We start from the raw sequence: 71,602 nt of genomic DNA on the forward strand, positions 1-71,602 counted from the left end.
CATCTCCCAGGAGGGATGACCTGGGACGTTCAGAGCAGCCGCGAGTGTCGTGCAAGTTGAACTTCACCAGACTACTCAGTGTGTGAACACACGGCCCATGACCGAAAGCAGAACACGCATCAGTCTAACGTTGTGGCTGCCGTAGGGCTTCAGTGGCAGAAGGGACCAGCCACGGGCTTTCTGTGACTCGGGACCAATTTTTATTTCCAATCACAAAGGGTGACCCCCACACATGGCGGAGTCTGGGGACAGCTAAAGGGCTGACAAGAGGTGACAAAGGCCAAGAGGAGAGTGGAGACCACACGTATGAAAGAAGTGGATGGCTTTCCTTCACAGGAAGAAGCCTTATCATCATCAATCCACACCAGCTCTGTGCATCTCATTTTATTTAATAGGGCTGTGGCACCGTTCCTGTGGCCTGGCAGCCACTTGAGTCGCTTTTCCATAGCAGCTGAAGCGAGTACATGGAGTGCCGACTGTCTGCCAGCCCGTTCTGAGCACTGCACCAGCACGCAGTCAACTCTCCTCACCGCCACCTCGTTATATCGGTTCCTCTGCTTATCCCCGCCGTGCGGACGAAGAAACTGAGGCCACCGACTCCACCCCAGGCGGGCTGGAGAGTCTCACCTTATTCATTACGTTGCCCCCTTGCAAAACCGCAGCGTCAGCCCCTGCCTCTCCCGGAGGCTAGATGGAGGGTCTCACCTCCAGCAGCATGGCAGTAGAAAACCTACAGACCGGGGCGCCTGGGTAGCACAGCGGTTAAGCGTCTACCTTCGGCTCAGGGCATGATCCCGGTGCTGTGGGATCGAGCCCCACATCAGGCTCCTCTGCTATGAGCCTGCTTCTTCCTCTCCCACTCCCCCTGCTTGTGTTCCCTCTCTCGCTGGCTGTCTCTATCTCTGTCGAATAAATAAATAAAATCTTTAAAAAAAAAAAAAAAGAAAAGAAAACCTACAGACCCTCATGATTCCGTAAAGATTTAAGTTTGTCTTAGGTCGCTCCAAAGGATAAACTCAGAATCAGTGAGTGGAAGCAACAAGGAAAGAGATGCCAGGTCAGTAGATGAAAGACTTTGCTAACATGCTGAACCGTCTGCACAAATATGGGGCCTCAGGAGGTAGTGAGCTCCCTGTCATCAGAGGGATGCAAGCAGAGAGTTCCCAGCAACTTGGTAGGGACACACACTCAGCAATGGGAGCTTTTAAGGCTCTCTCCAACTTGACATTCTATGACTCTGCGAAACTGTCCTGATCCAGAAGGAACTACTCGAAAGAGTCAGACGATTAGGGATTGTGAGGATCCGTGGGCTTCCAGGTGCCCTAAGTCTGTTGTATTGGCCATTCCTGAAATCCCCTTCCTCTCTCTTTGTGCACTCGGTTAACTCCTACTCGTCCTTCAGAGCCCAATGAGAATGTCAACTCCTCTGGGAAGCCTTCCATCCTCACTGCATTCCTACCAGGCACAAGAGTCACCGAGGTCCTCCCCACTCTCTTGCTTCTTTCAATTATCAATCTTTCTGATGGCACATGAAGTCTCCCCACTAGACAGTGAGCACCCAAGTGCAGAAACCAAGCGCTATTTATGTCTCCATAGCTCTCAGCATGGGGAAGAAGGTCAGGGGGATCAATTCAACTCAACAAATATGTCATTACCATCAGCCTATTATGTTCCATTCTGATTATCTGTTTCGAGACAAGCCAGCTCCCTAGCATCGGCTCACTTCCCACCCCCCTCCCCGCCCACCCCCTCCAGGAACACCACACTGCATCCTGACCTTCGCGCGCTCTGTAAATGATTCATGGAGGAACAAGGTCAGGACTCCCTCTCAGCTTAGCTCTCCAGGGTCTACGAGACGCCATGTGGCCTGATCGCCAGGGGCCGCATTTCCAACAGCTGAGCTCTCTGGCCCCAGCCACGGAGCGTGCTTTACTTGTCTCACGCCTGTGCCTGCGGCCGACACTGGGGTGCAGAAGCCTTCAGACGAAGGTCTTGCTGGGAGGGCCGTGGCAGGCAGCCTTCGGCGGTCAGACTCTTCAGGGACCACCTTAGCTCAAGGCTACACCGCTTCCCCCGGAGCAGCGCATTCCAATGACTGATCGCGGTGGAGAAATGTGCAGAAAAATATCACCATAACCACGCGAGACTACTTTCCTTAGAAAGACCTGCGTGCAAGGCTGACCCTTGGCTGGCATCTGGGAACTGGGCTTCGGGGGAGCTTCCCTGATAAGAATGGTTCCCTGTGCCTGATGTGTCTGAACAATATGATTTATGCTGAACACTTGCTTTCCCCCTGGGATTCTGGAAGTTTGCTATGAGGCAGGCGGCGGATGCCTCCGTGGCCAGGCCTCCCGCATCTCCCAACAAAAACCGGGGGCTCAGAGTCTCTACGGAGCTTCCCTGACTGGCAAACGCTTCACACGTGTTGTCACGATTTGTGGCTGGAGGGATTAAGCTTGTCCTCTGTGACGCCTGGACGCTCGAGCCTGGTTTTCCGGACTTCTTCTGTACACCTTTCCCTCCTGGGTTGGCTTTGCTTCCTTGGACGTAATAACCCATCGCTCTGAGCTCGACTACGTGCGGAGTCCTGGGAGCCCTTCCCGCGGAATCGCCAAACCTGGTGACCTTCGGCACAGGGGGTAAAGGGCCCCAGAGCTCCTCGAGGGTTAGGCGATGCTGCAGGCGGGCCTCTCCCTCTGCCCGCATCCGCTCCTTTCCCGTCCTTTCTGTGGCTGCTGACCCCAAGAGCACTCCCTGATCAACATTCTGAGCGCTAAACTCTGTCTCGGGGTTTGATTCCCCGGAAACCCAACCTGCAACAGATTACCTACAAATGAGCGTTTCGGGACCCCCAGGTCATTGGGCACTTCGTGGTGTGTTAATCTCATGGTCACAGCAGCCCTCCAAGGGTTTCACAGAGGAGGACGGGCACCGAGAGGACCCAGGTGACTTGCCCAAGGTCCCACCTCAAGTGCATGTTGCAGCAGGGAATGGACCCCGGTCAGAACGTCTCTAAGTCTGTGATCTGTCTCCCGAACCAGGCCACCTTTACCCTGTGGTTCTGGAGGTCCAGGATTCTTCCAGGCCTGACAACGACTGGCCATGCAGCCCCCCACGAAGATGTTCCAGGAGGCATCTGGGAGCCAGATCTGGCCAGCCCTGAGTGGGAGAGAATTCCAGAACCAGGAAAGCAGGCAGAATGTTTTCTCTCTCCCTGAAGGGTGCCAAGGAGCGGATGAGTAAACACAAGTCCTGTAAAGCTCACACCCACCTGCGCGCTCTGGCTGGACCCTCTGGCCTGCCGGGTCTCAGCCCCGGGCCCCGGAGTCCGGGCGGAGGACGGGAGTTATCCGGGGTTATCTCATTAGCCCCAAGGCATTACAGCATGAACCTGGCTGCAGCTGCTGGAACTGGCCCAAGGAGTGAGGCCGCTGAGAGCCACTGGCCTCCAGGCCGGAGGGGGGCCGCCGCTCCGCAGAGGCAGCCAGGCCAGCTGTCAGCGCCGGAGAAGATGGGGCTGCCGGAAGATGTGACAGACAGAGTCCCGGGGAGCTCGTGAACCCCATCTGTCCGTGGGCGGCCGGGGGGAGAGACACCCGCCCCAAGGGAGGCCCTGGCTGTGAAGCTGACCCACACAGAGCCCCACGGGGGCCGGGGGTGTCCAGCTGCTCCCCAGAAGTCCGAGGTCCTGAGGAGGCGTGTCACGTGCTGTGTTGCATGAGGGGGCTGGTGGGCCGCACTCCCCCGTCCCCCTGCACACGGTCAGCTCCACTTCCGTGTGCTGGAAGCTGCTGGGAGCCAGCGGGGCCTGAGTCTCTCTCTGTCCACGACAGTTAAATGAGAGAGAGAACCAGGATAATCTCTAAAGTGCATTCACGGCTCGTCTCCAGCACTCGATCAACCCAGAAGGAAACCAATCTGCGTGGAGAAGGTTCTGAGACTGGTGCTTCCCTCCTCCCAGAAAGGTCCCAAGAGGCAGTCCAGGGCGGCCCAGGGTGCCCACCACGTCTGAGCTCGCTGCACCCCGCTGTTCCAGCTCCCTCGGGCTCTAGCTGCAAATTGGTTCACGTGACGAACACACCCGGCCCGAATCACTCATAGGATGGCTTGAGAAAAAGCAATTAAATGCTTTCTTAATTGTAGGATGGCAAGAGGTTAATGAGTTACTATAAAAACCAGTCCCTGCCATCTGGTGGCTGTCACCAAAGCCCGCATGCAGGGAGCGATCCCAATTTGTAAGACAAGATGACGGGATCACTCCAAGTCAGGAGAAGGGGTGGGGGCTCTCAGTGCTGAAGCTGGGAGCCCAGAGCTCCAGAGCCCAGCACACATCCCGGCTGGCCTCCAGACGTCCCAGGGCTACAAGGGAGGTTCAAGACCAAATGGAGGAAAATCAGATGGGGAGCCAAAATCACACATGGGTTCCAACGCTGTTTTTCTCTGGGATTCAGCTCCAGGGAGAGATGGCCCTGACAGCCACTTTGCTCAGCACGAGCCAAGAGGAGAAAAGAGAAAAGTGACAGACTGAGAACTTGGCCAAGGCGGCGGGAGGGACAGACAGAGGCAGGGACTGCAGACCCTGCAAAGGCGAAGAGAAGCAAAGCAGCCTGGACAGACAGAGGGACAAAAGAGAAAGGATGAGAACTGAAATGCCAGGAGATGAAAAACGGCTGTGACATCAGCAGGCTATGAATGTGACAAGCAGATGAAAGGGCCGGTAATTTTCTAGAATCAGAGACAGGAAAGAACCTTTGAGGGGTTTGCTTTGTTCTGGGCCAATGTGTCCTCTGCGATATGCCACAGCTCCCAGGAATCATCAAGAGAAATGGCCCTCCTCCCTCCTCCCGCGGTGGGCGTGAAGGGGAGGCAGCGGACAGGGCCAGCCTCTGCTCTTCCCCGACCGCCACATGCGTGCACACGCACACACACACATGCATACACACATGCACACATGCACACGTGGTCGCATATTCACACATACATGCACGTGTTCACACGTGTGTGCGTACATATGCACACTCACGTATGCACGCGCGTTCACATGTACACATTCATACACATGCACTGTTCGCACATGCATCCACATAGGCACATTCATACATGTACACACATGAACACATGTCCGCACATACATGTTTGTGCGTGCATGCGTGTTCTCATATGCTCGCGTGCGTGCACATGCATACACACATGTTCGACAATATATGCACATATACATACACATTCACATGCAAACACACAGTCACACACGCACACGCATGTGCATACACACACCCAAGTTCCCAGCCGCCAAGTGCCAGTTCTCCCCATGCAGAGCCCGCCACGGGTTCCAGCTGTGTCTCCTCCCAGCTCCCAGACGTCCTCTTGGCGGTTCTCGGCCTGGCAGAGGCAGGTCTGATTTTCTGATACAGAGAAAGGAGCCCAGAAAGTCCACATATTCCCAGGGCTGCACAGCCTGTGGTTTCTGTGAGACTGAACTCGCCACCAGCCCTCTCGGTCATCTCGTAAGAACTGGCTGGAAACGCAAAGGCCACCCTTCACCCGCTCTCCTAGGGTCCGACTTCCCTTCTGGGCTGAGCCCTTGAGACGCCCAGTTCCCCGGGCTCTGGAAGCCGCCCCTCCCAGAGCAGGCTCGCCCTGGCCGCCGCAGCCCACCTGCACAGAGACGGCGGCCTCCTCTTCCCGCTGGTGCCCACCCCACCGTCCCTGCTTCCCACCTCTCAGGACCACGAAAGCTGGCTCCTGGAGGTCCACGTCTCCGCTCTTGGAAACAATCCATGGCCCAGAGTAAACCAAGACCCAGGGATCTGCAGCTAGAACATTCCAGAATCTCCGTTTTCCCCATTCTCTTGAGTCCTGGCTTTCACTCCTCCTCTCTCCCCACTCCAGTGCCACGTGGCCAATTCACTTTCGAGGAGACGCTGCACCTGCAGACCCGGAGTGTCCGGGAGCTGTCCCACAGAGGCACCCACCTTACGAGGGGCCACAGCTGCCCCCAACACCTCTAGGGAATTTAGGGAAGGGACTGCTGGTGTTCCGGGGTAAAATTTGGGTTTGAAATTCCTCCTCTACCCTCTGTGCCCAGTGAGCACGGGAGTTGACCATAATCGTTCCTTCTATGTCCAGCAATAAACCGGAATCCCAAGGCCCTATCTAGCCGGCCCCACCCTAGCCAGCTGGGCTCTGTAGGGACTCCGATCACCTCTAAGACTCCCAGCAGAGCTGTGCCAGGTCTTTGAAAAGCTTCCCTGGTTCTGGTGTAGGCAGCAGCCAGGGCCCAGCAGCTCCACGGCCGCCATGACAACGGCATCAACAGAGGTGTCCCTCCTGGCCTGGTTCTGGGCCGTGACTTTGCCCTTGGCTCTTTCTTTTGTGCCTGGGCCTTTGGGAGGTCTGTGTTCCTTTTCCTGGGCGATTCTGTGAGCCACTCAACAGCTTTTCTGCTTCAAAAGAAAAAGAGTGTGAGAGAGAGGCAGAGACTGACAGACGGAAATAGACAAGCAAAGACAGAGAAAGAATGAAAATACTCTAGTCCTTGGAACTAAGTCGGGAAGTCATGGCCACTGGGCTCTGTGTCCCTTCTGCTTCCACCAGACTGAGCCTTCTGTCCCCCAGCCCCATCCTTGAGGACCCGTGAGTTCAGACCCCAAGTCTCGTCCCCTCGCTTTAAACCTTACTTCTCGGCCTGGAACAGAGATTCAGCCCCTGCTTATTATTAGCCACCCACCTTCTGCCCGCTGCCCCGCACCCCTTCCAACACAGGGAAACATACACGCACGTGTGCACACACCGCACCCACAACGACGTTCGCTCGTGTTCTGTTCTGCATTTTCCAGAAGTCATTGCGAGGAGTCGTCGCAGTCCGTCCTCCAGCTCCCGGGCTGGCAGGTGTCCTCCTCGCTCCAGGCAGCAGGTGTGGGAAGGGAGAGCCATGGGGCCGCAAGCAGGGGCAGGGGGAGGAGGTCGAGGTGAGCAGCGTTCGGGGTCTGAGCTAGGACAAATCAAAAGCCACAGAAATGTACTCCATGATTTTAAACTGTGTAAAATTAACACCCAAAACATTGGACCCAAGGGTTTTTCCTTAACTCCTTAGTGCTGAGGGGTGATTTTCTCCCGGGTGTGGTACGCACGGCCAGAGAGCGCTGCCACCCCATTTCAGGCTCCCGAGTTCCTTCCAAGCCACAACCTACCTTTCTTCTTCAGAGCGAGCTGGGTGCTGCTTTGTTGAGATGTCACCCCGAACGAATGAATCAGAGGAAGGCGTTCAGTTGAGAGGACAGATCGTGACCGTTTCAGGGAATTGTCATAAGCTCAGCCCTGTGAGGAAACACTGAGAACAAACCACCAGAGGATCACCCGAAAGCAAAATACGGGCAAAAGCAAGATGCGGGCAAAAGCAAGATGCGGGGAACATTCCATGCACACTCGGAACGTCAGGGAACGTGGGGTCAAGGACAGATCGCCGCTCAGAGGTGATGTTGAGACGTGTGTGTCCCCCAGTCCAACTGCCGCAGGGACCTGCCTAAGGGAGCTGCTGCCACCTCCCTCCCGTTGGTCCTGAGCCTGTGACAGCTGCCCCGTGCACCTTACCTTTGGTCAGACGTGCAGCGCCGTCTGCAGTCGACGTGGCTCCCTCCCTGTGACAGTCTGGGGTGACGGATGAGAACGTGAGGTGTGAGTCCATGCTCTGCGGCTTGCTCTCACAGGGCTTCAGTTAAATTGGGGTCAATAGTAGTGACTCTCACAGTGCTTCTGGAGAGAATTAGGTAAGTTGATTCATATAAAGGTCTATGGGTCCAAGGTCAACTGTAGAAATAACACCAGCAGGGGGCATGTCTATTGCAAAGAATTGGCTCACACGCTTGTGTGGCTGGCTGGGTGAGTCTGAAGTTCCCGGGGCGGCCGTCAGAAGGGCAGACTGGATGCTCTGACACGAATGGAAGCTGCAGCCCACAGGTGGAATTTCTTCTCCTTCAGGGGAAGGTCAGCCCTTCTTCGACTGATTAGGTGAGGCCCACCCAGATTGTCTAGGATAATCCTTCTCCCTTAAAGTCACTGCTTTGGGACTTTAATGACATCTACCTTCATAGCAACACCCAGATTAGTGTTAGGTTGAACAGCTGGAGGCTAGCGCCATGGCCCAGTGACATAAAACTGCCCGTCTCAGCAAGGTTAGCACACTGGCTGGCTCGTGGTAACGGATCACTCAGTAATATTCGGCTATTACCGTTCGAGGACTCTAAAGCATCTACTGATAAAGTTGGCACAATGAGTCCAGCTTCTCCCCTTTCTAGGCTCCATCTCACATCGCCCAAAACATCCTCTTCCTCATTCCCAAATTTCCTTCCAGACAACGCTGAGGACTCACCCCAGGGAACCAAAAGGAAGGTTATCCTCTTGGATTCGTCCCCTCAGCAAAGACTCCCTGGGAGCACCCTGAGCCAGCCCAGGCCAGGGCCGTGCATCTAGATGAGGCATGGCTGGACTCAGCACCCCACCCTCCTCGAGGCCTCTTCTCTGGCCACGAGCTCCCCGCCGGCCCACTGTGGAAGCCAGGGCCTCCCCTATACCTGTCCTCCATGGACACCTCGCCAAGAAGGCAGAAATCCAGCCCGTGCTCTGATCTAGGCACCACTCAGAGAGGCAACTCTCCCCACACCCCTCGCAGGAGCCAAGAAGCTACTGGCATCCTGGTAGGACATTTGACCATAGACCATCTGCCCATCAGCAGGGGGGTGAGGCCCCCCAGGAGTCACGTGCCATTTACCACGGAATGTCCCGCTTCACCAGTCACAGGACACACATGTGAGTCAGTGAAGAGACCCTCTCAGCCCCTCTGAGCTATGGCCACCCCCGTTCTGGTCTGCAGGTCCTTCCAGGCACCCACTCTGGCAGCCTCTGCCCCCTCTTGCCCATTCCCAGTCCCCTCACCCTAGCTCCTCCAGTCCCCAGACAAGTGATGCTCTGTCCAGCGGCCACACTGATCCCCTCCTTCCTCCCGGCCTTAAGCCACCTTGCTCAGTGGGACGGCAGCAGAGCCCAGTTACCTAGGACTGCCGTGTCCTGGGCCCACAGCTCTCCTGCCAGTCTACCAACTACATTTGCCCTTGCCAAATCTCTGATGCCCGAGGAGGACCCCACAAGCAGCACTTTCAAGTTATATGAGCTTGGCCAAGGAAATTAACCTCTCTGAGCTTGAATTCTTCCGAGGAAAAATAGATACGATCGTAACAACCCATTTCAAGGGGTTGTCATGAGAAGCAAGTGAAATAATGGGTGCAAAGTGCCTGACACATGGTAATTAGTCCATCTCCCCCATGTCCAGCCTCCCTGGCCAGCTCTTCCTGCCCACCCTCCTTCTCCAAGCTTCTATTTATCAGGACATGAAACCCACACTTAACCCATCTGATTTCACCGCATCCCAGCTCCAGCCAAGTTCATCAACCTCAGTCCGCCATGGCATTGGGAGAAAAGGTCTGTTTGCCTTGACATCTGCTGGGGAAAAGGCTCCCTCTCATAAGTGGAACCTGGCATAACTCACAGGGTTTGTATCATTGAGTTACGATCAAAGGGAGAACGTGAAGAGTCTTATGACAAAGAACGGATTTCATGGGAGAATGAGAAGCAGGTGTAGCCTTCCCCCTCTCCCCCCACCAGCCCATGACCTCAGCAATGGGGGGGGGGGGAGTGCAGAGGACCCCAGCCTGTACTAAACTCAAGCACAGAGGAAGCACTTCGTCACCTGTCAAATGCTGTATCAACATTAGTCATTGTTATAACTTAATTCCTCCCAGCTCCTCGGAAATACAGCCCCTCAGGGAGGTGGGCGAGGGGAGGACGGGGCTTGGTCTCTCCACCTGGCCTTGGACTAGTCTGCTTCTCCTCTGGAATATGAGCACTCCAGCGAAGGAACTTCCAGATGTGGGGCCCTTAGGACCCCCACCCTTCCGGCAGCAAGGCTGACCAGAGGTATCTAAGTCCAGGCAGGTTTTGAAATTTCAGCACCATTGAGATTCAGGGCTGGGTAATTCTTTGGCTACCAGTATATACTGTAGGACGCTCAACAGCATCCCTCGCCTACCACTGCTAGTAGCACCCACTCCCCAGTTGTAACAATCACAAGTGCCTCCAGACATTGCCAAATGTCCCCTTGGGAGCAGAAGCAACCCCGGTTGAGCTCCACTGGTCTTCTCAAGGCTTAATGAGCCCACCACGCCCTGGCAACCCACTGCTCCTCAGCCTTGGCCCTCACCTGACCCAGACGGTCCACAGAGCCCAAGTGCCTACCAAGCCCAGAGCCCCTTCCGAGTCAAGCAGCTAGAGGTCTTGGGACCCTAGGACTCTGGCCACCAGCAAATGGACAGGGTCTCCGTCCTGGACTAGCCCCCATAATGTCACCTAGTTGGCCCAGGGCACTCTAAGCACATCGTGACTCCCAGCCCCTGACCAAGTTTGCTTTGGGTACCAGGGATTGGAGCAGGATGTCATGGAAACAGGATGCTGGGAAGAAAACAGAGAAGCAAGTACACGGACCACGGTACAGGAGGCACTGGCTTCCCAGAACCAACTAGATGACCACTCATTCCATCAGCTCTGTAATTTCCTGTTTTCTGCAAAGACGAGATGCTACCTTTGAAATCATTTTTAAAGCCTTTATTTAAAATAATTTATCTACCGCTAAATAGTAACTATTGAAAGCTCTATTTCCAAACTGGGATTGTTATTTCTGGCATGAATTAGATGTGTTATTTTTCAAGAATGTATTTTTGTTACCAGACGGGGCCGTTTTTATTTCATTCAAGTAAAGTAGGCATGGGTAATAAAATAAATAAATAAAAACAGAAGGGAACTGAGCAACTAGCCTTATTTTTTTTTAATCCCACCACTTTTTTAGGAAGAAAATAAATCAATCCACTCACTGTCCCTTCAGTTGCTCCCACCAAAATAATCTTCCTGTAATTACAGCAATGCAAACATACATATAAACAATATACATTTTATATATGTAGTTACACACATTTTAACCAAACTGCAATTATGCTATATCTTTTCGCTGCTGGATTTTTTTATCCCATAACACTTAACCTTTATTGGTGACCCCCTTCCTCGTCCGTGGCTCCGGAGCCTCACCGCCTCGTTCAAATACCAGCTCTGACCTCTCACAGCTGTGTGATCTTGTGAAGGTTCATAACCTCTCTGTGCCTCTGCTGGTACATATGGATAATTACAACACTGTCTACTTTATAAAATGTCGAGAGGGTTAAGTGAGGTCACATAGAGCACTCAGAAAAGTGCTTACCATGATAAATGCTCAGAAAAACATTAGTACTTATTACACAGATCTAGCTTCTTTCTCAACAGTGGGGTAGAATTCCATTACATAAATACACCATGCTCTGCGATGGGAATCTTTTACTACTGTTTGTTCTCATAAGCCACAGTACAAAGGATGTCCTTGTACGTATATCTTTACTCGTCCGTGCTACGATTTTTGGAGGATGAATTCTCAGAGGAGAGAGAGCTGTATTATTCAACAAGCACATTCTAAGTGTATACGTCTCTTGACAAATTCCCCTCAAAAAGGTCACAGGGATTTACATTCCTACCAACACTGGGTGTGTGCTCATTTCTTCAGTCTCCCCAATTCTGAAGGTTACCAATCTTTTTAATCAGATAGGCAAAAATAAAAACAATGCCACATTGTTGCTTACATTGAAATTTCCTTAGTTATTAATGAGATAGAATATCTTTTTACATTTGCTTCCTCTTTAATGGGCCATTTGCAGTGTGTGTGTGTGTGTGTGTGTGTGTGTGTGTGTACCTTTCCGGTTTACCTGTTTTTGTTGTTTCTGATTGATCTGGGGAAATACGTTCTATAGCATAGGTATTCACAGCTTTCCTGCTAGTATATGTACCAAATACTTTCTCCCCGGCTGTTATTAATGAATTTATATTTTGGTTTTTTTATGGCTTCTTCCATAGTACAGGTTTGGGGGGGTCTTTATGTTTTGCTTTTTAATTTTTAGGTGGTCCAACTTGCCAAGCGTTTTTCCTTTTGGCTTCTGCGTTTGGCGCCAGATTTAGACAGCCCTTCCTCACCCCAAGATATAGAGATAGAGATGAAGTAGGGACATGACATGTGTCCCTCTACCTGGCCTTGAGGGATGGATGGATAGATAGATACATACATACATACTTACATAGACAGACTAATTTACATGTAATCTTACATAAACATAGTCTTACACTCTTTTAATTTCTTAATATTTTATATCTAATGCACAAACCTTTAATCCATCTGGAATTTGTTATTATACACGGCATGAGGTAGGGACCCGATTTTATCCTCTTGCAAATGGATAGCCATTTGTGCCACGGTTCAAAGTGTCTTTGACCTCCAAGTGGCTCACCTGAGGGATAAGAATCTCTGGACTTGAGTCTGTCTAGCCTGGGAAGAAAAGTGGGCCGGGAAGGAAGGAGATCCCCCCCCACTCTCTGCCCCCTCCCCTTACATTTGTCATATCCAGCAACAGCAAGCATCAATGAGCCTCGTCTGCTCAGAGAGCAGGGCAAGGCGGGCAGGCTGCCGAGGGGCCATGAACACTACATCACATGAACACAGCATCACGGGAATGGTCAGAGCCTGAGCGACAGTTACCCTGGGACCACAGTAACTTACGTGCCCAGAGAAATCATTTTCCTGGAAGATGCATTTTAGGCAGCGCGGAGGCTCAGGTGACCCTTATATCATCTGGTCCCAGGTTTCTGCGGATTTACACATGCTGGCTTCCCACAATAGAAAGAAATCTAATTACCAGTGGAATAACTTACAGGTAAGGGGACCTCCAGTGTGCACTCGAACTGGCTGTAAATCGCCCAAGCTAGATCCCGAGGAAAGTGAACTGGTGCTCAACCAAGACACCTCACAGTGCAGAGAGTAAGCATCCTTCCTAACCCAGGTGTGGCCAGGCGAGCAGGTGGGCTTTAGAGGACCCAGGCTATAGAGAGCCCAGAAAATGGAAAGACCATCAGACTGGGCATCAGGATGCCTGGGTCTTCATTCTCCTACTGGCCACCAGTGTGCCGTTAGCCTCCTGCGTGACACCCTTCCTCAGTTTCCCTGTTCAAAACCACTGGTTACCATGTATGAATCCGCATCCCAGGCACATGCTGTGTGTTTTAGATACAAATCTCCAATTTTCATCACTGAAAAGGGAGAATGAGTATTTCCATTTTGCATATGTGGAATCAACATCAAAAAGTTTAAGGCAATCAGTTCAGAGTGACATTGCCAGAAAGCAGCAGAGCTAAACATCAGCGGCCCCCCTCCTGCCAAGCACAAAATGTGAGCCTTTTCCCCAGCATCCGTGTTTCCAGAACTGTGTACAGAAGCTAAAGGGTGCATGGAGGAAGGCTTTCTGGGCCTCCCACTGAGGAGGGAGGCTCCCGGGTCTTTTCTCTCCCTTGGCCTTGGCGTGGCCTTGGCCCTGGTGACTCCTGCACACAGTCTGCGGTGGCCTGGTCCACGCAGCTGCCCAGCACTCCGCACCAGGGGCTCCTGCCTCACCGGAAACCACGTCCCCCTGCAGTGAGGAAAGGGGGGAAGAAGACGCGCGTGAACACGGGCAGGGCCAGGGGTGAGCGGGGCCCGCACGCCGTGTGTCTACACACGCAAGTTCTCACACAGCCAACTGTTACATCAACTACAATGTCCTATGCACCACCTGGACCAAAAGATCTTCGTAACAATGTAAACTGAAAAAATTCGTATGGTTGTAGCCTTTAAATACCTGAAGGTCTTCCCTTAAAGACAACTCAGTTTAACTATTATTGTGCACGTCTGAGTGTTCTGTTAATGGGCTGGTCATATTTGAATAAGTATTAAAATAAATGGAGACATAGCTCATTTATTACTTTATATTTATTTCCTAACATTTTTGCCTTCACTTCAAAGAAATCTCCAAGTACATCCATTTTCACAAAACCTGACTCTATTGACAATAATCATGTAATAATTGAAATATAAAACGTGACTGTATTCAAAGAGAATAAACCATGAATGTACTTTCATTTTTAAAGTTCCTTAAACTATGTGTAAAAATTGGAAAAATTTTTTAAAAATCATATTTTGATATGATTCAGTAAAAGTTATTTCTCTTCTAAAATATTAAAAATGGCTAGAAAAATTAAAAGGCAAAATATAAATCAAAATACATATAAAATATTTTAATCAAAGGTTCTTAAATAAAGCTGAAACTTTTACATTTAATTTCTTAAAAATTTGGATATTAAATATTTTTATAAAAATAAAACAGTTTGCGACTGTTAAGAGTAATACGAATTGTTCGCTCTAGTAAAATACGCTCAGCATCCATTCGCAAGTGTTGGGAGCACGGCGTTCGTTCTTATCTCCAGAACCAGGGATGCGAGTATGAAGGGAAGCAAGAGAATGAGTGCTCGGCACTGCAGAGAAACAAGAATTTGTTCTACAAGAATCGACTGCATTCCAGCTGAGAGGAAGGATTTGACAAGGTAATTAATTTGCCTTTTCTCTTACACAAGCCCTTCCCCGGCTCCGATCCGCCCTGCTCTCGAGGAGCCGTCCGCCTCCAACATTTCTAGAAGTGTCGGGCACACGACCTTCACAGTATCGGATCCAGTTATCCCGAGCATAGACAGAGATGTGCAGGAAGGTGTCCCCGGGGTCTGGATGGTGATTGTGACAGAGCCGGTCTTTAGGGTTACGATTGTGCTGGGCCCACCCTGAGCTCCAGATCCCAAGTGTCAGAGGCAAGTGTACTTGTGTGTGTGTGTATGTGAGTGTGTGCGTGTGTGTGTGGGAGAGAGTGTGTGTGCATGTGTGTGTATGTGAGTGTGTGCGTGCGTGTATGTGAGTGTGTGCGTGTGTGAGTGTGTGCATGTGTGAGAGTGTGTGTGTGCATGTGTGTGTGAGAGAGTGTGTGTGTGCATGTGTGAGAGAGTGTGTGTGCATGTGTGTGTGTGTGAGAGAGTGTGTGCGTGTGTGTGTGAGAGAGAGTGTGCGTGTGTGTGTGTGTGTGTGTGTGTGTGTGATATTCGAGCCCTCCAAAGTATAAATCTCAGAGCAAAGGTTATTCCACGTACAGTCTCAATGTGGTGCAGGAAACAGAAGTTTGGAGGAGTCCGAGGCCCCCCAAGAGCACCCCCCGGCAGACTCCGAGGACTCAGCACACGGTCCTACTCATGGCTACGATTCATTACAGCAAAAGGATACAGAGCAAAGTCAGCAAAGAGAAAGGCGCATGGGGCCAAGTCTAGAGGAAACCAGGCACACGCTTCCAGAGTCCTCTCCCCCTTTGGAGTCACACAGGACAAGCTTAATTCCCCAGCAGGGAGTTGTGACAGCACGTGTGAAATGCTGTCTCCTGGGGAAGCTCATTAGGTGCCTGCCTGTGGCTTTTACTGGGAGAATGCGGAACGGGGTCCTGGTCACATAGGCGCCCTCTGCCTGCCACATACCAAAATTCCAGCCTCCCAGAAGGCAAGCAGGTGTTGAGTGTGAGTCACACTGTTTGGACAGGCACCGGGAGCCGCCCTTACTAGGGAATGGTGGGGACCTTGCCCACACCCACGTTGCTGGATGTCAGCGAAGGGCCAGTCTTGCAAGCAGGGCTTTCTGAGGAGAGCGGTCTCAGCAGCTAAAACTGGTCTCTATAGAAAGTAGCTGGGCTATGGAAGGCGGAGGAAGGGGAGCCCTTTTCATGCTACCCACCGTTGAATTTCATTGAAGGTGAAAGCTGGAACTGCCTGGGTAGAATAGGAGTCAGTGACCAGCTGACCGCCTTACGCGGATTAATCCGAGGGGTTGCGTGCAGTCTGAGTGGGCTCATTTCCCGTTGCATAGACGCACCGTAGCCAATTACCCCGTCTCCTAAAAGATGTTAACGAGACGACAGCATTTTATAAACCTCATATTCAAGCAAATCCAAACAATATACTGTTCAGGAAGGTCCTAGATGGTTAAACTATTTTTAAATGCAAAGGAAGTCAGGACAATTTTTACCGGAGGAGAGGAGGGGAGGAAGGCAGGGACTGGAGGCTCCCCTGGAGAGAAGCAGTCTATCAGCAATGCTCCTAAGATGGGGCTGGGTTCACAGGCTCATTGTATATATTTATGGTTCATAACTCCACATGAAGGAAGCTATGAAGCATCTGTTCTTTTACCTGGACCGAAAGATACGCAAACTAAAACAGTTTAATTGTTTAACATTTGTCTCCCATCTGGGCCATGGGAAGGTACCCTTTCTGGCTATGAACACATGTGAGATGGGCTTCTCAGTGCTGGTTATCCCCAAAGCTAAAAAACATTATCATTTCATTGACGTAGAAACCCGTGGTCATCTTAACTCAAAGGACACCAAGCTTACTATTCTTTTATTAGTGCCTGGTCCTGAGCCATCCCACCTTTCTCACTGAGGGTCTCATTTTTGTGAATCAATTAGATCCTGGGAATCAATTCACTGTTTATTACCCTGCATTTCATTGTGTATTTCAATTTGTAGGTGAATAATATTGTTTTGTTCTTAGTATACTTATTTATAGTTACATTCTATTTATGACAAGTGACCGTAAGGGAGGAAAATGTTTTCCCTTCTTCCCTTCTGCGTTCTTTGGCTGGTCTGATAACTGAATTGACATGAGGCAGATTAATAGGTGTACGTATGGGAGCCCCACAAAGACAGGAGACCCTCTCAGACAGTCAGTAACTGAGGCTTATACACCATCTAAGCTAAGCAGAAGGGGGTAGGGCTCTGGGGCTCGAAGGGGAGGATGACAAGTTACAGGAAAATGAGAAAAGCATAGCTCTCTTCCCGGTACAGGCCCTGCATCTAAAGTCTTTCGGGCCATGTAGGGGCAGGTAAAGGCTCTCCCTGACTCCGACGGGCCTTGGGCGTCTTTAGCTCGAAATAGTCCATAGGCCCGAATGGCACATTCTGGGGCAGCCTGCCCGGAATCCCATTGCAATGCTGGTTTTCTATTTATGGTACAGATGTAATGTTTCCTTTTAAAATAAGTTTATACGTGGGACGCCTGGGTGGCTCAGTCGGTGGGGTGTCTGCCTTCGGCTCAGGTCCTGATCCCCGGGTCCTGGGATGGAGCTCCGTGACCTAGGGGCTCTATGCTCACCAGGGAGTCTTCTTCTCCCTCTGCCTCTGCCCCTGTGCTTGCTCATGTCTCTCTCGCTCTCTCGCTCTCTTTCCCTCACACGCACACGCTTGCTCGCTCGCTTGCGTGCTCTTGCTCTGTCTCAAATAAATAAATAAAATATTTAAAAAATAAAATAAGTGTCGACTTATCTAAGCTAGAATCGGAGACAGGTTAAGCACAAATGGCGTAGGGATGTGGCCAAAGTCATCTGAGAAGTGAGTAAAAGCCTCAGCTCGGAAAGCACTGTCCAGCATCCAAACATCCACCAGCCAGGTTCACTTGGTGAGGCTCTGTGGGAGGCCACGGAGTGATGGGGGTGGGGGGCGCGACATGATCTTTCTCCCTGGGGAGTTTCCACCCGGAAAAGCGGCACACGCTGTTGGAGCAGATCGGGAAACAGTCACTGCTGAGCTCTCAATGCCAGTGCCCGCAGGGGGCACAGAGAAAACTGAAATACAGGACGGGCCCAGCTTGTAAGGCAAGTGTGACATTTCGAGTGGCACTGCCTTTTCAAAGCCCTTCCTAGACATTAGGCTACAACCAAGCCCAGCATTTCCAAGGGCCACGTACAGATCCAGGGGGTCCCAGTTGGCACCACTGGTTTACTGCACTGTATGTGCTTTCCTGAGGCAGGGTAACAGGTATCAGGTTTAAAAATGATAAACCAAGAGCACAGGGCAGTAGGTGACGGGGCACTGTGTGCATCAGGACTTGCCAAGAAAGACCCTACCGAGAATACTCGTCCTATCTGCCTAGGGGAACGAAGCCCCAGTTTACTAGATCTGGACTGATGGTGTTGGCATAGCACCAGTGGGGCTATGGATGGGCCCTGCTAGAACAGCCCTCGTAAGCGTGGCCCAGGAGTCGCCGCAGACAGCAATCCTCTGATGTCACAGCTGCTCCCCCCACTTTCACTCCCCCCAACGCCGACCGGCAATAGAAACGGACAAGGAAAAGCATTAAATCAAGACACTGTTGGGGACCAGGCAGAGCAGGGTGGCAGATGCCCTCTAGGGCATCCCCCCAGTCACCCAGGCCCAAGGAGATGAACACCAGGAAGGCCAGACCCTGAATGTTTATTTGGAGGCATAGAGTATTATTAGAGCCATCTCACTATTTAAGGAAATTATAGACATAGTAGGAAGAGTGAGGAAGGTCGCAATGAGAGACTTGTTCACTGAGTCCCGACTACGTGGCCCATCCAGCCCTAAGTACAGATAGGAGAGGTTACCTCAACCTTCAAGCGGCTCAGGGAGATGGAGGGGGACAGGCACATAACAGGTGACAATGCAGTAGAATGGGGCGATCGTGCTCTGTCCTAACACCATGCTCCAGGAGGGACAGAGCCCAGATAAGGGGTGGCTCACCCTGTAGATGACTCTAGGAAAAGTCTTCGTAAGTCTTAATGACTTCTGTTGCCCAGAACAGAGCCTAGCATAGAGTGGGTGCCCATCAGATATTTGCTGCAGTGCTGAATGGATAAGAAGCCTGTGACTGGCTGCATGATGGTCCCCAAAGATAGCCGTGTCCTCAAGCCTGGACCCTGTGACTATCACAGCTTTGCAGACTTGATGAAGTTCGGACTTGAGATGCAGAGATGATCCTGGACAATCCAGCTGCGCCCTAAATGCGATCCCAAGTCTCTTGTAAGACGGAGATTTGACGCACAGAGAGGAAGAGGCAATGTGACCACAGATGCGGAGAGACGGGCCACGGAGGCAAAGGAGTGACGCGACCACACGCCAAGAGGACCATCAGTCACCACCAGAAACTGGAAGAGACAGGAAAACTGTTCTCCCTGGAGGCTCCCAAGGAAGCACAGCCCTGCCGATGCCTTAGTTCGGGCCCCTAAGACTCAGTTCAGGTTTCTGGGCTCCGGAACTGTAAGAAAACAAGACTCTGTTGTTTTTTAAGCCACCGACTTTGTGTGTTGTAGGAGCCTCGGGTAATTAACACGGCCACCGCTCTGGGAAGAAATGATACAGCAGAGGGAGCGACAAAAGCTGTCTGGGAGATGCCACATAGTTTGGAGAGCCCAGGGATCCCGAGCTGAGGCCCCCTTGGATGCAAACGGCTTTGAGAAAGAGGAGTCGGGCTTGGTCGTGCGGGATGGATCGAAGATACAGAGGCCAGAGGCCGGGAACCCTGCCAAGAGGTTCTCGAGGCAGCCCGGGCATGCAAAGGGGATGAGAGCCAGGCCTCGGGGATTAGCAGTGGGAACGAGAGAAGGGGCCGGTGCAAAGAAATTTCAAAGGCAAAATTGATGGAGCTTCGTGAAAGATTGAATATAGCAGATGAAGGAGAAATTTCTTCCAGCTGTTAGAGCTGAGACGGGCAGAGAGGGAGAGACTGGAGGAAAGGGGAGACATTTCTAAATGCTGCTAATGATAGCCAGTTGGCCGCAGAACCATCCCAGTGCCGTGATTTGAGCTGCTCGAAGCGCGCTCTCCGTGGCTGGCCACCAGTGGCTGGAGGAAAATGCGATTGCCAGGAGGAAGAGTTCCTTCCAGGCTCCCTTCTGTTCTCCCCTCCGCTAAAGCCTCCCACGGCCTTGATTTTCAGAGTGGGGGTGGGCAGGAGAATGGGGTGGAGCAGACGGAGGGAAGAGAAGAGAAATGGGGGGAGAGGAGAGGAGACAACAGAGCACGGGTCAAGCACGCACAGACGTCTTCCAGCTGCCATCTCGCCAGGGGCCTGACCAGGATCCCACCCAGCCCATCGGAGTGAGATTGCAACCTTCACAGTTCCAGCCACCCTGCATCTCACTTGCGGCTACTTCCTTCCCCAAGGACCCCGGGGGCAAACAAACTTTCTCACCAGCAAAGCAAGCGGATTCTGATGCGTCTGGAGACTGCAGAGCACGGAGAAGTCAGTGGCCTGAGCAGGTCCTGGTCGTGAGGCAAACAGCTCATTGAGAATGTACTCTCCAACCCAGGACTGCCCGGAGCCTGGAGCAGGGCCCAGGAAAGACAGTGGTTGATCCCAGAAGCACATCGCAAGAGCTGTTGGCTATGGCTCGGGAGAGCATGAGTAATAAGCGAGCATTGCCCCGAGCATTCTGTCCCCACGTTCACCCCCTGGTCGCCCAGCGCCCCCTGGGGAATCCTGCAGATGGGTCAACTCACTGCACTGAGCAATTCTCCCTCCGAGAAAGCCACGGCTCTCACTCACGTCCCCCTTGGTACAGAAACTGCCAGGCCTCGGTGTCTGTCTTGGCTTGGGGGTGGGAAGCAGAGAACACCAAAATTCCTGCATTTACTTATTAGTTATTTATTGAGCCTGTCCTGTGTGTCAGGCACCTGTTAGATGCTTTGAGTCCTCAGTGAATAAGACAGGTCCAGGCCTGGTCCCCACGATGCTTATAAATATTACCAAAAATAGCTTTTAAAAAAGCCTGAGCAGAAGCTTGAATCAGAACCAAATCTCCACATTTTCCAAAAGCATTGACTGGCGAACGTGCAAATGTTCTCTGGACCAAAGCAAGGTCTCATTCCATTTGAGTCTGTCTACTTTTGGGGACTCCAACATCCTGCTGAGCAACAGGAAGGACATGGCCTGTCTCTTCGGACAAAGTCCCCAGAGAAGTGCTCCGTGATCACCGAGAAATCAATTTAATCATACCGCTTTCCAGCAGTTACCTGGCTCCTCCTGCAAGCCCCTTCCCATGTTCATCCACTCACTTGACAATGATTTATTGAGTGCCCAGCGTGTGCCAGGTGTGGACGAACGGTCCACAGCCCAGCAGGTGCACGCCATTCATCCGCTCTTCCTGTCAGCCTTGGCCAGTGGGCAGGGATCCACGGCAGCCCTGGTCAGACAGGCAGAAAGCTGAGCGTCAGCCCGCACAAGGAACTGACCCCAAAACCAAGGGCTGGCAAGGGGCGGAGCCAGACAAAATGCCCAACACCCTCGTTCCTATTCTAACACCTTCCCTCTAGGCTCCGCCCAGTTCTGTCACTGAGAACCGTCTGCCCACAGAGCCATGGCCAGGCCTTTGGCATTATCCAGCCTATTCACATCCGTCACTTTACCTGAGCCCCCTGGCAACCCCGGACGGTAAGCTTTTTCACCCCCATTTTACAGACGAGGAAATGGAGGCACGAGAAATGTCGGAATGTCTCCCAACTCACACAGCTGGTAAGTTGCCACATGGAGGCAGGAGCCCAAATCTTGAGACTTCCGTGTCTTCTTTTCTCTTCACACTGAACTGTTCCTCTCTGTTCCTGGTCTCTTGTCCTCCCACCATCCCCCCGCAAAAAAATCACAACCCAACCAAAAAAAAAAAAAATTAAGTTAAATTAAAAACAGACATGTCTTCTCCTCTCTAGAATCTGGCAGCAGGCAGCAGCCAAGCCTCCCGAGAACGCTTAGTGATTTCCAGGGGAAATCTGACCATCGCTAACGTCCAAAGATACTGTTTTCAATTAGGGAGCTGAGAGCTTTGGCTTCAGAGGCAAGGGAACAGTGGAGAATGCTCCGGCAGAGAAGGACTGACCTCTCTCAGAACCCCCTCTGTTCCCGGCTAATATGTCAAGAGCTTCTTAAATGGAACGTTATGTGTCTGGGATTTGACTGTCAGGCTCATCCTTTTGGGGTAGGGTTTAGGGTTGTTGTTTTTTTTTAATCTAAAGTTGATTGCCTCTCTCATTATCAAAGCCACCATCCATCTGGTCCCACTTTCTTAAGGGCTGCAGCAAGGAATAGAGCTGGAAATGTGTTTTTACTTGAGGTTTGAGGATTCCCTCCTCCTGCCTTGCCGGGGGTTGTTCAAGGTTTAATGTTGTCACGGCAGTACGATCTTCCAGTAGTGGGTGGCCCGGCTGTGCCATTTGAAACTAATTTACAGCTTCATCTGGGACTATCGTCACTTTAAATTAATTAACCAAAAGCACCAAAAATTATTTGAGGGAGGGAGGATGCAAGGAAGGAGGTGGGGGGAGTGTTTTCAACAGTAAGAAAGGACGCCTCAAGCTTTGCTCGATACCGCCTTTGGGTCCAAAGGGCAATCTTTCCTTTCTTTCCCACCCACCTTTTGAAATCAAAGCACACACATGCGCCATAAAAAATTCAGTGCGCTGTTTTCTGAAAGGTTTCTTTGGGAAGATAAGAACTGTGTTGGTTTCCACAAAGCCAAGCCAAAGCTGTTACTAGGGGGAAAAGGTGCATAGTGCAGGGTGATGGCAACTTCCTCCTGCAGCACGCAATGAGCTAGAGGGAGCCTTGGTGCAGGAACTGGTGGGGGTGGGGGGTGGTCTTTGGGGGGAGGGGGAAGGGGGTTTACCGCACTCCCATCGTCGGAAGCAGTTTCTTCCCAGGCTGTAGGAGATCATTTATTCCTCGCACATTCCATAAGTAGGTATTAACCCCTTCTTATGGAGCACGCACCGTGTGGGAAAGAAGAGCCTCTAAGAGGCTTACAGCCCTCATCGAAATGACACCCAGCATTGTACCACTCTTGGAGGTCTCACACGTTCTCACTCTTCACCCTTGCCACAACCCCGGGAAGCACGCAGCATTATCAGTCCGTTAGACAAGGCTCAGAGAGGTCAAGAGCCTTGCCCCTGACCACACAGCTAAGAAGTGACAGAGCAAGTGCCCAGACCAAGGTCTGTCCCTGAAAACCCATAGTTGGGGATTATAAACACAAAAAGCAACGGGACAGAAGGGATAGTAAATCTTTGGGGACCTCCACATGAATAGGATTGGGAGTCAGCAGGCATCTTATTTTTCTGCAATGAACAGATCCTCCTCCCGCCCCCCGCCGCCGTCATCTTGAGACTCGAGTCAGTGACGTGGCCCAGAGACCTAGCTCTTCGACTAGCTCTAGGGCGTTCTGTGCCCTCACTCATCGCCGCGTAAATCTGTCGGTGACAAAAACCAAGCACATCATCTCTGGCTCGACGAGCCGTTCTAAAGCTGAAACACGCAGATTATAATCTATCTGTTCTTATGTGCCAGCAAGTATCTGAAAGTAATTTGAGAGCCATTAACTGATGCTTGCATAATGTCTGGCTCGTACTAAATACTCCAAAAACACTGGCTATGATGTTACTCCCCAAATCCTCCCCCACCCCCCTCAGAGCCGGAATCTCGGAGTTGGAAGGGAGAGACACAAAGGTCCTTGAGCCAACCCAAACTACGGATATCTGTGATGGAATTAGGTACTCCATAGCAAGAGCTAACGCGGAACGCTTAGCATGTGGTAAGTTCTATTATACTACTTTAAGTACATTAATTCTTAGCACAACCCTGGGAAGTCTTTGCTTACCCTGACAGATGCAGAATCTGAAATAAGAATGAATGAAACATCTTCTTGTCCAACCAAGATTTGAGCCCAGGCAGCTTGCCTCCCAGCTAGGACACTAAGCCAGGATGCCATTTAACCTGTCCAAGTCTTCCTTACCATCCTGAGCAACCAGTCGTCCAACCTTAGCTCGGCCATCCCCAGTGCAGAATGCTCACACCCTCTCCGGAGACAGCCTCCTGTTGCATTTGAGGGCAACTGTTTTTGGTAGAAAGTTCATCTCAACGTTGAGCTGAAATTCCACTTCCTGCCATTTCTACTCATTGCTCCCGATAATGCCTGGAGCCTTCCAGAACAACTAAACTCTTTTCCCCAAACTTCGGCAGGCTCAGAGGACCTCCTGAAGTGCAGATCTGTTTCTACAGCTCTCGGGTGGGGTCTGAGGTCCCGCGTTTCTCGTAAGCCCCTGTGATGCTGACGCTCCCGGTCCACGGAACACACTTTGTGGGTTGAGGTTCTAGATCAAAAGAAGAGTCAAATCCAGCCTGCCACCTGTTTCCAGGAACATTTTATGGGAACCTATCCACGGCCCATCGGTTTATACACCATCCACAGCAACTTCTGTGCGACAGCAGAGCTGAGTAATTGTGATAGAAACTGCCAGGCCTAAAAGCCTAAAATAGTCGGCCCTTCACATGAAAGGTTTGCCAACCCCTGCTTTAGATGACTGCCCTTTCGTTTTCCAAAAGCACCGTGTCCTCTGAGTATTCTCACCTCAGGCCTCACCACCTTCCCCATCGGGCTGAAACTCAAGTCCCCGCAGCTTCCTGGGGTCTAACTCCCGAACACGCTCAGGTTTGCCAGAAGCCCTCGTAAAGGAGGGCCATTCCCTCCTGATTCTGAGGCTCTATTCTCTGCACGGGAGGGTCAGCACATGAATCTCTGCCCAGTGTCTCTGCTCCCCCATCCTTACCCCCCACCCTCACCCCCCCACCTTCCCCACCCCGCAGTGTCTCTGCCCCCCATCCTCACCCCCACCCCCACCTTCCCTATCCTGCATCCTCACCTCCTCCCCAGCGCTCTCTCTGTCTCCTCCACTCCTCCCATTCTCCACTGCCCCACAGACTCTCCTTGTGCTTTCTGCTTAATAATTGATATCGACTGCTGCAGAATGCTAATTGTCAGGAGCAGAAGGAATCCCACACCCAGGCTGCAGCTAACCTGCTTCCCCCTCCGGAGGCCGTGGGGAGCAGTTCCACCCTGTAAGCGGGCATCTCTGGCCATCTGGAGATGGCATCCCACAGCCAGACGGCAGCAACCCAGGCCTGGGAGATGCCCGGGGGCCTGTTCCTATCTCCAGGACCCCTGCTTCTGTCATCTCAAGGCCTGTGCTCGCTCAGGGACACCTTTCGTGGCTGGCTGTGGCTCCGTGAGGGAGCCTTAGACTTGGCTCTTCTCTTAGGTGAGGCAAGAACCTCTTCACTGAGATGATTCAATTCCGGATACGCCTCAGACCTGCTGTTTTAAAAATGCCTTTCCTTATCTCAGCGAGTCCGGTAGGGCTTTCTGTGATGATGGAAACAGGCTGTGCAGGCCAATAGGGTAGCCATTAGCCACACAAGGCTACTGAGCATTTGAAATGTGGCTACCGTAACAGGGGAGCTATATTTTTCATTTTAATTCAATAGCCACACACGACTAGAGGCTACTGTATCAAACAGTAAACAGCCTCGCTTGTGTGTGAAACTTACTAGAACTTGATCTTCCCACTCTTCAGGACCTAGTCAAAACGTCCCTTGGGAGAAGTCACATTCAGGGCTATTTGAAGTCACTGGTTCCTCAGTATGCATCCAGGCACTGAGAATAGGGATTAATTTGGGGATGCCAGAGAAGGGGGTTCTGAAGCTGGGACCCAGGGACAGATGAGAAAGGGCAAGATCAAGCCAGTCGGAGACCAACACAAACAAACAAAATAACAATTTTGCTAACCCGGGACCCAGAGGCGACCCAAGTCAGTATGGAAGAAAGTCCTATCCGTGTCTACTGAAAGACCTGACACTTGATAAATGGCAGGAAGGGAGGAAGAAAAGGAAAGAAGGGATCGTGGAGAGGAAACGGATTCATCCTGTCCTGACCCTCAAGGAATTTGTAAGCGAGTTTAAGAAACACAATTGCAACAGCTGAAACAACTGGACAGCAATGAGGTGCTGTGGTACGGCAGCGCTCCCGTATAAAAGAGAGATTCCAGGACTGGGACGTCAGTGGGAGCTGAAGAAATCCGGGAAGAAGTGGGTGTCGGCGCCGGCCAGGTACTGAGCAGGTTTCGTTTTGATTACAGAGAAAGAGGAAGCTCTCTGGGCAGAAGGAAGTCTTGACAGACGTGCAAAGGTGGGGACCAGGAGGCAGGCTGGCTAAGCAGGCAACGGACCCCAACCGCTGATGGGGGTGACAGGCCAGCGGGGAAGGGAGAACTAAAGTGGGACAGCCACCTTGCACTTGGGGATCAGGAGAGCGGCAAGGCGAGAGTTTAGACTTCAGTACTTTCCTCGTTGTCTCAGAAGGTGAGAAGTTGAACAGGGTTCCTGCAGAGGCATTCTGGAGAAGCAATGCCCAAGGTCAAGGCTCAGGAGGGGCCAGGGGCTGAGCCTGGCACAGACGAGCACCCAGCGTGTGGGACACAGCCTCCTCCAACTGGTTAAGGGTTCTCAGAACTGCGCTGTGGTCCGAGCACTCCCTGTCTGATGCTTCTCCTTCCCTCCCTCCTTTCCCCGGTGTCAGACTCCTGCCTGCTCCTTGCCCTTTATCCTTCACCAGAGATCCCCCCAATAACTGTTGTGCACACCTAATTCTATCTCAAGCTCTGCTTTTTGTAGGACCTGCAATAACACAGTAGGAGACAGAGAATTATTCTATTATGTCCTTGAAGGCTGGGGCAGGCCCCTGACCGAAGCAGTCCCTGACGGTGTCTCTGGAGCATAGCGAGTACTCTGGATGCCTGTCCGGTATGACTATGCATCAGCCACAAGGAAGGAAGGGGTCAGGCCACCAGCCGCAGGGGCATGGGAAAGGCAAGTTTTCTAGTTTGCCTGGGCAAATCCTGATGATGGCCCCCAGCGGTCTCCCCCACCCCATTCTAACCCCCAGCTTCTGGCCGTGACCACCAGAGTTATGAGCCGTGTGAATGCTCCCACAGCCATGTCCCCTGAAGACAGTGAGCCAAGCCTGCTCACATCTGAGACCCCTCCACTCCACTTTTCTCAAATATGGGCACCAAATGTTTCAAACTTTTGATCCCGCAGTGATAACAGAAGTGTGAGGGATTGTTGGGGGGGGGGGCACAGAGATGCACTGAGTCCCTGGTAATGTGTTCCCGGTGGAGGAAGGAATGGGGAGTAGAGAGGGTGTCTGTCACTCCAGTCCCTCCCCTGTCACCGGCCTGTTAAGGTAGGTCAAAGGCCATCAGAGGAAACAGTCACTGGGTCCACTCATTCCATTGCTTAAATCGGACTTCTCAGCCTCTGAAGCACCAAGGGCATTTGGGGCCGGACAATGCTGTGTTGGGGTCGCGGGGAGGGGGGCTGTCCCATGCGTTGTAGGATCTGGTCTCTACGCATCAGATGCTAGCAGCCCTTCCCACCCTCGGTGGTGACAACCAAACGTGTCTCCAGATATTGCCCAAGTCCCGTGGGGATCAAAAGCCTCCTAGCTGCGAACCAGTGATTTAAATCATAGGAGTAATCCCATTTTGGACAGAAGAAAATAAATTCGAGTCTTGTGGGTTGTTTCTCTCCCATCCGTCTCCCTACAGCAATACAGTTCTCAGGTCCTACCGGGGCTCTGGCTACACTGAAACTCCCAAGATGGCTTTTCCAGACCTGATCCTGAGGGCCCCTGGCCCCTCCCCAGACTCCAGAACCTTGTCTGTGTGTCCGGTCCCATCTCATCAAATCCCATCGGCCAGGCAGCCAGGCCAAGCCCAGCAAACAGCCAGCCACGTGGCTTGGGAGTCTTCAGATCGTCTTACTTACGTATGCCAGTGGTTTCTGGTGCGGATCAATAACGTAGCTCTGCTTCCCCTCACTGCATTTAAAAGGAACTAATCCAAGCAGGGATTACATTTGCTGCCCATCACCGAACATCTCTTGATTTATTTATTCATTCAACAAATAGTTATTGAGTTCCTTCTAGACAGCAGGCACTGTGTTAGGAGCTAGGGATATAATCGTGAATCAGACAGACACCACCCTGCCCTTCCCAGTGGGGGAAGGTGCGGGCTCCGAAGTCAGGCTGCTGCGGTTGGAACCCTGGATCCACCATCTACTAGCGACATGACTTGGTCAGTTTTGACCTCTGTACGGCTCCATTCCTCATCTGAAAGGTGGAGATGGTGGCGGCTCCCGCCTCACGGGGAGGTGGGAGTGAGATGGTGGAGAGCGTACAGGATGCTTAGCGCAGTGCCTGGCACGTGTTACAATAACCAAGAGCTCAGCTGGCAGTGGGGGTTGTCATTGTTATTATTCAAGATGTTGCATTCACGACTTTATAGCCTGGTGGGAGAGACGGACACAATGAACATGCAATTATATAAAGTGTGATAAGTGACCCGAGAACAAGATGCACAGAAGTCATTTGGGCGCAGGTGTGGGAGGACAGGGCTCAGAGATGCTTCTGCCAAGAAGCAGTGCTGCCCAAAACCTGAAGCTGAAGTTGAAATTAGCCAGAAATAAATGAGGTGGTGGGGAGAATGTTGCAGGCAGAGGGAAGGGCATGTGTTAAGGCTCAGAGACCGGAGCATGGGACTGGGGGACCTGATGGTGTTCGGTGTGGCCAGAGCGGAAGCTGACTTGCCGCCAAAGCAATGGAAAGCCACAGAGAGTTTTCAGCAAAGGAGGGGTGTGATCAGATCTGGTTTAGAATGCTCTCTCTGGCTGGAGAGAGGAGAAACGACCAGAGGGATGCACCCAGAGGTCACAGTGGCCTGGCCTAAGGAGTGACAACAGGAACGGGAAGAGGCGGACGGGCTCCGAGTCCACAGAGCAGCAGACTCGGTAAATGACGCATAAATATCTGAAGAAAAAGCGAGTGAATGGGGTACAACAATCCAGGCTTTGGGGGATCATTTAGGCTCCTGGCAAATTCCTGTAGCGTCCAGCCCAGAGGCAGCTTCGGGAAGCTGATTCAAAACAAAATAGAAAATAGAAAATGCCTTCCTCCCGACATCGAGAGAGAGAGAGAGAGAGAGAAACGGGGGATGAAAACCAGGCAGTCCGAGAAGAACACCACAGTGTGCTGGGCTCCAGGGGCTGCCGTGTGTGGTGAGACCAAGGAAATCACGTCCAGAGTCTGGAAGGCCGGGAGCTTGGAGGGACCAGATCAAAGGCCCTGACGTCATGCCGCAGGCACTGCAGCCTGGCTGCTGACAAATGAGCTCACGCAGGTAAAGCGCCTGGTATGTAAGTTGTTCTGCACGTGTTCAAGGTCTCCATGAGGGTGGAGCAGGAGCGCGCTGCCCATCGCACAGAACGCCAGCTTGGAGTTTAAAACAGGTAGTCTGGGGCAACCACGAGAAAGAGAGGGAGCAAACTTTTTTAAATATGAATTTTAATCAGACAACTAATTCTTATAAAAAATTAAAACATTACAGATAAGCTAAAGTCCCCGAGCTCAGTGCCAGACCCTTCCCCCCCTCCCCCGGAGGCGAGCATTCCCCAGGTCCCTGAGAATGCCTCCTCGCCTTTTTCTATCTATTTACACGCTACAAGGTGCCCAAGGAAAGCCATTATATTGTTTTGTGGGGAGACTTGTTTGCTTGCTTATTGTTGTGGCTGTGAATAGCCCTGTTCTCCACCTGCAATTTGCTTTTGAAATTCACATCATGTCTAGAGATCTGCCCATGTGGGTCCACAGGGCTCTGGCTCACCTTTCCTGCCTGTAGCCCAGGTGTTATGCTCCCCCCCACCCCGGGGAACCCGGCCACTCCCCCACCTACACTTTATACAACAGGCAGAAAATCCAAAACACCTTCCCCTTTCAGGATCGTAGGGGCCAAAAAAGCAGAAGTATCTTCCAAAAGTTCAGGATAAGGTCCAGAATGGTTGAGTCTACAGGGCCCCCAAAGCTTAGATGGAGCTGGGGGACATCTCCAACCTCAACAGTGAGGGCCCCATTTGGGCAACAGTTCAAATGTAAGATCAAAAAGAGTTGCAGTGGGTGAGAAGCTGGGCAGAGAAATCGCTTCTAGCTTCGTCCATGTCTGGCTTAACCCAAACGACACGCGTGCTGAGGTGGTGAAAGGAGGTTCTCCTACCTTCCCCTGGGGTGGACGTCCAACCCTACACTGTAGCCCAAACTGATTTCTGAGCTGGAGCAGAGAGAGCTCCTTCTAATATTGTCGGCAGACGGGAAGAAGGAGGTAAGAGGAGCTCCTTGTTTCTGCAAATGCCTTCGTTGGCCATGGCGGCCTGTTTCCTGACCCATAAGCGCACATGCCCGCCCTTCTGGAGAGACAAGGGTCTCGTTTGATGGTTGTGGTTTCTATATTGGGTCCCTTAGGTCACACCTGAATTTGGATGACTCAGAGCAGGCTAGATTCTATCAGACATGTCAGGTCAGAGGGTAAAACCAAAGCAAGGCCAAGGATGCTGGGGAGTGGCTGCAGGGGCCCTTGACTGGCCCGATCTGTAGGTTGGGTGAGCGGTCACCCCTGGTGATGCCCGAAGTTCCACACTACAGTTCCAGTGCTTGCTCAAGGCCTTCTACTTCATCCTCTTTTCGAGACAAAACTACCCTCCAAGCCCACAAGTCTGAAATTCTACCACCGGGTAGGAATAGGCCACATAGCACCCAACCCCCACACGGAGGAGCTGGACATGACCAGGGTTACTGCAGGGGTGGGGCGGAGACCCACAGAGGAGACCCAAGGGGATGCTGAGTCTGGGCTACCTCTTTGTCTCCAGGTCAAGTCCTGGCTTTGATCCTTACAGGGTGTCACAAGCGAGTGACCTGGCCTCTCAGCGGCACCCTTTCCCAGTCACATAAATGGAAGCCACACGGGGCCCTGTCTACCTCCCAGGGCTCCTGGCAGCTCACATGAGCTCTGGGTGTGCTGTCCAGATGGGCATGGGGTAGGGGAGCCAGGAAGGGACTCTACACCAAGCCTCAGTTTTGTTATCCATAAGCTGGATAACAACAGCCCCTACCTCATTAATGGACTGTTATGGAACATTGACGTAGATTACTGCTGGAAGCACCCAATGAAAGGGAGGTGCTAATAATCATCATTGAAATAATAATTATGGGGGTTCCTGGGCGGTTCAGTTGGTTAAGTGTCTGCCTTCGGCTCAGGTCATGATCTCAGCGTCCTGGGATGAAGCCCTGTGTTGGGGGGGGGGGGGTCCCTGCTCAGCAGGAGCTTGCTTCTCCCTCTGCCCCTCCCCCCCCACTCATTCTCTCTCTCAAATAAATAAATAAAATCTTTTTAAAAAAGAAATAATAATTATGTATAATGAAGCTTCTAAACAGTAGTCTGGGATATGCCCCTCGGGCTCGGAGAGGACTTAGCCTCCAGCAGATGGAAGCTCCGGTAACCACCAAAGATTCCAGGTTCTTGAATCAGCTTTTCTGATACGAGCTGCACCCATGCCACTGCTGCCTCTCCAAGCTTCCACCTACCAGCTTTCTCAGTCCTCCCAAAGTCTCCCGCCCTTGTGTGACCTGGGTGCTGCCACCGCCACGCCCCAGCCATCCCTTAGTTCTCTGCGCCCTGGGCCTCAGCAGTTGCGCTGGGAACAGTGGCGCTGAGAGTGTGAGGGACAGGCGGGCTCATCTTACAGGTCATAGGGCAGGTTCCTGCCCAGCATTTGCTCCAACGATGGGGGCGGGGGCAGTGCAAGGTCTGGAGGTAGCCCAGCGGCTTGCAGCTGGGGCCTTCCAGAGAAAACTCAGGATGGTGGGCCGAGCAAGAGGGTAGAACCTTTGTGGCCCCTCCTTGGTTGTTTTGAATTCTGCTGGTCCTGAGCCAGCGGCCACTGCCCCTCCACGCTGCCCCTCCTCCTCCGTGAGGCCTCCTACCATAAGGATGTCTGAATTTTGCGTGGCCCCCACTAAAGCCTTCTCTACCTCCTTTCATCAGACTGGAATACCCCCCACTCCCCCACCCCGGGCAAGACTCAGCAGTCAGTGGTCCCAATCTCCTGAAAGAACTGGCCTGGGCTCAACAGTGTGGCCAGGGGGGTTGTGCCAAGTCACCCCCGGACTTTCAGAGGATCAGAGCTCAAAGGTCCAGCCCTAATCCCATCCCTTGGCGCAACAGATGAGGAAACTGAGTCTCTATCGGGAAGCGATGCGCCCAAAGTCGCAAGCTAGGAAGGGAACCAGGGGCCTCTCTTGACTTTAGCACCCCCCCCCCGCAAAATAAATAAACCCCACCTGGAGCCCCGCGTCCTACTTTTCAGCAAAACATAAACCCCATTGCAATTCTTTCCTAAATGCAGTCCTTTGCGGCTGTGGCCTTTAATGCAGAATCATCTGGGCAGATTCCGTGTGAAACTCGGGCTGGCTCGCGAGGACTTGGGGGGCAGCTCGGGTTAGAGGGAGGCGGCGCCTGGCAGAGCCCTGCGGCCCCACCGCACAGACCCGCGGAGAGCCAGGAACACGCCCCCGCAGGTGTGTGTGTCGGGGGGGGGGGGGGGGGGGAATCTCCAGGCCGCAAGCTCCCCGCTGCCCCCCCACTTCCTGCCGGGGCGCCCTAGGCTCGGCTCCTGCTGTGAAAGCACGCGCTCGCGGGTCCTCGCCGCTCTCGAAATTCTGGGAATGTCCTTTGAAGTCTGGAAGGCCTTTCATTCGGCCGCCTTCCCTTGGCATTCGGCGAGCGGGTCCCGGGCGGTCGAGGGAGCCCCACCCCTTGCCCTGCGGCCCGCGCCGAGCCTTTGCTCGGGTGCGCAGCGCCACCTGCGGACCGCTCGCGCGTCCCTTCCAGCGGAGGGGTCCGGTCCCTCCGCCCGCAGGAGGGGCTGAACACGGCGACAGCGGCAGGGCCAAAGAGCCCGGGGTTCAGCCTCGAGAACTGTGGGTTAGACGCCAGCCGCAGCAACGTGAACGTGGGTCACCCGTGGGTGCCGCCGGTCCACAGATGGGGGACCCCCCCTTCCTGTGCTGCTGTGAGGATCACAAGAAGTTGAGGTAAAGTCCTTGGCAGTGCCTCGCCTCCCCTCCCCCTGTCTCTCCGTACCCCTCTTGGATGCTGGGCCTCCCTCCCCCTCGTCAGCCACCGCTGCTCCTCTCGGCGCCGTCCCCACCCCTTTATTTGTGCAACCAGTCTAGTCGCTGGTAAGCCTCAGAGACTCCCTCCACCAGGATCCTGAATGCTATTTCTTCTTTCTAAGGTGACAGTCAGCCAACACGACAGACAGGCACAAGCACCGATCTGGGACTCGGGAGACTAGGGGACTCCAGCCAGCTTAGCCAACAGTCCTATGACCTTGACCTTGGATGCATCATTTGCCCCTCTCAGGGCCATTTCCTCAACTTTGAAAAAGGAGAGAAACTGTTTAGATCTTCACTTCTTGACTCAAGTTCTCTTTCCAAAATCTGGACACAATGAGACGTGCTCATCTTGTCCTCCCCCACCCTATAATGGCCCATCCCACTCCCTGCCCCTCCTGGGTTGAATTAGGAAAGAGCACCACCCCAAACTCATCAGCCACCTACAGACCTGGGGAGGGGGCAGCATAGACTCTGCTCCTACAGCTAGAGTCTTCAGAGACAGCCTCCTCTCCATGCCTTCTCTCCAGCCTCCTGCCTCTCTGCCTCCCGCTAGAGCAAAGTTCCCCCGCGCCCACACACACACACACACACACATACACACACACACACACACGCCCCCGGCTGCCAGAATGGCCACCCAAAACATGGTTCTGACCAAGTCACTTCCTTGCTTAACACTCTCCAGTGGCTCCCCAGAGCCTTTAGGCTGCAGACCAGGGTCCATACCCTAGCCGAGTGCACAAGGGCAGTCTGACCCTGCTGACATTTCCAACATCATGTCCTGTCCTTTCCCCTCCTAGACTTGAGAGCCCCGTATATGAACCTGCTTGTAATTACACACACACCATGGTGACTCACACCCCTGCACTTCACTTACAGGGTCCCTTTTGCCCAGGAGGCCCCTCCTTCCCCTCACCCACAGACACGCTGTCATGGGACTTCTGCTCTGCTCAGGTGCCTCTCCCCTCCCCAGCCAGGCTGGCTGTCCTCTGGGCTGCAAAGCCCTCCATGCGTACGTCTATGGCCTCCCCTAACCACAATATATTCAAGTGTAAGTCAGTGTTCTTGTTGTTCCAATTAGGTGTCTGTCTTCCCCTCTAAATTGTGAACTCCTCGAGGGCTGTCTTATTCATCTCCAAATAACCCAGATGGCTCCTGGGACCTCCCAGCCCACTTAGCTCTAGTTCAGATGAGCTTAGTGGCAGACACGGCTCGCTGCTTCCCCAATAGCCATTTCCAAGTCTCCCTTAATGATGGAACCCAGATTTGGTTCAGGGCGGCAATATGCCCAGTTAAAATAGTCTCCTTCCCAGACTCTCTTGCTGCTAAGTGTGGCCATGTGACCAACACCTGGCAGAAGTCACTGGGTGGGGCTTCTGAGAAAGCTTTTCAAAAGAGGACAGATCATGCATCCGGCCTTTTTTCCCCTCCTCTTTTTCCTTTCCTGGAACATAGGCAAAATGTCTGCAGAAGCAGCAGTCATTATGCAGTCATGAGTTAGAGCAGCAAGATGGAAGCCACCTCGGTGCCCTGTCTCAGCCTTGAGACATGACACCAGCTGCCTGCTTGTTCATACCACTCTTTGGTGATGGTGCCTGGGGGTGTGTTGGGGGGATCTCTTACTTGCAGTCAAATGCAGTCACAACTGATACAAACACAATTTCCTCACCCCAGAGTTCAGAGTCCTCCCCTCCAAGATGTCTGCCAGTTCCCAGCGGGCTCACATGCTCATGGTTACCACGGGCGTTAAGATCCTGCTCATTGTTCTTGTTCATCTTGGGGCCCCACCTGACAAGTCACCAGCCTTCCATTTTTAACAAGTTCACAGTAGGAAGCAGGTTCACTGAAAGTATTTTAGAGTAAAGACGCAGACACTCTGCATTGCAACATCTCCCATTTACTCAGGCTGAAGAATGTAAGCCTCATTCCTAGCAGTCCACCAGCTACTCCAGCCCCCTGGGGAGTAGATTCTGACCACATCAGTCCATGTGGTCCCCAGCCTCCCACCCTCTGGCCTCCTCTCTCTTCCTTCCCTCTCCTCTGATCTTCCCTCCCCAGCCCTCCAACGAGCAAAACCCAAATTCTTTTCATGTTCTCACTCACAGCAACTTAACCATCACTTCTCTGGCTTGGGCTTCTGAGAGCACCCTCACTTTCTGTCCCAGTGGCTTGCCAAGCTATTATTCCAAAGCTATTATTTCTCTCTAGGAGGAATTCTGTTACTAGAGGTTAAGATCATTAACTTCTCACTCTCTCTGCATTTATCTTTCCCCAGTGTTCCACACAGCGTAGGGCCTCCATGAAGGAAGATGGGTCAAATTGACAGGGCTGGGAGAGAACCCTGAGATCCCCACATCCCCATACTCACCTCTTTTAAGAGGTGCCATGGCCTCTGATTCGAAGGAATAATTCTGCAAGAAATGTCAGGCCAAGTCAGAAGAAAGATCGGTGCTAAGGCCACACTGTGTGTGAGTCACCTGTGGTCTCTGGGCTCAAGTTTCCCATGAAGAGCTGTGACTGAAGTTAGGAGGACTCTTAATCTCATCTTCAAAAAACAAAGAATGATATGAGATCCCTTTGTAAATTGGAGATACCTTCGTGTTCCTTAGACTCTGCCTATTTTTCTTGATCAGTCTTGGCAAACGTTGACTTTTCAAAACAGTAACTTTGGGGTTTTTATTACCTCTACCAAACGTTCTTTTTCTTTGCTTGTCTTTATTATCACTTTCCTTTACTTTCTGCATTTATTCTAATTTCTGAAGTTTGATGCATGGCTCATGAATTTTTAGGCTTTCTTTGTTTCTAATATAAGTATTAAAGGCTATAAACTTCTCTCTATATATGGTGTTGACTGTGTCATCATGTTTTGATGTGTAATAGTTCTGTTAGCATTCAGTTCTAAATCTTTTATAATTTCTATTATGATTTCTTTAATCCATGAGTTGTTGAGAAGTATTTCTTTTTTTAACTTCCAAAATAATGGGGAGGGTTGTAGTTTCTTATAAACAAGGTTGTTGATGTCTAACTTAATTGCACTGGGATTACATAATGTAGTCTGTATGACAATAATCTTTTTGAAATGTTTGAGGGTTACTTCATGGCCTTTCTCATGATCAACTTTCATAAATGTTCTATGTGTTCTTGAAAAGAATGTGTGTTTTCTATTTGTGTGCAAAAGTCCTTGCATTTTTATGAAGTCAAACTTTGTATTGTTCAAATATTCTGTATCTTTGTTAATTTTGTATCTCCTAGAAAAATGTGTTAATAAGAAGGAAATGTTAAATATCTACTTAGAATATGAATTTGTTGATTTCTCCTTATAGTTCTGTCAACGTTTGCTTTATATATATCAAGGGTATTTTTTTTTAGGTTCATGTCACTTAGACTTGTTACACCTTTCTGGTAAAGAATGTTCTATCATTATACTGTGGTACTCTGCTTTTATAGTTATGCTTTCTTCTTTAAATAGTATTTTGTCTGAAATTCATATCCCCACACCATTTCTTTTCCTTGGCTTAGTATTTGTCTGGCATAAATTTTTCCATGCTTTTACATTCAGCTTTTGTGTGTTTTTATGTCTCTTGTAAACAGCATACAAACTGAATTTTGCTTATTTAAAAATAATCAACTCTGAAAACCTTGGTATTTTACCAAGAGATTTTTAGCTACTTTATATTTATTGTGATTACTAGCATATTTCTGTTTTTGTTGTCTTACTTTGTATTGTACATCTGTCCCACTTTTTCTCTACTATTTAATTTTTCTTTACTTGTCATTTGGGGGGATTGATTATTTTTCTCATTCAGTTTTTTACCTTTTTTACTTCCATAGTTACTCTAGAAAATTTTAATGTGCATATTTAACAATGTCTGAAGTTATTCTGTATCCTTACCTTTCTCCTTAACAATCCATGGACTCTAAAATATTTATCTCTGATCACTCCTCCATACTTGCAAGTTATTGGGATCTATGTTTTATTCTATTTTCTTTCTTTAACCAGAAAATAGGCATTACTTTATAAAGTGAACATTTATTTATATATACACACATGTTCAGCACTTTCTTGGCTCTTAATTCCTTTTTGTGTGCCATAGCTGGGATCTGGGATCACATCTGAGAATACATTCCTTCTGTGAGAATATGATTTTTTGTCTAAAAAGTCCATTATAAGATAGTTTGGCTGAGTATATAATTTTAGGCTAACAGTATTTTCTCGCTGCACATTTTTCTACTGCCTTCTGGTTTCTATTCTGCTCATAGGGTAATTACTTTGTGAGTAATCTACTTTCTGGCTGCTTTTGTAATGTGTTCTCTGCCTTTGGTGTTCTGAATTTTCACTATGATATGTCTAGGGGTGAATTTCATATGCTGCTTAAAATCCAGAGTGTCTTAGTTCTGATGTTTTGCATCTTTCAACGATTCTGGAAATTTCTCAGGCACAATCTCCCTGTCTTCTCATCCTGAAACTCTGATTAGAGACTGCTCTATCCTCCATGTTGCTTCACTTTTCTCTCATATTTTCCATTGCTTTTTCTCTCTGATCTACATTCTAATTACTCCACATTTATCTTCTAGTTCCTGAATCTCTCTTCAGCTGCTTCTAATCTCTGTATCCCCTATCTACTGAGATTTTCCATTTCAATTGCTATAGTTATTATTCCTAGAAGTTTTATTTGGTTCTTTCACAATTCTTCTTGGTCTTTTTAATACTCTCTTTTTAATTTATTTTCAAAGTATCTCTTTACTTATTTTCTGTTTTGTTAAAGATTTTTTTTTTTTATTAGAGTGGGGAGGGGAGGAGGAGGAGGGGGAGGAATCCCAAGCAGTATCCCCATTGAGCACAGAACCTGATGTGGGCTCAATCCTGTGACCCTAAGATCACAACCGGAGCCAAAATCAAGAGTCAGACACTCAACCTACTGAGACACCCAGGCAGCCCTACTTATTTTCAAGTATCTCTTTAATTTCTGTAAGTGTGTTAAACATACTTATTTAATAATCTGTATTCTTCATTCCAATATGAAAGTCTTTTCAGGTCTAATTCTACTGTCTGTTTTTTTTCTGCTGATTCTTCTTTACAGTGCCTTCTTCATGTCTATTTTGTGATTTTTGATTATGAGCACAAATTCCTTAGAATTTTATCTTTGAGAATTCTTTGAGTCTTGGGATGAAGTTGTGTTTCTCCAGATAATTTACACCTGCTTCTGCCAATGTCTGGGGTACTACAAACCTTAAACTACTCTATTTAAAGTTTTTTGAGACTACATAAGCAGAATGAATTTGAGCTGGAGATCTGTATTAGGGCCAGCTGGTAATTAGGATTTCTCAAAGGATCTTTTTTCTCTCCACTCAGTGCCCAGTCTTGTCAAACAAAGGCAAGTTTTCTTTTTGTCCTCCCACCTGCTTGGTGGGTTTATTACCCACTTACCTCTCCACTAAGGATACAGCCCTTTTGAGTCCCTGCCCTAGATGAGGGTGTCTATTAGTCTTGCCAACCTGGGTGGGTCCAAGATATTATCTCCCCACATCACAGCTGGCTGTAAAAAAAAAAGCTCAGAATCATCAGTTCTTGGTGGAAATCTTCAGGGGGAGCTGGCTTCTGTGCTAGCTTATCTACTTGGCTTCCCTGTTGTTGTTCTTGTTTTGTTATTCTTCCTCCTCTTCCTCCTTTCCTTCTCCTTTTGTTTTTGAATATTCCTTATTTTTTGGTCAGCTCAGCTCTTCATTTAAAACCTTTGGTTTTCCAAAATAATTAATCCCAGTTTTGTTTTTGTTTTTTGTGTTTTGTTTTGTTTTGTTTTCTCCTAGAATCTAATTTAGGATGTTCACTTTACCAAACCTTGCAAAACAAAGTCTAAAGATATTTTTGGAATGTAACAGGTGTCCCTAAGTGGATCTGTGATTCATACTATCTTCAGTAACTAAGTCCCACAGGTACTGCAGTGATTTCATTGTCTTGCTTTCATGCCCCCTTCACCTTTACCAACATCAGACCCTGTGGATGACTGACAAGTGACTTGTATCTTGTCTGTGTGGAGCACAAAAGAGTACTAACATTTCAGAATAATGAAAGTTCTTCGGGTCATCTTCTAATGGAGATAATAATGACCACTAACTTCTAGTGGGCACTCACTACATGCCAGTCATTAGGCTAAATGCTTTTTGTGCATTCTCCCATTTCATTCACACAACAACCCTATGAAGTAACACAATTATTATCATATCCATTTAAAATACAAAGAAGCTGAAGTCCAAGTGGTTAAAAAAATCACTCAAGGTCACCACCAGCCAGGCAGGGCTGAAGTTGACCTCCAGGTTGTGTCTAACTCAGAACCAGAGTCTCAACCACTGTGCTATACTGTATGCTCCTTGGCTCCTTGGCAATGCTCCTTGGCCATGATGACCAACAGTCACAGAAAGCATGAAAATGATACAGGGAGGAAGGGTGGCTGAAGGGACCCCAAAACCTATCTATCTCAGAGCACTTTCGGCCTTCAGAAGCCTTAACACTAGAGGTTCATCCTTTCAGGTGAAGGTATTATGTCTTTAAACTTTACTTCTAGGAATGGCAGCACCCAATGGCTGATAATGGGGGATGGAAGTAAAACTATCATGTATGTAGCATCTGTTATGTGCCAGACCCTAGCCAGTGCTTCCACATTAACCCTATAAAATGGGTATCCTCACCACATTTTGCAGATGGAGCAACTGAAGCCCTGAGAAGTTATATGACTTACCCTGAGTGGGCTTGGGGTTCAAACTCAGAACTATGTGATTTCAAAGCCATGGTCGGCCTTCTTCATTAATACTCAAGATGGTAAGGCAGTGGAGTAAGGCATTGTTACTGATGTTGAGTGGAGGAGAGAGAATCAGAAGACCAAGCAACTCAATCAGAGGAGGTCAGCTAAGGTCCCCAAAGCACAGATTGATGGAAAAAAGAAAGATACATTTGCAAAGACTGGCCTAACCTGCTCAGCCCTGCCATCCCTGGCACTAAGACAATTGGCACCAGACCCCCAGAATGGGATTTTGGAGCTGGATCCCTTGACAGCCCTATAGCAATAAGGACCCAGTGTTGGGGATAAATGGGGTGTTGATAACCCCTGGAAAACAGCTATATTACAATCTCTAAGACTCGCCATGCTGGACAGTAAGGTGCTGGGTTACGTGGTAGCCCTGGCACTTGAACAGTATGGGGACAATGGTAATTATATAAATTGTACTAGTTGTATGGTTTTGGTTAACTGCTTTGGAAGATTTAAGAGACAATGACCTACAAAACTCTAGTGAAGGATACCAAAGAAGGACTAAATAAATGGAGAGATATTCCATTTTCATGGATAGGAAGATTCAATACTGTCAAGAGGTCACTTCTTTCCACTTAATCTAAAGATTCAATGCAATCCTTTTTTTTTTTAAGATTTTATTTATTTATTCGACAGAGAGACAGCCAGCAAGAGAGGGAACACAAGCAGGGGGAGTGGGAGAGGAAGAAGCAGGCTCACAGCAGAGGAGCCTGATGTGGGGCTCGATCCCATAACTCCAGGATCACACCCTGAGCCGAAGGCAGACACTTAACCGCTGTGCCACCCAGGCGCCCCGATTCAATGCAATCCTAATCAAAATCCCATCAACTTATTTTGTTGATGTCAACAAACTGATTCTAAAGTTTATATGGAGAGGAAAAACACCCAGAAGGGCCAACTCAATATGGAAGGATAAAAACAAAGGTAGAGGACTGGTGTTATCTGAGTTTAAAACATAATATAAAGCTACCGTAATCAAGACAATGTGGTACTGGTGAAAGAACAGACAAATAGACCAATGCAATAGAGCAGAGGGCCCAGAAGTAGACCCACATAAATATAGTCAATTGATCTTTGGCAAAGACAATACAATGGAGCAAAGATCGTCTTTTCAACAAATGGCGCTGGAACAACTGGACACCACATGCAGAGAACTGAATCTAGATACAGACCTTAAACCTTTCACAAAAATTAACTTTAAATGGGTGATAGGCCAAAATGCACAATGAAAAACTATAAAACTTCTAGAAGATAACAGTGGAGGAACTTAGATGACCTTGGGTGTGGTGATGACTTTTTAGGTACAACACCAGAAGCAAAATCCATGAAAGACTTGACACGCTGGAGTTCATTAAAATTAAAATTTCTTATTCTGCAAAAGACACTGTCAAGAAGAGGAGCAGACAAGCCTTAGACTGGCAGAAAATAAGTTCAAAAGACGTATCTCATAAAGAAATGTTTTCCAAAGTATACAAAGAACTCTCAAAATTCAACACCAAGTAAATGAACTACCTAATTAGAAAATGGGCCAAAGACCTTACAGACACCTCACCAGAAAATACATGCAGATGGCAAACAGCATATGAAAAGGTTCAGCACATCCTAGGCCGTCAGGGACATGCAAATTAAAAAACAACAAGATACCACTACCCACCTGTTAGAACGTCCAAACTCTGGAACACCTGACAACACCAAATGCTGGTGAGGATATGGAACAAGAACTCTCATTCATGGCTGGTAGGAATCCAAAATGGCGTATCTACTTTGGAAGACGGTCTGACGATTTCATATAAAACGAAACATAGTTTTACCATATAATCTATTAATCTTGGTATTTACCTAAAGGACTTGAAAACTTATTCAGCTTTGTTCATAATTGCCAAAAGTTGGAAGCAGCCAAGATGTCCTTCGGTAAGTGAACAGATACATAAACTGAGGTACATGCAGACAATGGAACATTAGCGCTGAAAACAAATGAGCTGTCAAGCCATGAAAAGACATGGAGGGAGCTTAGATGCATATTACTAAGTGAAGAAGCCAATCTGAAAACATAACATATGATTCCAACTCTATGGCATTCTGGAAAAGGCAACACTACGGAAACAGTAAACAAATCAGTGGTTACCAGGGGTTAGGGCAAATGGCAGGATGAATAGTAGAGCACAGAGGATTTTTAGGGCAGTGAAACTGTTCTGTATGACACTGTAAAGGTAGGTACATGTCATTACACTTTGGCTAGAACCCCTAGAATGTTCACCATTGAGTGAACCCAAATGCGAACTCTGGACTTTGGGTGATAGTGATATGTCAGCGTAGGTTCACTGAGTATAACAAATGTACCGCTCTGGGGCTGTACGTTGAAAGTGGGGGAGGCATTGTATGTAAGGGGAGTGAGGTGTGTAGAGGGTATCTGAGAACTTTCTGTACTCTCTACACAATTTTTCTGTGACTCTAAAACGGCTCTAACAATTAAAATCTATTTTGAAAAAAGGAACAGAAAGGGAAAAAACTAACAGGCCGCGATCAGATGTGACCAACTCAGGGTTCACTGTGAAAGCCAGAGGGCCTCTGTGGACTCTCATCTCTTTTACCCCCAGCGATTCCTGGGCCAAAACTCAGGCCCCAGATCGAATTGTAAAGATAGCAGCGTTATAAGGGGGATACATCTTCCACGTCAAAGTCAAAGCCTTCAGAGGAAGAGTGGGACCCTGAGATATGGAACAGGGAACCTGAGTGGACAAGCCTGAGAATTTTTGAATCTCCTGGTGCTCTGGGTCCTCAGGGCAAGAAGAAGCTCCCTCCTCTTTGCTAGAGAAGAGCGGGCTGGAGACCATGTATAAGAGGGGCACCTCCCCAAAAGGTTCTTGACCTTCTCAAGATCTTTCCGCACTATTGCTTGCTGCTTCAGGCCAATCAGCAGGGTCAGGATGGAGCACAGCACGAGCAGAGAAACACTGGCCTCTGCTCTGGAACAAAAGAGATTCCACAGGGAAGGAACGGCAGGTCCTGGCTGGTGAACACCGGCAAGAACCATGGGAATATTTGTGCAAGTAGATCTGGGAGTGTGGCCTCACTACAGTTGACTGAAGATAAGGTGGGATATCTTTTATACTTATTGACATGGGAGCATGTCCTAACTCAGGACCACTGGAGCCAGCCTAAGACACTGCTGGTAACTTCTTCACGGTGGGGCTCGGGGATGGCCTGTGGCCCAGGAGGTGGAGATGCTGGAATGTGCGGCAGAATTCTCAGGAAGGTGGGAGTGTTAGAATGGATGTATCATGCTAAAGCACAGAACTCACTCTGCTTCCTCCAAGCAGCCAGAGCCCACCTCCCATTATAAGGCAATAAAACTGCACTGGGAAGGGGGGCCCCCAGGGTCTCTGAGAAGCTCAGTAGTGGTGCTGGCTGAAAGTAGAAGGTGCTGCCATGGAACTGGGATCCCCAGAATCCTAGTGGGGACCATGGGATTCCAGAGAGGCTGATGCTAAGGAGAGCAGTTCACCAGCAGCACCAAGGTGGACAGAACGACTGTAACGGGCAGCAAGGGCCATCAGACTACCCTGACCTGCAGGGAGCTTGGTGATGCTGATAGATCACGCTATGGGGAGGTGCATGATAGACAGACAGCTGGCTCGAGTGTTATTTGACTTGAAGAACAAAGAACGAAAACCACTCAGAGCTAGCGAGCAGAAGCTGCCACAAGCTGCCATCCTAGAACGCAATGGTTCTGCAGTTTTCAGATCTAAGTCAGTTCACAGACCTGGGCCCTAGGGATTGCAGAGAGGAGGCCAGATCTCCTTGAGAAGGGACCCCGTCACGCCATCGCAAGTGTATATGATAAACCATTTCCCGATCCCTTCCCAGAGTCATGCGGCCAGTTACCATGGTAACCGTGCACTGGGAAAGGAAAACACCCAGACTTTTCAAGGAACTTTGGACACAGGTCTGAGCTGACACTGATTCCAGGGGAGGTGAAATGCCAGCTAGAGTGGGGACTTACAGACGGCAGGCACCACGGGGTGCTGGTGGGAGTGGATGCTTTCAGATCACATCCTTGTTCTCCTCTGCAAAGTGGTGACTGTGACAGCTTCGGCCTCAGAACTGAAAGAACCAAATGATGTGCTCATGAGAAAAGACCACATAATCATCCTGGCCGGCAGGTGATAAATGCCTTTTCTTCTATAGCTTAACAATATGAAAGCTAGTCCCTAAATCAACCATGGAAGAGCTAGAAAAATTAAAATTTAAAAATGTTATTAAAAAATTAAAAATAGGGGCGCCTGGGTGGCTCAGTCATTAAGTGTCTGCCTTCAGCTCAGGTCATGATCCCAGGGTCCTGGGATGGAGCCCTGCATCAGGCTCCCTGTCGAGCAGGGAGCCTGCTTCTCCCTCTCCCTCTGCCTGCTGCTCCCCCTACTTGTGCTCGCTCTCTCTGTGTCAAATAAATAATAAACTATTTTTTAAAAAATAAATTAAATTAAATTAAAAATTAAAATTACAGTCCTGTTCCCCAACTGGTGTTGGACACCACCCCCCCCCCCCAAAGTTCCCTAGAAGGGGCCATGCCTTCTGGGCCTTTCCCAGTATCTCCCAATTCTGGGCAGGCTCTACACGAAATGATCTCCCACCTAACATGTGGTTTTGCCACACACACCCCGACGAGGAATCAGGAGGTGGGGCCCTAATCTTGGTTCTTCCCCAGGCAGCTATGTGACATCGGGAGCATCGCTCAGCCCATTCAGGTTCCCAAGCTTCATCTCCAGGACTCCGAGATTTCCCAGGACCAAATCCCAGTGAACACATCGCTGGAGCCTCAGCAGTTCAAAGAAACTAAACCTCGTTAGAACTGTCTCTGCACAAAGCCCTTCAGAAGGACTGTATTTATCTAACACAGATGACTACCTCGTTTCCCCTGGCAGGTGCCCTCCCACGGGCCCAGGTACGCCCAGCGCCGCTCGGAGGGACCCAGGGGGACTTCAGCCTTGGGACAATCCCTGAAAAATCTACCCCCGCCCCACGCCCAGGCACACGGCTCTTCTGCGCTTTCAGCTGTCTTAATTCTTCATCTGAAACGTGCCCTTCGTGGCCTTGCTGTGATGCCCTTTGCACCTGCAAGGTGGGGGGCGGGGCAGGAAACAGATGGAGGCCCCAGGCAGGTGGGGCTCCTGGTCCCGGCCAAGGGCTGCATCTAATCAGGCACAGGCCAGAGCCTAGTTAGCCGGGGAATGCGTACCTTGGGCAGATGTCGCTGCCTGGAGGAGGCTTTTACAGTGGCCACTCTCTCCTCGCATACTTTTGGCAAAGCCCTCACCATTTCTTCATATTAATAATGAAAACGGAAAAACCCTCAATGAATGTGCAGTGAAATGAATCTGCAATTAATTTCAAATAAGCTTAAAATCCCATCGAAATGCCCTCCCTTGGTATTTTTATGGGAAATGGTTTGCGCTAGATAGGCGCTCTGTAAAGATCCTGAAACACACGATAGACGAAATCCTCCTAGGCATGCTAAAGGATAATTTGGTTTTTCTCAAAGCTACATTAAAAAAAATAAATAAGGGATAGAAATAAGCCAGCTTTTCAAAAAATCTTAACCACTAACCTATAAACTATCCCAAGAAGCAATCTCCCCACTCAGGAAATTTAGCGTATGTTTCTCCAAGCTTAACCCTTTCGCTTCTTCACATCCTTACGCATCTCTCACTTAAGCCAAATCACTCCAAGTCCCTTATCACAAGGGGCCTGAGAAGGTCTTTTCTTGTGGATCTAAAATCAGCCATGACCCTAAGGCCAGCGGCTCCCCCATGCACCGGGTTGGTCTGGCTGCAGGTCAGCCCCACCAGCTAGGAGGGCAGCGGTTCCAGGGCTGTGGGGAGCCTTCCTTCCCAGGCCGCTGGGACGGTTTCCAGATCCAGTTCCCAGCCCCCCGCCCCCTTGTCTGATCCCAAGCCAAACCTCGGCTCCAATAATAACAAAGAGGCCTAGAAGATGAAAAGCTGAAGTCCTTTCTCTTCCAGCTGAAACCAGGTGTGATGTCGGCGGGGAGAGGTGCCAAGCTCGGCCAGATGAAGGCACGCTAAAGCAATAACCCGAAAACGAGCCCCAAGTGGGGCCAGATGCCCAGACCTTTCACTTATTTTGCTATAAATGAGTTTCCTGGGGCAAAATAATTTCTTCCTTCAAAGAAAATCACAGTCAAAGGCCAAAGAAGAGAAGGCTGGGGAGGAGAGAGGAAGTAAAAAGGGAAGGCGGGATAGGGACACGGGCAGGAGACTCTTGGTGGGTTTTCTAGGGCTTCCCAGAGAGCCCAACCAGACCCAGAGGAAGCCCTGGCGTGTGAGCTCCCACTCTGATGTTTACAATGGGGAGCAGCCCTAGAAGCTTTGTCCGGCCTTTGGGCTGATGCTGTGTTCCTCAGCAGGGAGACAAGCCACTGGGGTTTGCTGGCCTACAGAGGGCTGGACCTCCTGGCAGCTCCCCAGGGGGAAGGCCTCCGAATCCCCGGAGTGAAAACGGGGGGGTGGGTGCAGGCTGCAGGCTGCCTTGGAAGGCTGCTCCTGCCTCCTTCTCCCTTAGTGGTCACTCAGATGCAGGGATTTAAGAAGGCAGCCTTCAGCCCTGCCTGCCAGGAAACCTTTGATCCCCTGTTATGATCTCAGGGTCACATATATTTGGAGCTTCTGGACTCAATCTCAAAATGAAAGCCAGATGCCCTGCCAAGCTGCTTCTGCCTGGTGTTGAGTAGATGGCATTAGAGGCTAAGCCAGAGCTGGTGGCCATGTGCCCAGAAAGGGCTGTTTTCTGCAATGACCAGAAATGGAGACCTGGAAGATGGCAAAGCCTCTTTCTTCTTTGCCTTTGGTAACGTCCTTCAGGTAGAGAAAGGCAGTCTGGCGGGTTACTACCACACGTCCCAAGGCCTCAGCTGCCTCTTAGATCTTGGGCCACCACCCAGAACCCGGCACATTCAGCACCACACCAAGGACCCCATCCCTCTGGGCAGTTTTTCCTTCGATTGCTACCAGGAGAAGTCTGAATTCTCACTCCATCACATCCAGCCTACCAAGATGCAGGGAGGGCTGAGGGTTCATTTGTTCAACCTGTATTTATTGGGCAACCTAGGACTGTTGCAAACATTGGGGATACAGCTGAGAAGGAAGAGCTCTTCTCTCGAGGACCTGCTGGTCGGAGTCCCAGAGCAGCATCTACAGTCTTCAGGAACCATCCAACAGAACAGCCCCCTCCACCCAGGGGCCCTGAGGCCCAGAGAGCAGCCAGGCCTGCCCAGTGCTGCCCAAAGTGGTTCTCCTGCCCTCTAGTCCGGTGTCCCTTCTGCCACCCCACACACTCACCCCTGAATCTCACAAGGCTTTCTCGATCATTTGCTGGGTACCCAACCTGGAGGACCCAAAGATCCCAAGATGGGGCAGGAGATATGCTTCAGAGTATGAAGCCCAGAGCTGCCATTTACTGTGTGACCCTGGATGAATCATTGAACTCCCACGAACCTCCTTTGTCCAGTGTGTTCTGATAACAGCTAGTTCACACTACTGAAATTGTTATGAGAATTCAGGAGAATGTTGGTCCGGCCCCCATTGCCCAATAGAGCCCTGTAAATGCTGGCTGCGATTACTAGGTCTTGGCAACTGCCCAGCCTTTGAGGGGTACAGTCTAGCTGAAAAGATAAGACTGGGGCAAAATGGTTGGAATTCTGGCACCCCAGATATGTGACGTGCAGATTGGTGCAGAGGAGAGGGGAAGAGCATCCCATCTTTGACTTTCTGAAGGTGATGGGGCTTGGCTTGGGCACTGATGAACGGGTGGGATTTGGGTAAGTCCGAGCAGGCCGAGACTTTCAGACTGGAAGGGGCCTCCGTGACCATGTAGTCTTCCATTCATTCTTTCATGTGTTCATTTGACAAACACTAATTCAGCACCTGTTGTGTGCCAGGCCCTGCTCTACACATGGGAGAGACAGGCAATGGGGAAGACAAGTGAGGTCCCTGCCTCCATGGAGTATATTCTAGAAGAGGAGACAGTCAGCAAGTTAGTTTAAGGAGCTGGTTAATACGACAGAGAGACTTGGAAAGGGAAGGAACTTTCTTTAGACAGGGAGGCCAAGGAAGCATCCCTGCTGCCCTGATTTTTCTGATGGATGCAATGACAGCTCTTGCTCAGGGTCAGCCATGGAGAGGAACAGAAAGCAAGGAATCAGGCTGTCTCCTGGGGCGTTGGAAGCAGTTGGAATACGATTCTGCCTTTTATGAGATGGGGAAGATGTGCAGTGAAATCGTGGGTTCTGTGTGGAGCACGCCGTGGCGGATATGCCTCTTACACATTCCATAAGCAGTGGAACAGGCAGTCCAGAGCTCAAGAGAGAAATGGGCCTCCAGGTTGAAAAATAAGACCCATTGGAATGGAGATGAAAAGCCACGGGACGGGGAGCACTTACCCGGGAGAGGAGAGAGAAAGATCAGAGGACCCAGGATCAAGCTCTGAGGCCCTTGCATAGAGGTCCGTTGAGCAGAGAGTGAGAAGAATCAAGACTCCGAGGCAGGACGAAAATCAGAAAAAGGGGCGCCTGGGTGGCTCAGTCTGTTAAGCGTCCAACTCTTGGTTTCAGCTTGGGTCGTGATCCCAGGGTCCTGGGATCGAGCCCCGTGTTGGGTTCTGTGCTCAGTGGGGAGTCTGCTGGAGAGTCTCTCTCTTCTCCCTCTGCCCCTCCCCCTGCTCGTGCACTTGCTCTCTCTCTCTCTCTCTAAAATAGATAAAGAAATCTTAAAAAAAAACAATCTGACTCATGCTCCCCTCCAGCGCAGGTCTGCTTGTGACCTACCTTTCTCTGAGTAGGTGGACTAACTCAAGGTCTGGATAATGGGGTGTAGGCTGCATCTCTTGCCCCTCCAGGCAAGCATGGCCATGGAGGCATTTGGGGTTTGAACAACACCTGTAACAGAGGGGCCCAGAAGTCCCTAGCTCTGTGAGTGCTGAGAGGCAGACAAGGGACATTCCTTCAATGGGCACAAATTGCCACGGGAGCAGTGTGGCCCAGGTGCATGCCCCCACTGTGGCAGGAGCAGTGGCTCCCGTGGCAGGCCAGCTCTGGTGCAGTGTTCTAGGAGGTGTTTCTGCCTGACTGGATGTTGGGGGGTGACAGCCTCCAGCTGCCTCTCCAACCCTTCCAACGCTTTTATAAACACAGGACTCTCTTTCTTAAATCTCTTTCTGCCTCGGCTCCCTCAGGGGGATTCCACTGTCTGCAGCTGAATGAGAAGTAACGGGAAGAAAGCGTGTATTCGATAAGGAAGGGGATAGTCCGCTGTTTCAAACACTGCAGAGAGTTTAAGATAAGAATAGGAAAGCGTTTGGATTTTTCAGCACAAAAGTGACCTTGATGGGAGCAGTTTCAGTAGGAAGTGGAAGAGAGAACAGGAGGTGAACGGGATGAGATGGCCAGTGGAGAGAAACTCTTTGAGAAGTTTGTCTGACATAATGCAATGGCTGGGAGGACATGCAGGCTCAAGGATGCATTTTTTTTTTAAGATTTTATTTATTTATTTGACAGAGACAGAGACAGAGACAGCGAGAGAGGGAACACAAGCAGGGGGAGCGGGGGAGGAAGAGTCAGGCTCCCAGCAGGGAGCCCAATGTGGGGCTCGATCCCAGGACCCTGGGATCAAGCCCTGAGCCAAGGCAGACGCTTAACGACTGAGCCACCCAGGCGCCCCTCAAGGAGGCATTTTTTTTAAGCGGAGAGACTTGACAGCATTTCAACTGTTGAAGGGACACTGTAGAAAGAGGGGGAGTTTAATCATATAAGGAAAGGAGAGGCTAAGTGAGGGAGACAAGTCCTTGAAGGTAAAGAAATGGGATCTAGAGTGGGTGGAAGGTCTGGCCTTCCAAGGAATGAAAGAAACTTTCTCCTTTATAACAGAGCTGGCCTTCCAAGGAATGAAAGAAACTTCCTCCATTATAACAACCTCTTGGATTCACAACATATGATGCAGACCAAGGTTGTGTGTGTTGGGGGAGGGGGGGAGCTATGAGGGATAAAAATGAGAGGAAGCCAAACTGTATGAAGCCTTGAATGCCAACTCAAGGAATTTAGACCTCCTCCTGCAAACACTGGGTTTTGGGGGTCAAATGCTTCTAGCCAAGAGGATCATGCAAGAGCAAATATCTGAAGGACACCCAAGTCAAGTCCACAGAAAGGAAGACCCTTCCTTACCTAGTGAAGTGCCCATTGCTGGACCGACATCAGAATGGGACGCAGAGTTTTGGACTGAAGAAAGAGCAGTATGATGGATAGCACACTGGCTTTGCCTCAGATGGACCTACGTTAGAATCCTACCACTTCATAGCTGTGAGATGTAAGGGGAATTATTCAACTTTTCTGAGCCTTCTCTGTAAAGCGGGAAAAAGAGTTGTTCCCCTTGGAATGGATGTCGTAAAGACCAGATGAGATCACGTACTCACCTTGTACGTAGTAACTATTCAGTGAATAGTAGCTACTGAGCCAGAATTTCTGGAAGAGGGGCCTAGGCTCCACAGTTTGGGTAAGCTTTTGGAGGTGATTCAAGGGTTGGCCCCTGGGGCCTGCAAAAAAGCTTGTGTGGACTTTTCCCATGACCTCACAGGTAGTAGGCACTCAATTTGTCGAATGATTAGTTAGACAGATAGGCAGGCAGACAGATGGGGGTGGTGGGGGACAGAGAAGAAGGAAAAGAAGAAGAAAAACAGTGTCTTAATCCGTTCAGGCTGCTGTATCACAGACGGGATGGCTTATAAACAACAGAACTTTTTCTTACAGTTCTGGAGGCTGGGAAGTCCAAGATCAAGGTGCCAACCTGGTAGGATGAGGCCCTCTTCCTGGTTCATAGCCGACACCTTTCTGCTGTGTCCTCACATGGTGAAGGGGCTGGGGGTCTCTCTGGAGCCTGTTTTATAAGGGCACTAATCCCATTGCTGAGGGCTCGGCCTTCATGACCTAGTCACCTCTCAGAGGCCCACCTCCTAATACCATCATCTTGGGGGGGGTTGGTTAGGATTTCAACATATGAATATGGGGGGGAGGACACAAACATGTAGACCTAGATAGATAGATAGAATGAACATAAGTAGATAGAAAACAGACCGACAGATCAACAGAAGTAGCTGTAAGAAATTACAGTCTCACTCTGGAGCATTAAAATTTAAAATGGTCTTTGGGAGACCTTGCCACTCTCCTGTAAGTAACAAGGTCATGGCGCATGAGTCACTTTCCTCTTTGGAGGAAAAAAACCCAGGGGAAGGCCCCATAATCACACAAAATCCAACACGAGCCAGAGCCAAATGAGCCACAGACTAACTGCATACATGCTTGTCCTTTCCCAACAGGACAGTCGGGGTTTTCAGCAGCAGCCTCGCAGAGCTGAGCCCTTGGAAACAAACATTTTATCTGGAAGCAGGACAAGTCTATTGGATCTATCACACGGAATCCACTTCAAGATCAGATTTCACCCCTCCATCCCAAGATACGCCAGGGCTCAGGGTTGCACAGACCCCCAGAGATTCCCTATGAGGGTCCCAAACCCCACCAAAGCCAATGCTGACTCGGGAAGAATCGCTTCAAAATCAGCCCCTTGCCAGGTTTTCACGAATCCCTTATCATTCCCCTAATTTATTAGTGTCTGAAAACCAACGCTTTGGAACAGTCCTAATTTCACTTTTTCCTGCCCAGTTGGCAGGAAGTTGAAACAAGCCAAAATGTGAAGGGGGGAAGCGGGGAGGAAAGAGAGTCCAGGACAAAACCTAGCCTGCCTGACATTTTCTTTCAGGAGAATCATTTGTTATGCTATTAAAGCTCCCACCCTCATCATTCTTAGAGAATGTCAGCTTGAATATTCAACTTTTCATCAACCTTGATCTCCAGGTGATGGCTCTTCCTCCCTGCAGAGCAGGAATTTTGAAAGGTTAGAAGCCAACAGTCTCAAAATCACAGCCTCTTGAGCGCTTGGCAGCCAGACTGCTCCCCCTTCTGCTCCACTCTTTGGGCAATTGGTGTGGGTGGCCCCCTGACAGCTGAGCCTCACTCCGGGAGGGCCCTGGTGGCTTTTGGGGACCTTCCCTCCCGTTCTTCAATGAACATGACATTTGGAGCCTGAAGCTGGCATATGAATAAAGTCTGCATACGGAACTGGACTCTGCGTCACCTGAAATTCACAGACTCCCATGTGGACCAGAAATTGTTGCTGAGGTCACTTTCTGCTGATGGCATCGGGGGCCAAAGCATCTTCAGATGGGTGGAGAACACCTTTCGGATGAGCTCAGAGAAACCAGCTGGAGCCCTAGTGAGGCCTGGCATAAAGCTTCGAAAAAATTTTTTGTTTGCTGTTTGGGTGTGACGGCCCAGTGTGGTAGAAATTCCACCTGGGGTTGGAATCCTAGCCTGCCCATGTGACCTTGGGCAAGCTTGTGACCTTGGGCATGCTGCTCGACTGGCTCGGGAGCTCCGAGTTCTCAGCTGTCAGCTGGGTGGAGAGGGATGCCTGCTTCATCAGGGCACGTGTGGAAAGTACAAAACAGACCGTGGAGGATGCCTCGTCTGGCCCTGGACGCGGGGTTGGCCGTTCAGCCCAAGTTCACTCCTCGCACCCAGCCTGGCTTTCTGCTTAGGACCTTGGGGTCAGAACGGCTTCTTCTCGGAGGACGCTCACTGCTCAGAAGACTCAGGAGAGTTGTTCTGCCAAAGATTTGTCCCTGTATAAATTCAACAAGCCAAGACTCTTTGATGCTCAACAGAGAAAACTCTGTGTCCTCACCTCTGGTCAAAGCAAGTTCAATACCGCCGCTTCCTTTATGTCAGGAGAGACAAAGGCCCTGGAATTGAAGGCTTTGAGGGCGAAAAGGTAACACTCAACACCTGCAAAAAAGAACACGTGCATTAATCTCTTAAAACATGAGGGATTTTTTTCTACACAGGAAATGAACACGTTTATTTTCCTCCCTGAAAAGAGCTCCACTCAGGCCGCTCAGAACTTGTTAGCACCCAACGAAATGGGGGGCCTTTATTTTGAAGACACATTAATATTTGTCTCTTAAGAAAGTGTTTCAGGATGTTTGAAAATCTTTTCTTTAGACCGTGCAGGAAATCTCTTATATGCTACAGCATGGGATTCCCCAGCACCCTCCCCCCAAGGCCCTTCTCCCCCATTAGACTGTCCTCTGCCTCAACTTCCTCCATTATGGATCCAGTCCTCTGGGTTAAGCATTATCTTTCATTTGGCTCCTGGGGAGTGAAGGAGGTCGATAGCTGCTAGGGACAATACAGCAGGAATAAATCTATACTCATAAATTTAAAATGCAATAAATAGAACTGTATTTATTTTCCCCACCCAACTAATTCCAGACCCCTGAGTCTTGAAGCCTTCCATAGTTTCCCCCAGTCCTCCAGCTTCCTGCCCCTCTCTCTGGAGTCTTGCTGACGTTCCGGCAGCTTATTCTAGTAGGGTTTGGGTAACAAGCAGACCCCACCTGGTAGGTGTCTACATTTGCCTGATGCTATCCGTAGGTGATAGGCTTCACATCCTCCCTAAGATAAGCCATAGAACCATGAACATCTCAGTACAAGTGTGCCAGTGAGGCTCTCTGGCATTTGAGAGCAGACAGGTAAGTCCTAAGGTACGAGCATGCCCAGTCTTGCTCCGTGCTTCCAGATCGCTCCATAAGACCACTGGACCCACCATAACAATGGTTTTGGTTCCCCGTGGCCTCCCCGACATTGGTCATTCTCTGGTTTTCCAGTTTTTGTCACCTGATGGGTGTTATGTGTATCTTACTTCTGCTTTAGTTTTTCCTTTCTGCGGTGATGGGTGACGTTCAGCATTTCTTCATGTCCTTATGACACTCGGGTTCCCTTTTCTGTGAGCTGCCTGTCCCTGCCCTTTGCCCATTCTTCTGAATTGTTCTCGATTTCTTTATTGTTGATTTTCAAGCGCTCCATGGACATTCTGAATGTTACGTTATTGCTATTTTCTCCAACTTTTTATTTTGAAAAATCTCAAACTAACAAAAAAGTGACATGACTATCATAATAGATTTACCCATTGTTCATGGTGTTCCCCTTCCGCTTTCTTTTTTTCTTTGGTACAGGTATAAATATAAATATATAAACATAGATTTTGATGAAACATTTGAAAGTCAGTTGGTGACATTCACACACTTCACCACTAAGTATTCCAATGTAACTCTAAGAACAAGGACATTCTGTTATGTAAACCACAATGCAATTCCTCCACTCAACAAATATAGCATTTCTATATCACTAATGTCTAATTTAGGGTTCATAGTCAATGTTTCCCATTATCCTCATCTGCTTTGACATTGTAAAAAATACCTCCCAATCTATCAATTATTTATTAACCCCATCGTGAAGACCATTTAACAAAATCTTTAATTTTGATATCATCAAATGCATTCATTTTTCTCCCTCAGGGGAGAGGTTTTGAGGGTCTCATTTAAGAGGTTTTGGGCTGGGGCGCCTGGGTGGCACAGCGGTTAGGCGTCTGCCTTCAGCTCAGGGCGTGATCCCGGCGTTATGGGATCGAGCCCCACATCAGGCTCCTCCGCTGTGAGCCTGCTTCTTCCTCTCCCACTCCCCCTGCTTGTGTTCCCTCTCTCGCTGGCTGTCTCTATCTCTGTCAAATAAATAAATAAAATCTTTAAAAAAAAAAAGAGGTTTTGGGCTACCCCCAAATTGCAAATATATCTTTCAACAATTCCTTAGCTTTATAGCTTCCCCTTTCAAATTTAGCTTTTCAATCTCAGTGGGGTTCACTTTTGTATAGGGTAAGAAGTCGGGATTCAACTTTCTTTTCACAGAGTGAGCAAGATTTTCCAAAGCTATTTATTAAACAGTCTGTTCTTCCCCGGGTTGTTTGTCACACTCTGTTCTATATCTGGTTCCCACCAGCGTGGGTCTGCTCTCACACTCCCTCTTTTTTCCGTGTGTCTATTTGCCCATTCCTGCTCAGGGGCCACTGGTGGTTTTGCAGCTGGGTAGGGAGCAACCTCAAAGGTCCCTCCAGTGAGACTAAGAATCCAATTGACATGAGACAGATTAACAGGAGAAAATCACATTGAATGAGTGTCGGCGTGGAGAATCCACACAGACATGGAAATTCCAGACAGACAAAATGAGGTACATATGTCATTCTGAACCGAGGAGAAGGGGCTAGTGGTGTGCACTTGACAAAGTCATAGAAGAGCGGATGTTTGGTAATTAGATGTTTGCCCTGCCATACAGATGGGTCACTCGGATAACATTTTTGCTGGTAATAACCTTATTTGGGAAAGACCCCCAATTTAGATTCTTCTGTGCGGTTAAGGGAGGGACAGAGTTTCTCTTCTGCCTGCAGGGTCTCAAGTGCCTTTAGCTCAAAATAATCCACATGGCTGCCACAGTGGCGCATTTGGGGGGGGAGGGTGCTGTCCTGAACCCCTTCAACACGTTTACATATCTTTCCAATAAATCAAGTTCTCTCTTTTTCTTCTTATGACTCAAACTTGACAGCTATTTGGAGACTTATTCTACATATCAATTTTAGACCATATTTCTTAGTTCCTCAAACATTCTTGCCCACAGCCAACCACCGCAGTAACTTTAATACAGAGCTGCCTTGACACTAAGTAGCAAAGTTACAAATGAAGGTTCTCGTCCTGAAAACTCATTTCATATCCTACCCCCAAAATGCCAAATTTTAGCTTGGAAATAAACCAATAAAAGCAACTCTTTGTGAAGTGGTTGTGAATTCCCATTCACATCTTCAGAAATACAAGAGAAAACACTTTTTCTAATTTCTCAAAGCTGAAATGGATTTCTTGTTGGAACTTCTATTCTACTGAAATAGCAGCAACTTAATTTCATTCCATTTGGGGACACTTCCCACTTCCTCTGGGCTGGCATCTGACAGAGAACCAAGTCTCCAAAGGGAGGGGAGATCTATTGATATCAATATCAATATCACTGAGCAGGCAGACATCATTAGATGTCCACTGTCCCACCTAGTGCTCAGTTGATGGGGTCCAAAGGTCTCTCTCTAGTCCGGTTACCCCTCAGGCTCCTGGCAATCATCCCAGCGCTGCATGAAGGGGATTAAGAAAGACTCTGAGAGGGGCGCCTGGGTGGCACAGCGGTTAAGCGTCTGCCTTCAGCTCAGGGCGTGATCCCGGCGTTATGGGATCGAGCCCCACATCAGGCTCCTCCGCTATGAGCCTGCTTCTTCCTCTCCCACTCCCCTTGCTTGTGTTCCCTCTCTCGCTGGCTGTCTCTCTCTCTGTTGAATAAATAAAATCTTAAAAAAGAAAAAAAAAAGAAAGCATGCAATTCAGTGGTTTTTAGTATAGTCACAAAGTTATGCAATCAGCACCACTAATCCCAGAACATTTTTGTCACCCCAAAAGAGTGCCCGTACCCATTAGCAGTTAGCAAGTGGATTTGTTACAGGGAATTAACAACAAAGGGCCAGGCGTCCAAGGACTGAGAAGTCAGAAAAGGATCACCGATGTCATACAAACATGTAACCACAGAAAACAGCTACCACTCCTAGGACTAGGGGAGCAAAGGGAAGAAGTCCCGATTACCAGAACCCAGGACTCTGGAGGTGGGTTCGCTCAGAAGCGGGTAGCAGCCTGCCGGTGTTGGGACCTCAGGATGTCACAGGAGGAGTCACAGAGCTGGGACTGGGATCTCTGAAGAGGGGGCATGCCCTAAACGCTGTCACACTGCAGGAGCTCAGAGGGAAGCCTCAGCTTGCTCTGCCGGGCGGGAGGGGCTGGTTGTGGGGGCCTCAAGAGGTGCTGGAGGCTGGAACCAAGTCCAGCACCAGGGTAACGCTTCAGGAACAGCAAGCGCTCGGGAGGAGTGGGTCCCTTCTCCATCTTCTGCCTTCCTGTCTCAGGACCCAACAGGGCGGAGCCAGCAATGGGGACATCCAGGTGCAAAGTTGCAGCCTGAGACACGATGGCTTTCTAACATGGGGCCTCAGGCTCTCTGTGCTTCCCCGCAGCCCAGACAGAGGCAGGCCAGTTCTTACCTGGAGGCTGGAGGACGAGGATGAGGAAGTCTTGCTCTTCTTCCCCATTCTGTTTTCTTCCAAATAATCTGTCCCTATTGTAAGTACTTTTGTAATTTGTCCTCTGCCCGGTCCTAGGGTCTGTTAGCACGACCCCTAGAGACACTGGGGGGGGGGTGTCGCGGTGGGGCGGGGGAGGCAAAGGATGGCAGGAGAGGTGTGTGTTGGTGCCTAATGGACAGACTGGTACGATCTGCCCCTTGTAGCCCCATCACATGCAGTGCAACCCTGAGAGCGAACCAGGCCCCAGGTTCAGATGACGGGGCCCCTGGCCCATCATCATCCTCAGCCACACGCAGAGCTGCACCAGTTTTAAAGCTGGAAGTACCTTTCTCAACTAAGTAAAGACAGCAGCACCCGTCTCAGCAGACAGAAGGGCACGAATCAAGCTGGCATGATGGGGGCCGTCAACCACAGAAGGTCCGACGTGCCCCCGGCTCAGACATTATCACGCTCGAGTGAGGGGCCAATTGTGTAGGTGCCTCTATGCCCCCAGTGCTCCTCATCTCTCCACCCTGTGACCTGACTGCTTGGCCTCCTTCTGTGCACTGTGCACAAGGAAACACAGATTTACCGCAATCTTGTCTGCATTTCCCTTTAATCCAAATCCACTGCTGACACTGGTCCCACACAGGAGCGTGCTCGCGCAATCGTCCATTGCCCGGAGGGCTCAAGTTTTGAAATGCAAAAAGTCGAGGGGAGGGGCGCCTGGGTGGCACAGCGGTTGAGCGTCTGCCTTCGGCTCAGGGCGTGATCCCGGCGTTAGGGGATCGAGCCCCACATCGGGCTCCTCCGCTGGGAGCCTGCTTCTTCCTCTCCTACTCCCCCTGCTTGTGTTTCCTCTCTCGCTGGCTTGTCTCTATCTCTGTCGAATAAATAAATAAAATCTTTAAAAAAAAAAAAGTCGAGGGGGAAGATTATTCTTTTCTTTGCATTTTTGCTATCATCTCCTCTCCAGAAAGCCTCCGCACAGAATGGCCTTGTTGCTTCGAGGCAGAAGCGGGAAAGAGGCATGTCGTAGTTGTTTTTTTAAAAAGCAAAAACAAAACACGTTTGATTTTGTCATCTTAAGTATCTTCGGCTCACAAAACAGAGATAAGCATCTACAAAGTGAGCACCCATGCGCCCCCCACCCAGGGCAAGAAATACCACGTTGTCAGCCCCCCAGAAGTCCCCACGTACCCCGTCTATGTCGCCAACATCAACCTGCCCGCACATGTCACCACCCTGCCAACCATGGGGTTTGGATTGTGCCAGCCTGGCTAATTCGAAACTGGGCTTCCCGGGACCCCCGAGGTCCTGCAGAGGAACTCAGAGTTTGTCTCCCTTCCCCACCTTCTAGTTACTTTTCTCGTGCAAGACCTGGAAGGTAGAAGGGAAACAGCAGCCATGAGTTCCTGAAGATCATCATGGTTCCATGCGGTGGCAGACAGATGCAAAGGTCCCTGCAGATCCCAGCTTGTCCTCACTCTTCCTGCCTGCTGAACCAGCGGCGACCCTCCCCTTCACAGCTGGACATCAGACAGGGCAGCTCTGCGGAGGCAATAGCCTCCTTCACACTTCTCCCCTCCACCAAGCCTCGCCCCGCAGCCAGGCATGCCTGGTTTCTGGCTTCTTCTGCAAAGTCGGTGAGCCCACCCCATGTCCCACAGGGTTTCAGCGGGTTGCTTAGTAGCTTTTCTTTCTCCTTCAGCTCGCCTTTCTGAGCCTCTGCTCCCCCATCCTTTCCCCCAGCAGCACAAGGTCTAACTCCCCTAGGAAATCCTGCAAGCCACACCAGCCACAGTGTTGCACCTCCCCGCTGAAAGGCAGACGGATACGCAGACTGCCGTGGTTATCACTTTCTTGCTTCTCCTTCTAGTGCCATCAACCAGCGCGCATCCCGCAACTCCGGACTTCAATTTTGCCTGTTTGCTTGTTTAACAATATATGAGTGCAATCGCTCAACGTTCTATGCTGTGTCCAGCTTTATTTACTCAGCAAACGTCTGCAAGTTTCATCCGCACTGTTGTGAGAAGCTGTCGCTTATTCATTTTCTTTGCCGTGAGAATTTCTTTGTATGAATTGCTTAACATCTCAGTTATTCCTTCTGTTGTCGGTGAACATGTGTGTTGTTTATTTGGGCTGTTATAACTGATGCCGCCTTACACGAGTCTCGCGCCTGGCTCCTGTGCGCCCCTGTATCGTGTTTGTTGCGTGTGTATTTAGGGGCAGAACGACGGAGTCAGGGAGCGTGGGTGCCTTCAGGCTTAGTCAATAAAATCTAATTGTTTCTCAAGGTGGTTTTACCAGTTTACATTCTCACCAAAATCGCAATTAGTTTTATCAGTCTTTTCATTTTGGCCATTCTAGTGGCTGCAGAAGGGAAGCTCATTTGGGTTTTAAATTGCATTTCCCTGATAATGACGTTGAGCACATCTGCATATCTTCGTTAACGGTTTTCTAAGCATCTGTTCCAGTCTCCTGCTCCATTTTGGATTAGGTGTTTGTTTTATTTTTTTCTCATTGATTTGTAAAAAAAATGTGTATATATTTTGAATATAAGAAGCCATTTTACATGTATGGCTTGGGGCATCGTTGACGTGTGTGTATCTGCTTTTTATGGTTCTTTACAATTTCAAAATTTAAAAATCAGTGAGTCAATTTTTGGTTTTTAAAAGCCTACTTGGAGTTAGATTGATTAGTAGATTCATTGTTCCAACCTAGAGAGAATTGACGTCTTAACAACATTGAGTCTTTGAATCCTTGAACATGGTATTATTTGTCTATTTGTTTGAATTTTTAATTTCTCTCAACAGTGTTCTTCCATCTTCAGTGTACAAGTCTTCTGTTATATTTAATCTTAAGTATGTTATGTTTTTGACATTTTATTAAATGAATCATTTTATTTCATCTTCCTATAGTTCCCTGCTAGCATACAAATTGCAATGAATTTTTGTGTATTATACTTGTGTCCTACAGCTGCTAAATTCACTTTCTAGTTATAGTAGCTCTTTGGCAAAGTCCCTGGAATTTCCTGTGCAAACCATCATGGCACCTGCAAAAAGAGGCAGTTTACTTCTCACTTTTCAACCTGTATATCTTTTATTTCTTTTTCTTGCCTTATTTCATTGTCTAGGACCACCAGTATAAGGTCGAATTGTGGCAATGAGAGTTGCGTCCTTAACCTTGCTCCCAGTCTTAGGAGCAAAGCATTCACTATTTCACTATGAAGGATAAGCTGCAATTTGTTCATAGATGCCCCAAAGCAGTTTCAAGATGTTTCCTTCTTTCCCAGTTGCTAAGAGATTTTATTAGGAATGGATATTAAATTTTACAAATGCACTTTCTACATCAATTGAAATTATGACATTGTTCTTCTCCTTTATTCTGTTAATAGGATGAACTACATTCGTTCTCAAATGTTATACCAACTTTACAATACTAGGGGAAACCCCAGGTGGTCATAGTATAGTATCCTTTTCATATACTGCTGGATTCAGTTGGCTAAAATTTGGTCAAGAACTTCTGTGTCAGGGCACCTGCGTGGCTCAGTTGTTAAGCGTCTGCCTTTGGCTCAGGGTGTGATCCCTGGGTCCTGGGATCGAGGCCCGCATCGGGCTCCCTGCTCCGCTGGAAGCCTGCTTCTTCCTCTCCCATTCCCCCTGCCTGTGTTCCCTCTCTCGCTGGCTGTCTCTCAGTCAAATAAATAAATAAATAAAATCTTAAAAAAAAAAAAAAAGAACTTCTGTGTCAAAGGTTTATGAGGCATATTGGTCTGTAATTTTATATTATTTTTGGAATATCTTGCACAGATTTTGATATTAGGGTTTTGCTGACTTCACGAAATTAGTTTGATAGTGGTTCCACCTTTATTTTCTAAGGTAAGATTTGTACTATTTTATTTCATTCTTGAGGTTTTTATAGAATTTACCAATAAAGATATTAGCAGCTGGTGTTAGCTACACTGGAATTAAAGTTTTAAAAAAAATAAAAATAATTTTAAAAAAAGATATTACAGGCTGGAGGCTTTTGGGGGGAAGTGTCCTTTTTAACAACAAATTGAATTTATCTGATAGGTATAATAGAGAGCTATTCTGAGACAGTTCTTATAAGTATTATTTTTATTTTATTTTTTTTTAAGATTTTTTATTTACTTATGTGACAGAGAGACAGCCAGCGAGAGAGGGAACACAGCAGGGGAGTGGGAGAGGAAGAAGCAGACTCCCAGCGGAAGAGCCTGATGTGGGACTCTATCCCAGAACGCCGGGATCACGCCCTGAGCCAAAGGCAGACGCTTAACGACTGCGCTACCCAGGCGCCCCATAAGTATTATTTTTAAAGTCATGTGTCGATCTTATCTATAGTATTGAATTTGTTAGTATAAGGTTATTTATAACATTCCCTTACAAATTTTTAATGTCTATAGTAATAGACATTGGGATCGAGCCCCACATCAGGCTCCTCCGCTGGGAGCCTGCTTCTTCCTCTCCCACTCCCCCTGCTTGTGTTCCCTCTCTCACTGGCTGTCTCTCTCTCTGTCAAATAAATAAATAAAATCTTTTTTTAAAAAAAAAGGAATTTAGCAATTTTGTTCATCTTTTTCAAGGAAACAACTTTTGAACTTGTTAAATTTTTGTATTACTTGATCTTTTCTACATTGATTTGTGCTCTTATCTTCATTTTTTTTTCCTTCTACTTATTTGGGTTTACTTTGCTCTATCCTTTTCTGCTTTCCCCTAGCTTTTAAAATGGTACACTTGGGCATTTTGTTTGGACCTTTCATCTTTTTTTACTATAAGCATTTAAAGCTTTATATTTCCCTCTAAACACTGGTTTAGCTAAATCCACAGATTTAAATGTTCTATTTTACTATCAGGCAGTCTGAAACAGTTCTAAATTTCCTTGGTATTTTTTTTCTCTGACCATGTGTTATATAGAACTGTATTGTTTAATTTCCAATCTGGGAGTTTTTTCTACATGTCTTATCACTGCTGATTTCTCATTTAATTCCATTTTGGTCAGAGAACACACTCTAACATCCCAAATTCTGAATGCATCCCTCTGGGTTTCTGTTCTCCCCCAGTAGTCTTCACAATCACATTGGCTAACTATATTCTTCCAGTAGATTTTTTAAAATAATATTTTGTCTGGTATTTCTTACTATGCCAGGTGGGAGGGTTAATCCGAATTACCTAGTCCGCTACGACCAGACGTCACTATATTTGCTTTTACAAACGCAGATCATTCAGACAGAATCAATCATTTAGCATAAAAGCTATGCCATAAATGCTCTCGGTGGAATTTTTCTGCATGAGATAGACTGGCTGACTTCTTGAAACATGAGTCAAATGAAGTCTGGCCAAAGGTACTTCTCCCTCTCTTAGGACAGCCTTCAGAATCAAGCTGAGGCATTCTCTTTACAAGAATTTCTAAGAGGCGCTCCAAATTGGGGTCCTCTGTCTCAACCATTTTTCATTGCTTTCTTGGTTTACAAGAATGTCTTGGACATTTATTAAGTAGTAGTTTCTGAGGAAAGAGAAACTTCATTTTTTTTTATTCCTTGATCCCTGTTTTATCAACCTGTAAGACTCACTTTGGACTGCCTTCCTCTTGAACAATCAAATACAATATTTTCTGGAAAATTCTACAATGCTCTAGCTAGTCTTACCGTTTTTGTCAAACCCCAGTGTCATTGTTAGGGGGGCAAGCTTATTCCCCAGTCGTGTCTCGTTCCACATGGAGGATGTAACACTTTGTAACACTTTGGCCTCAGTCAGATTGGTGAGGAAGACGAAAGAAAGTGGACACATGAAGTCGAGCCTCTTCTGCCCTTTCTCTTGGGAACAGGTTGTTCCGAGGAAGCACATCTTCTGCTATGTTCCTCCAAGAGCAAAATTTTGCAAGCTAATGCTTCTGGGTGGGTACGTCCATCAAAATCTGAGGTTCGGGATTAGAAAGCCTAAATAGCAGACTCACCATTAATAAAGGATCTACGTTGATGTTTATCTGCCTTATTCTCTTGTCTGTTTTCTCAGTATGTTCTGAAACTAGGGTAGGGTGGGAGGGTGCTACTTACTAGGTTCTCTTGAGCCCAGTAGATATACCCATTCTCTCCCGGAAGTAAACCATCCATCTTTTGTCTAAAAAGAAAATATTCTCATGTTCTCAAGCATTCCAGAGAGACTGTGGCTCTTCCGAATTGGTTCACTGGTTCAGGGGTGCATGACACAATGCGTCCTGGGCAAGTTTGTCCACCTCATGGATCAGTTCATCGTGGGTTTTTGTCACCATTGATTGTGGAACAACTTCGTAGGATGCTCGAATCCAGAAAAGAATTTCAACAAAAGGAGTCTTAGTTGTGATAAGAAAGGTCAAAAATGAAGAAGGGGGCAGTGGAAAGGTGGGTACATTGAGAGCATCTCTAATGAAAGAACAAGGTCTTGAGTCCCCAGTGAGGCACGACAGGCCAGAACCGAGTTCAAATTCCACCTTTGTGACTTTGAGCAGACACTCGGCCTCTCTGAGTCCCTGGTCTGTCTGGGGTGGTGAAAACAGAGACAGATGATGCCCGTCTCAAAAAGGCTATTAAATGAAGGTGACTTTGGGAAGTCTGAAATGTAGTGAATACACAGTAATGGTAAGTTTCTTTTTTCTTCCAGGAAAACCAACTGCCCCACATTTTCTTGATGGCCTTAGGAAGTCGTGGGGGAAGATTCTCGATGATATCGAGAACTGGAGAAATAGGAAAGTTAACAAAAACAAACAACTAACACAGAACGACAGAGTTTCGAGAAGGAATGACTCGGGCAAGCATCTCACGTAGGTACAACTTCCCGCTCTGCCAGAGGGCTCCCCTAACTGTAATTTGATTTGAACCTGGCAATCGCTCTGGGAAACCGATGGGGCAAATACAGCCAGGTCCCTGGGAAGAGTGAGGAAATGAACGGTAAGCAATTAGATGGGATGGCTCACGACATTTAAGTGTCCACCGTCGTACTTTTCTTCTGTGGTACCTTCTAGGTGTCTGGGTTGCTCTGATTCCGCCCACGTGCGTATATGGCACTTGTCAGTGTGCAAGTCCCACATGGATTTTCTCACCTAGTTCTCACGATGAGGATTTCTGGACGCTTCACAGAGGAAGAGCCCAACGCCTCAGAGAGGTCAAGCAGCCCTCTAGAGATCACACGCTCATGCAGAGGCTAAACTCGGCCCTTCTGACATGTCCGGGGCTCACGGGCTCCTGGATTTTAACCACACGGAGGACATCAAGGGCCATGGCAGTGGGGTGGGAGTGCCGTGCATGCGTGCGTGGCCCGGCCCTCGTGGTCACAGCGACTGGCATAGCCAGCACTCTGCCCTGGGTCATTTCATGTGATCTGCAGCCGTGCTGTGATTTATCGATGGCTTTTAGTCCCCCCTAGGACGGCATGAAAATAATCAGATGAATAATGAGCTTGGGAAGACGTGTGAGCCAGCTCCCACAGAAGGGAATTCCACGCGGGGATCCTGCGTGGGGCTGCACAAGACGATGGATGTTTCTGTGGAAGGCTGGCCCTCATTTGCTCTTCTGGTCGCCCGTTGCTCCTCTCTGCAGACACAGAGAGGCTTGAGAGGGAATAGTTCTGGCATCTCCCTATTCTGGGAGTGGAGACGAGATGAGCATTGATGGGCGCGGGGATGACAGCACAAAACCTCATTCTGGCAAGAGGAGGCTACATTTAACCCCAAGGAAGCTGTCAGGCAGGCCGTCCCCCGAGGTGTCCGAGTGCCTACGTAGCCGCAGGTATGATCACGAGCCACGGCGCTTTCCTGGTGGTGCAGCCGAGTCCTTCACATACCTACTGCTGAATCACAGACCGTCCCAAAACTTCAGATTTAAACAGTGATTTTCTAGCTGACAATTCTATGGGCCAGCTTTGAGGTGGCTCAGAAGAGAAAGCGTATTTCTACTCCATGGGGTGCTGGATGCGGTGGCCCGACAGGGGTTGGAGGATCCAATGTGACCCCATTCATGCGTCTGGGGCCATGGTGCTGGCTCTCAGGGGGGTGCCTCTGTTCCCCTCCACATAGCCTCCCTCTAGCACGATGGCCTGGACTTGTTTATACAGCAGCTGCATTCCAAGCACCAAAAAAAGTGAATAGGCAAGTCCACATTGGCTTGGACTCGGAAGTCCCAGAAGGTCACTTGATCAAAGCAAGACAAGACATGGAGCCAGCTCCGATTCCTGGGGGAAGAGATGGTCTGCATCTCTGCATGAAGGGGCAACAAGGTCTCTGCAAAGGGGTGAGGACATGAGGGGCGGAATTCACTGGGAGCCACCAGGAGGCAGCCTCTAAGATGGAGTCTAGTGAGTGAACAGGATACTGATCTGGTGGGATCCACACCAGTGGGAGGCACAGGAAGGAAGCAGAAGGGAGCCAAGTGAGAAGCTGCAATCAAGTCCACAGGAAGCCGTGAAGCTAGAATGGCCCAACACAGCTGTCCCCAGGCCATCCGAGATGCCAGCATTTCATACCCTCACATCAAAGGTTGTGGGCACCATGGAAAGGGGCATGACCCAGGGCAAGGCAGTTTCTAAAGGGGCTGACCCCTAAAGGCTGCCTCCCCATGGGCTCCCTGCAGCTGGGAGCAGGCCCTGCAATGAAGGGGGGTCTGGGCAGCCATCATGGTGTCCACCATGTTCTACCATGCTTGCCTTCCCTAAGAATCTAGCTCTCTCCCAAGCTCCCATCTCCTTGAGCTTTCCACACCATCACCACCCCGAAGACAAAGCAAGATGCCTTGGATTCTCCTTGACACCTGGTGTCAAGGTCCTGGTCTACCTCTTCAACCTCCCCCTCCCTCCCTGCCCAGCCTCTCCTTCCCGTCCCACCTGGTATAGCTCCTAACCTGGGAGACCCGGTTTCCTCCCTTCCGCCCCTTCCCCTGCAGAACTAGTCTTGCCCTGAGACTCCTCTGCTCAAAGCCCTGCCTTGATCCCCGTTGCCTCAAGACCAGACCCCCTGGCTTCTGGAAGTGGCTCCAGGGGCTTCTGCCTTCACTCTCCTCCCTGACTGTGGGAGGCTGCTTACACTCTCTCGCCTCAGGGTCACTGCATGAGTTGTCCCACCTGTCTTGTGCTCCTTTCTTACTCACTTTTCCCATTCCCCTCTGCTCAGTCTTCTGCTAATCCTTTGCCTCTGGCAGCCTCCCAGAGCTCCCAAGCCCACCTAATGTGGACAAATGGCCTTCCTCCGGTTCCTTTGGCCCCACCATTCCCCTATCCCAGCATGCTGCACACAGATGCAGGGACACGTCCTCTCCCACTAGACAGAGAGCTCCACAGGGATGCCCGAGCTCCCTGCATCCCAAGCATGTTGCAGTGGCCCAGTCACGTCTTCTCTGGACTATGAAGGGGCAAGAAGAAGAAGAGAAAAGGGGTCTGCACCGAGGTCCTGAGTTAGACAATCCTCAGGAGATGAATGCCCTCAAGGGAGGAAAGAGCTGCTCTGGAGAATGGGCCTGGCCTACAGCCTGCGCCCGGCCCCAGTGGGAAGAGGCTGGCAGCCATATTTGCTCATCATGGCCATCTCTAGTTGGCTCTTAGCAAGCCCAGGGGAAAAGGCATTTCTCTCTGTCCTGATTTCTGCATGTCCATTCAGGAAAGGACTCAGAGTGGCCTTCCTTGAGTGTTCACACCATGACTAATCCTTGGGGCCCCCAAATTCTGATAGGTTGAGCCCAGTCAGATGACCGCCCCTAGCTGGGGAGGGGGTGGACAGAGTGCCCTCCTCAGATGCAAGTTTGGTCCAGGTGACGGGGGCCTGGAGGACACCCGCAGGAGCTGACAGGCTGTGGAGGGCACCACTTCCTTTAAGGACAATATCCAGATCTCCACTCCCTCCTTCCTGGGCTTTTCTACCCTGGCAGAGTCTTTGACATTTCCATCCATGGGATAAAAAGCACAGCCTGTCTTCTTCCCACCCCAGAATAACACTGCCAACACAAGGCAAGAAAGCTGCCCATCATTTCTTGGGCTTACACTGTGAGCCAAACCCTGTCCAACGCTTTTTATGAAGATTGTTATCCTCATTTCCCAAGTCAGGTAACTGAGGCTCAGAGAATTTAAGCGGCTTGTCCAAAGTATTAGTATACGGCAAATCTGGGATTTGAAACCAAGTTCTGGTTCCTGTGAACACCTGGGTCTCTGCCCGAGAGCCAGACAGGGCAGTCCGGGAGCACCAGCGCTCCTGCCTCCCAAAGCAGCCCCCACCGCAGAAGGATGGGGCTCTGTGAATAGAACACCAAGTTCCTATTTCTAACTTCTGTGATTCACACTGCCTTGTACAAATACAGGACTAAGAGGGGACTGGCGGGCTATCTTATTTAACTACCTCCATGTGTGTTTAATTTTATTTTATGGGCCCTCAGGGCTCTGGTTTTAAGATCCATCCATGTTTCTAAGTGAACATCTGGTCTGTTGCTTTTCCATGCTTCTCGGCGTGCCTCCACCCCGGCTCCCTGCCCACGGCTACAGAGGTGGACTTCCAGATCCCAGCTCGCTCCGCAAACGACACTGTCAGCACCCACGGCCATGGCTCTGTTTTTTTAAAGGTGAGAAAAAGAAAAGGGCCAAGGAGTGGGGAGAGGCTGGCAGCCAAATCCATCCATCGTGGGCATCTCTAGTTAGCTCTTAGCAAGTCTGGGTTGGGGGGGGGGAGGGAGAGGGCATCTCTCTCCTAATCTCTGCATATCCGTTCAGGAAGGACTCAGAGTGGCCTTGCTTGGGTGTTCACACCCATGATTAGTCCCCAGGGCTGGGGCTTCCTGAGTTGGGTCACGGGACCTCCCCTGCTTTGGGATGGGTGGAGCTGTTCTTCACCTCCCTACAGAGGACAGATGGGATGGGGAAGGGACACTTCGTTCTTCCAAGAAAAAAGGAATTTTGGCAAAGGAAAACAGCAGGAGTCCTCACAGGGACTCAGGATCACTCCCAGGCTGGGACACCAGGTGCCGATCGATCATAGGGGCAGAGCCCTCTGTGGGGGCAGGCGCTGTGGGACTCCCTCTAAGGAGCTGGGGGGGTGAGTGCACATGGGTGGCCCGATGCTGCCGCTCCCTGCAGTGTGCTTCCACACAGGGGCTCGGGAGCCCCCGAATGCCTCTCTGCTCCCTGTGAAGTGCTGAGCAGGGAGCAGCAGGGCCCCCTCACTTCCTACACACCCCCTCTCCACCCCAGTCCAGCGCAGAGGGAGAAGGTGGGACCTCGCGGACCAGCCTCCGCCCATTCGCGCAGAAGCAGGTGCAGGGGCTCTGCGAATCTCCCGCCACGCTAGGCAGCTTGGCTCTCCACTCTGCTGAGCACCGAGTCCGATCCTCGCTGGTGGCTTAAGCTCTCAGAAAGTGGAGGAACGACACCCTGCTTCCATGGACTTATTTCTGATCCACAAAGCTACCCACGACCACCGAGGACCAGAATCCGGTGCATCGACAGCCCAGCTTCCTCTCCTTCTGTGTGGCCGCTCTGGGGGTATCCTCCAGGGCCTCCCAGGGCTCCCCACGGGGACTGAGCCGTCACTGCCCAAGTGCACACGTGCATGGTAGCTCAGGCTCTAGAAGCTTCCTTCCCCCCCCCCCCTTGCCTCGCTTCCCCGCTCCCCTGCCTGCCTTTCCCAGGATTGCTTTCCAAAAAAAACCACTTTCGCTCAAATCCTTCCCTCGGGGTCTCTGCCTGGAGGGACTCCAACTAAGGTAATGTGATAACCAAGAAAGTAGATCTGGAAAGAAACCTAGACGCAAAGTAGCAGAGCGGATAATCCTACAGGCTTCGGAGTCAGACAGTCTCTGTTTGAATCTGCCTCTACAAGTGTATAAACATTTAATATTAAAATGAGTGTTATTTGAGGAAGTGGATTTCAGAACAGAGCTGGAAACTCGAGGAACAGGAAGGTATGGGAGGCTTTTACAAATTTTGAGAAAACACAAATAATCCATTCCTCAGAGGCAACTCCAGAAAGGCTCTGGTTTCCCAGGATGTTGGGGTGGGGGGGTGGGGGGCAGGTGTTTAAAAGGACAAAGAGTCGAAGGAGCCGCCATGGCAAAGCAGAGAGAAGAGGCTCCCACCCCGAGCCCGAGCGGCTGGCACTGGAAGGCCAAACCCCAGAATGCGCTGTGACTTGCTAACAGCCCAGGGACGATAGAGAGGCTGTAGTTCATGTCTGTCCCAAAGGAACTGGAGAAGGGGGAAGGGACAAGCCCATGCCTGTGGCAGAGTGGGCTCCGCATGGGTGACGGGGAGAAAGCAGACCTGCTAAACTCACCTTTCACTCCTGTCTTTCCTATCAAGGCAACCATTTTAAAAACCGTTTTAAAAACTCTGTGAAGACAGAGTTAAGAGAAATCAACGCTCAGTAAAGCGCCTGCAGGCGTGGGGGCTCGGTAGGGTCACAGGCGTGGGGGCTCGGTAGGGTCACAGGCTGGTAGATGCTGTAAGGGAGGCTGGCTTGGGCTCTGCGGCCCACCAGCAATCAGGTGCTGAGGGCAGGTGGGCACGTGGTAACTAGGAGGGGGCCGCAGCGCTCTGTCCTTAGTCCCCGCATGCTCTGCAAGAAGCGTAAGGAAGATTCCAAGGGCAGTGCTTGTCACATCAACGGCTCTAAACCAGCATTCTCTCCCCAGGACTTGTAAGGTCTGGAGGCCATATATGGTTGTCACAACTGAGCTGTGTGGGGGGGAGGGAGGTGCATTGACATCTAGTGAACAGAGGCCAGGGAGGCTTGACTCCCCACAAGGCACAGGACAGCCCCCTAACAACAAAGAATTCTCTGTCCCAACACGCCAGTAGTGCCAAGATGGAGAGAGCTGGCTCTGGACGGGTGGTTGTTGAATGAATGAGTGAGCCGTTGAGTGCCCACCGCGGGCACTGGCACTGCACAGATGACCAGGACGCAGGCTCTCTGCTCGAGAGCTTAGCCTCCGGTACAGGAGATAGAGGCCAGTGGCTGCTCACCGTGTGAAATGTGCGTTCACGGAGGGGCTATGAGAACAGAGATACAAGAACCACCAACCCCACCAGAGCCAAGACACCACGTGAGCTGGGCTTTGAAAGAGGAATAGAAGTGTGTCCAGGACACAAGGCGGAGCTGAAGGTTGGACGGAGGCCGTGAACACGCCTCTCTGCTGGGGACACCACAAGCAAGCCAGTGGGACTGGGGTGCTCTTGGGGAGGAATGGGTGGAGGCAGGGCAGGGGACACCAAATGCCATGGTAAGGCCCCTAGATGGAGTCATGCAGGTGCAGGGTTCAAGAAAGCTGTGAAGCAGATGACATCACGAGTAGATTGATCTTTTTAAAGTAAGAATATATGTATTGTCTCTTCAATTAAAACAAAAACTTCTTCCCTTATGTAAAGAATTACTGTAGCATTAATCTTATTCATAAATGCACTATGATGACCAAAACACGGTGGAATATACTAGAATCTTCTAGAACACACCAAAACATTGCCCCATCCATCCCCATCAACCCTTCCCTTTGCCCTGTATATGTGCCAGATTTTTTTAAGTGTACAATTCAATAATTTTTAGTGAATTTATAGGAGTGTGTGACATGACCATAATCCTGTATTAGAACATTTCTATCACCTCAAAGAGTCCCACGTGTGCATTAGTAGTCAATCCCCATTGCCACCCCCAGTCCCAGGCAACCACTACTCTGCTTTCTGTTGCTGTATTTTCACCATTCTCGACACTTCCTATAATGGAATCATATAATCTGTGGTCTTTCGCCTCTGACTTCTTCCATTCAGCGTTGTGTTTTGAGGTTCATCGTGTGGGAACACGGATCGGCAGTCTGTTCCTTTTTATTGCTGAATGATATTCCAGTCAGATGTCTATGTAAAAGATGATGCCGATTGAGTGAAAGACGGGGAGGAGGAGGAAGAACTGAGAAGCCGGGGACCCACTAGCAGACCGCTGTGGTTGTTCAGGTCGTAGACAAAGGAGGTCTGAGCCGCAGGGTGGCAGTGGGCCTGGAGAGAGGGAGGGACTGGAGGCCACAGGGACTGGAGGCCGGGTGGGCAAGGGGAGAAGTCTGGAGGCTGAGAAAGGGGCCGAGTGAGCTGATAGCACTCCAGGCAGATTCACAGCTGGCTGAGATGCTGGGGTGTGCAAGGACCAATCAGCCCTGACGACCCTCCGGGGACCCGCTGAGAAGCTGGATCCTTAGGCCAGTGGGATGAAGACGCGGAGAACATGTCTGTCAACTGTGCTGATGACTCAAAGCCATGAGGGACAGCAAACGTGGGATGCCCCAATTCAAAAAATCTTGGCAGGCTCAAATGATGAGCCATGTCAGAATCTGGGCAGGTCTTCGGTGAGACCTAAAAACGCCGGTGGACTGTGGTTTTCTAGATCCTTGTCTGTCTTCCTGGGATGCTGGGAGCTTTGCAAGCACAGGATGGGGTCTGAAGGGGCAAAGGGGGGGATCCTGAGAAACTGACCCCAGGAGCTTGCTCTTCTCAGCTTCCTACGGGACCAGGAGCCCCTTTGCTCCAGCAAGAGGGTCTGTGGCTGCCTGAAAGTCCCCAGGTCCCCGAGGTCCCCAAGTGTCAGGCGACTGCTTTCCTCCGTCCGACAAGCCTGGCGTGCCACTCCATGGGGTGTTGGGAAGATAGAGACCTCAAGTCTCTTCTTGCTGCTCTTTACTTGTGTGTTTCTCCCAATAAAGTCTGTCCCTTAACCCTTCCTGTGTTGTGTGTGGGAATTTATCCCAAGCCGCGTACACAACAGGTGGCCAGCAAAGCCGCAATAGCGTGACAAGAGTGATTTCTTCATTTTGTATCATCCGTGCCGGCAGAGTGCTGGCCCGTGCTAAGAGTTTGATAGACAGCTGAGGGGCACGAGAGCGCACGCACCACCTGCCTTAAACGGAGTCGGTTCCCCTTTCCAAGGAGCAAGCAGGGATCCTAGCGCTACCATCTAGTCACTGAGCCCTAATTCTTGAAAACCGGAAATTCCGATGACGT

General features: G+C 49.7%; 1 long non-coding RNA gene across 1 annotated transcript; it reads right to left on the reverse strand.

Annotated features, from left to right (window-relative positions):
- Positions 1–10,860: 10,860 nt before the first annotated feature.
- LOC113241032 (uncharacterized) lies at positions 10,861–20,136 on the reverse strand. Its single transcript, XR_003311395.4, has 3 exons — positions 20,005–20,136; positions 15,752–15,910; positions 10,861–13,583 (listed from the first exon to the last, which is right to left on the reverse strand). It is a non-coding gene; the product is annotated as an uncharacterized LOC113241032 (long non-coding RNA).
- Between the last annotated feature and the right edge of the window lie 51,466 nt (positions 20,137–71,602).

The sequence above is a fragment of the Ursus arctos genome, unplaced genomic scaffold (genome assembly GCF_023065955.2).
Source record: "Ursus arctos isolate Adak ecotype North America unplaced genomic scaffold, UrsArc2.0 scaffold_28, whole genome shotgun sequence".
NCBI classification, from domain to species: domain Eukaryota; kingdom Metazoa; phylum Chordata; class Mammalia; order Carnivora; family Ursidae; genus Ursus; species Ursus arctos.